The sequence below is a fragment of the Capsicum annuum genome, chromosome 4 (assembly GCF_002878395.1).
Source record: "Capsicum annuum cultivar UCD-10X-F1 chromosome 4, UCD10Xv1.1, whole genome shotgun sequence".
In the NCBI taxonomy this organism is placed as follows: Eukaryota; Viridiplantae; Streptophyta; class Magnoliopsida; order Solanales; family Solanaceae; genus Capsicum; species Capsicum annuum.
Window position 1 is genome coordinate 163,822,656 of NC_061114.1, and position 72,089 is coordinate 163,894,744.

A 72,089-nucleotide genomic window follows, 5' to 3' on the forward strand; every position below is an offset into this window, starting at 1 on the left:
ATTTAAAAAAAAGGCTCATAATTGAAAAGGTGGACATGCTGTAGTCAATCGGCTAAAGTAATTTCCTATTTTAGTTATTTGACCCAATTGGGCACATGCAATCTCTATACTCAGTTGATACACTTTTATACCAAATTGATACACTTTTATACTATATTGATAGACTTTTAAAAAAAGAGAAAGAAAATTCTATGCAAGCTCATGTAGTCCCTATACCCAATTGATATTTTTTTATACCACATTAATACACTTTTATACTACATTGATACACTTGCAGTGTCCATATACTCAATTGATAATCTCTAATACTAGATTGATACATTTTTAGAATGCATGTAGAAACTATATAGAGTCGTATAAAATATGTATCTAAATAATAATTGCAGTTAAAAATTGTATAGAATGTGTATAAAAATGCTATAATTATTATATAGAATATTGTATATATATAGAAACTGTATCATTATTATATATAGATATATATCCTTAACAATTGTATTATATTAAAAGTATAAATAATAGGAATAAAAAATATAATTTAATTATTTTTTTCTGTTCTAACTATAAATTGCTGAGAAAAAAACTCCATAAAATTATATTTAATTGTTAAAATAAAAAAAAGTAACTTTTTAAAATTTTAAAAAGAATAGCGAGAGAGAGTGAGAAGAGCAGCCAACAAAGAGAAAAAGAAAAAGATAAAACAATGAATTGGTATATTAAAAAGGAACTGAAACGGCTAATTAGTGGAATTACAATTCTTAGGTTACTTTTGGTGGAATTTATTTGACCGACTGACCATTTTCGTTCTTTCCCCTTTAAATTATTATTTTTTTCTTTAAAAATAATTTATTTTACTTTTATTTCTTATATTTTTTTTATAAATCATAACTTTACTTTATTATTTTAAATTAATCCTTAGATTATTATCTTTTTATTCTATTTTTCCTACTTATTCTAAGATCTCTCATCTGGAAACCCTTTAATTATTATTTTTTGATTTGTATTATATATATTTTTTTCTTCCAACACTTTTATATCTTTAGTTGTTTTATTATAAATTTTAATTTATTTATTTTCTAATTTTAAATTCTCCATATATCTCATCTACAGAATTTCTTCTATAATTTTTTTTAAGAAAATGATTTCAAATAATAAAAATATCTAACTAAGAAAAATCATGAATGAATTTTTTGAAATTAAAAAAAGTAATAGTTTACTCACTAAATTAATTTATTTATATAGTAAAGAATAAATGATATGATTACTTTTAAAGTTAAATTCATTTTTATTTAGTTTATGAAAAAAAAAATCAGTTTTAAATTGCAGTTCAATTGATGGTTATCAAGGTGATATTTCAACTGTTCATTAATAAGTTTGATTTAAAAATTTCAATGTAGAAATTTTATCTTGACTTTAAATAACTCACATGTTCAGTTTATATAGATTTGACTGAAAATTCAACTGTATGCAAAGAACTAATTAAATAAAAATTATTGGGTAATGTTGTTCTAACAAATTGGTTAAAAATTTTATAATCATTGGGTCATGAGTTCAAGACTAGGCAGATGCAATAAAATACAAGTTTAATTTAGCTAAATTATATTTTAATTTTTTTAAAAAATATTTGTATATTTTTTCACTAAAAATATAATGTATTTTCATATTACTTTATCTAAAAAAATTATGTAGTTGGTAAAAATTGAACCCAGAAAAAATTTTTAATCCAATATTTTATTTTCTAATCATTTTTCACTTCATCTTATAAAAATAAATTTTAAAAGAAAAAAAAAACTATATGACTTAGCAACATAAGCTTCTAATTAGAGAAAATAGCCTAAATTCCTCCAACCTTTACTCGAAATTCAACTACAACCTTTTCTCCCTTAATTTTCTCTTTTTCTCTGTCTTCTATTTCTCTTTCTTTTCTCTTTTTCCCTTTCTAGTTTTTTTCTTTTTCTTCTCCTTTTTTTTTTTTTTTCTTTTTTTTTTTTTTTTCATTTTTTCCTTCCCCTTTTTTCCCTTTTTGTATCTTCTTTTTGGTTGTTATTGTATTTTATATTTTTTATATTTTATATTTATTTGTATCATACTCTATATTTTAAAAACTTATTATGTGTTTGAATAGTTTAGCCTTGGATATGTACAGATTATTATTTATATTTGTACATAAATAGGTATGTGCATTACTTATATTTGATTGAGTATAAGATATACAAATACACAGTGTATTATTTAATATAAATATATCGTTAGTATTTGTATGTCAAATTTATCATTTGTATGTGTATGCAAACAAGTATCATTTGTATGTATATGGCTCACGTTGTATAAACATGTATCATTTGCTACAAATATAACATTTGTATTTGTATAATTTATCATTTGTATTTGTATAGTTTATTACTTTGTATTTATATTATTCAATTCGTATCAATAAAATACAACTCATATCAATGAATATAAATACAAGTGTTCATAGAAAGAAAAATAATAATTTATTTTGAATTGTTTAAAAATACAAATGAAGTAGTCAACTATAAATTCTAATACAACCAAATAAAATAAATGAAATTACAAATAATGATACAATATGCATTCAACTTATAAATACAAATACAAAATAATTGTTTAAAAATACAAGTGCAACGATGAAATAAAGTACATATACGAAAAAATAAAATCATAAAATAAAAAATACAATATGCATCAATTGGCAAATACAAAACAATTCTTTAAAATATAAGTGTGAATTGTATAAAATATAAATAATGGTGCAAACTGAAAAATACAAATACAAATACAATTATATCAACAAATATAAATATATAAATAATGATGCGAACTATAAAATACAAATACAAGTGCGAACTATAAAATAGGAATACAATTGTATCAAAGAATACAAAAATATAAATGATGGTGCGAACACAAATACAATAATCGATTGTGGTATTTTTATTATCATTTATGATTTGTGCTCGACATAGCCATATTTTTAAAAAATGCAAAACAAAATATAAAATGGAACAAAAAAATGAGAAAGAAAAAAATGTAAAAAAAACAAAAAGAAAAAAAAAGAAAAAAAGAAAGAGAAATAGAAGTTAGAGATAGAACAGAGAGAAAGAAAGCCAAAAGAACGAAATAAAAATAGGAAAAAGAAAAAAGAAAGGGAAAACACGAAAAAATGAGAAAAAGGTACCTAAAAAAATGAAAAAAAATTAAAAGGAAAAATAAAAAAGAAATAGAAGTTAGAGATAGAAGAGAGAGAAAACAACAACAACAGCCCCAGTGTATTCCCACAAAGTGAGGTCTGGGGAGGGTAAGATGTACGCAGTCCATACTGCTACCCCTGCAGAAGTAGAGAGATTGTTTTTGATAGATCCTCGGCTCAAGATAGAGGATAGTACACCAAGGTCGTAATGAAACATGAAACAGGATGGATGACATAAACGAAATACGAAATAAGAAATAATAATCATACAATACAAAATAAATATCAAAGAAATACAAAAACAAGCAAAATACTAGCAATTCGAAATAAGAAATAAAAAAGAGGACACCCACCTAGTAGTAACATACACTCACAGACCAAAGACACCCACCACACCCAAACTCTCCTAACTAATGGCTCCTACTCAAGGACACAGTTCAAGGATTACTAACCCGGCTACACAAGCGCTCTCCTACCACCTTACTACAATCCACACACTCACACTAGCCTTCTACCTTAATCCGTGTCCTCCACACCTTCCTGTCTAGAATCATGTCCTCAGTAAGATGTAGCTACTCCATGTCATATCTAATCACCTTCCTCCAATATTTTTTTGGCATACTTCTACTCCTTATGAAGTCACCCGAAGCTAGCCTCTCGCACCTCCAAACTGGGGCATTCATGCCCCTCCTCATCATATGCCCAAACTATCTCAACCTTTCTTCTCACTTCTTATTCTCCACCAAACCCACTTCTACCTTCCCCGGATAGTCTCATTCCTAACTTTGTCTCCTCCAGTAAGTCCACACATCCAACACAACATTCTCATTTCTGCTACCTTCAATCTTTGAATGTGGGAGTTCTTGACTGGCCAACACTCCACTTCGTACAGCATGACTGGACGGACTGCCACTCTATAGAATTTGCCCTTCTTATCACCAACACTCCTGAGGTGAGCCTCCGCTTCATCCATTCTGCTTCAATACATTTAGAGACATCCTCGTCAATCTCGCTATTCCCCTGAATCATAGACCTCAGATACTTAAAACTATTCCTCTTACAAATATCCTAGGAAATCAACCTCACCACCACTTCATCCTCCAGACTCAAGTCACTAAACTTGCACTCTAAATACTCTGTCTTGGACCTACTCAACCTGAACCCCTTAGATTCAAGGGTTTGCCTCCAAACCTCCAATTTCTCATTCACACCTCTCCATGTCTCATCAATCAACACTACATTATCCAAAAATAATATACACCAAGAAACCTCCCCTTAAATACTCCACATCAATACGTCCATCACCAACATAAAAAAAAATGAGCTAAGAGTCGATCCCTGGTACAAAACTGTCTCGATCGAAAAATGCCTGATTCTCCTCCCACTGTCCTCACCCGAGTCTTCCCTTCACTGTACATGTACTTAATAGCTCTAACATACGCCATCGAAACTCCACTCACCTCCAAACATCTCTAAAGAACCTTCATAGAGACTTTGTCGTATGCCTTCTCTAGGTCAATGAACGTCATGTGCAAGTTCCTCTTCTTTTCCCTATACTGCTCCACCAATATTCTCACCAGGTGGATTGCTTCTGTCGTTGAGTGACCAGTCATAACACCAAACTGATTCTCTAAAATAGACACGACCCTCCTCAATCTCCGCTCAACCACCCTCCCCCAAATCTTCATAGTGTTACTCAATAACTAAATACCCCTATAGTTGTTGCAACTCTGAATGTCACCTTTGTTTTTATATAAAGGAATCATCGTACTTTATCTTCAAGACTCAGGAATTCTCATCGTCTTAAAAATGATGTTAAACAAATCAGTCAACCACCTTAAACCTGCCCCACCAGTAGACTTCCAAAAATCCATCGAAATATCCTCAGGCCTCGTCGCCCTACCCCTCCGCATCCTACGAATAGCCTCTCTGACCTCCTCAACCTTGAAACGTCTACAGTAACTGAAATCACGGCTCTCCTCTGAGCGCTCCAGCTCCCCTAACACAATGCCTATGTCCCCCTCATAGTTTAGAAGTCTATGAAAATACTCCTGCCATCTCTTCTTAATGTGAACATCCTTCACCAAAACTCTACCATCCTTCACCAAAACTCTACCATCCTCCCCCTTAATGTATTTTACTTGATCGAGGTCATGACCCTTCCTCTCCCTTAGTCAACCTATATAATCTTTTTTCCTCGTCTTTCTCCTCTAATTTCGCATACAAGCTCTCAAAAGTTGTTGTCTTAGCAGTCGTAACTGCTAACTTAGCCTCTTTCTTTGCTACTTTGTAAACCTTCCTATTCAACCGCTTCTCTTCTTTGTCTTTAATCTCAATCAACTTCACATACACCCCCTTCTTAATCTCCACTTTCTTCTTAACTTCTTCATTCCACCACCAGTCCCCCTTATGCCGATCTGCCTGACCCCTTGAAACACCCAACACCTCTCTAGCCGTCTCCTTGATACATCTGGCAGCCTTATCCCACATAACATCCATATCCCCCTACACCCCCACACCCTCATTCCTACCACATTCTCTCCGATTTTCAGAGCACTAACTGGTGTCAAACTACCCCACTTAATCCTGGGTCAACCCTCTCCGTCCCTATTCTTCTTGCTCTTCTTGATAAACAAGTCCATCACTAGAAGCCTGTGCTGCATCGAAAGTTGCTCACTCAGAATGACCTTATAGTCCTTACATAAAACCCTATCCCTTTTCCTTAGCAGCAGAAAGTTAATTTGAGTCTTGGCTGCTGCGCTTCGAAAGGTAATCAGGTGATCCTTCTACTTCGGAAAGCTTAAATTCACAACCATCAACCCAAATGCCCTCGCAAAATCCAACAGATCAACCCCCTCACTATTTCTATCGCCGAAACCAAAACCTCCATGTACATCATTATAACCTCTCGATAAATCCCCAAAGTACCCATTGAAGTCCCCCGCTATGACAATCTTCTCTGAGCTAGGAACGCTTTTCACTACCTCGTCCAAAGCCTCCCAAAATCTTGCTTTCACCTCCTCATCCAAGCCCACCTGCGGTGCATACACACTACACGCATGGATCGTAAACCCCTCACTGACCAACTTAATCCTCATCAGCCTATCACTGACCCTCTTAACCACTACCACCCATCTTATAAGATCCTTATTCACTAAGATGTCCACTCCATTTTGACGCCTCTCACTGCCTGAGTACCACAACTTGTACCCATCCACATCCCTAGCGTTAGACCCTACCCTCAATTTATCTCCTCTCGTCTCTTACCTACATCTTCCACTCCTCACCAAACTAGCTCGAACACCCAGCCTAGACCCCACACCCACCCTTGCCCTCCCTCTTCACCTTCTCCCAAACTATCCCCCAACCCTAAAACCCTCAGACATGACCCTATTCCATCATCAACCCCCACAACCACTACTCAATAATCAAAACCAAGCCCCAAACCGACCAGCAAATAGACAGACAGACAAACAAAGCAACAGAAGAAAAACAGTAGGAAAACAGTAGGCACGCACAAGAATACACTATCCGACCTAACATCTAGGACAACACAGACAATATCCACCAATAAGAAAGCAATCCAGGCATAACTATAATCCTACGAAACCGAAAGAAAATAAAAAATAAAAAACATACAAAGAAACTAAACTATAAAAGGTAACTAAATTATAAGGTTTGGATGTCACCGGAGTACTCCTGCGATTTCTGGTTACGACAGTTTTGGTGTCAAAATTATATGCCAAAATGTCATCGGAAAGAGGCCGCCGGAATATCGCCGGAGCGCTTTCTTGTTGTTGCTGGAAGCTGGTCGCTGGTTATCGTCGTTCCAAATGTTTTAACCGATTCTGATAGGTGCTGCCCTCTATGTCATTACTGGAGTCAAGCCGGCAAAAACCCTAATTCCATCGGTGACAGTAGTGGCGAGGTAAATAAGAAACTCGGGAGAGAAAGAGCCGGGGAAAGAGGGAAGTGGGGAGGGAGAGAATGAAGGAGAGAGTGGCGCCCTTACCTATGCTAGCGTGTTAACGCCGTCACCAGCGTCGGAGTCGGAGTCGCCGGTCAGTCCAAGTGACCGTTTGAATGGAACGTTAGAGAAGGAAGGAACGTTCAAAAGCTTGTCAAATAAATTCAAAGATCGGTGCATGTAATTACTCTCATTATATTTATTATTTTATATGAAATAGATTCGGTTGTATACAATTGATACATTAGCTACAAATTATAATTTTGAAAATTAGGTTATGGGCTCCTCCAATTTGTTGAAATTTAGGCTATTTTCTGAAAATTTTTCATCTTAAAAATATAAATATGAGTGAAATTAAGTTATTAAAAGTTAAAAAGTGTGTTGACTAAAAATTTAAAGTATTTTTACATATTTTTGCAAAAAATATATAAATATGGGTAAAAATTGAACACAAAAAAGAATTCCAAATCTAATATCTTTTTATATTATTTTTCACTTCATCTCATGAGAATAAATCTTTAAAATATACATAAGAGTGAAGTTGAGTTATTAGAATTCAACAATCGTGTTAACTAAAAATATAAAGTATTGTTATATTATTTGACTTAAATATTTTGAACAGTTGGTCAAAATTAAACTTAAAAAAATCTCAAATTTATTTTTTTAATTATTATTATTATTATTATTATTTATTATTATTATTATTATTATTGTTGTTGTTGTTGTTGTTGTTGCTGTTGTTGTTGTTGCTGTTGTTACTGTTGTTGTTGTTGTTGTTGTTGTTGTTGTTGCTGTTGCTGTTGTTGTTGTTGTTGTTGCTGCTGTTGCTGTTGTTGTTGTTGCTGTTGTTGTTGTTGTTACTATTTTTACTCCATCTCATTAAAAATAAATTTAGAAGTAAAATTCAGTTACTAGAAGTCAACAATTGTGTTGGCTAGTCGTAAGATTGACAAATTGAGACTCTATTCAGTCCTAATATAGATTGGATCAATATTTTTGAAGTAAACTTCAACCATTTATGTGGACTATAGTAGTGACAAGTTGAGACTTGATTCAATCCTAATAGAAATAGAATTAATATTTTTCAATTAGAAGTAAACTATTTATGTTGACTACAATCGTGATAAATTGAATCAATATTCTCCAATTAGAAGCCAATAATTTATTTTGACTATACTCTTGACAAATTGAGATTCGATTCAATCCTAATAGAGATGGAATTAATATTTTTCAATTAGAAGTAAACTATTTATGTTGACTACAATCGTGATAAATTGAAATTCAATTCAATTCTAACATAGATTCAATCAACATTCCGTAATTAGAAGTCAATCATCTATGTTGACTATAGTCGATCAAGACAAACTGAGACACAATTCAATTCTAATAGAGATTGAACTAATAGTTTTCACTTAGAAGTCAAACATTTATGTTGATTATAATCCTGATAAATTGAGACTCAATTTAATCCTAGCATAGATAGAATCAATATTTTTTAATTAGAAGTCAAACATTTCTGTTAATTATAGGCGTGACAAACAGAGACTTAATTTAATTCTAATATAAATTGCATCAATATTTTACAAAGAGAAGCCAAGTATTTATGTTAGCTTTAGTCATGACAAATTAAGACTCAATTTAATTATAATATAGATTGAATCAACATTCGTTAGTTAGAACAATTATTTATGTTGACCATAATAGTGATAAATTGAGAATCAATTTGATCCTAACATATATTGAATCAGTACACCCCAAATAGAAGTCAACTAATTATGTTCACTATAATCGTTGCAAATTGAGACCCACTTTATTTTTATTGATTTGCGAGACTTAATTTCATTGTAAATCTTTTAAAATGTTAAAAACATGAATCTACACCAAATTAATTATATAAATAGTTAGTTAAAAATTATAATCATACACTCACATATATAGACTGATTTATACTCCTTTTGTCCCAATTTATATGACTTACTTTCTTTTTTAATCAGTCTAAAAAAATGAAATATTTCAATATTTAGTAACAATTTAATTTTAAAATACCCATTTTATTTTTAATAAAATGATTTATAGCCACACAAATATCTATCACTTATTTTTGACCACAAATTTAAAGTATTTCTTTATTTCTTAAACTCTAAGTCAAGTCAAAGTAACTCATATAAATTGAGACGGATGGAGTAATTTATATTTTTGATGATTCTAAAAATCTAGTTTATATTCAAAATGATTTTTTTAGTCCTTTCGTTATGTTGAAATCAGATATAAAATATTTGAAGAGGAAAAGGTTCAAAGAAGAGAAAAAGAAAAGAATATTTATAAAAAATAAAAAGAAAGAAAGAATAGAATATGACAACCCAAAAGAAGAATTTGAAGAAATGAAGGGGAGAGGGTGGGCTGACAAAATAGAACCCATTAAAATATTTATCAAAAAATTAGAGTGGTCTCACATAATTATTGTTGGGTGAGGTAAAATCTTATACAAAAAAATTTATTGGGCAGAGAGTAAAATCTTAGACAATGTTTTTTTGTTGGCAGAAGAGAGAGAGTATAATTTGGGATTTTGGTAAAGTGAGTTTAAAGTTTGGAGGGTATCTTGGGTAATCAAAATTTGTGAAGTCACTAGTCTACCTTATTTGACGAGTTAATTATGAAAATACCGAGCAAAAAGAAACTTTTGTAATACCTCGTATTTTTTCTAGCTTAATTTGGTCCCTAGAAGGTCAAAGATTAGCTTCTAAAATAAATACCTTTTTATTTCATAAGAATTTTTTCAAGATTTCGACTTCCCATTGGGAGGAAAATAGAATAAGCTTTCCATAGATACCAAATTCGTCCAATTTCGACACTCGACAAAGGAGTTATGACGCTTTTAAGTTGACAGTGTGCCACCTGGGCACTTGGTGCATTGCGGAGGAGGGAAAACTGATAATCGTCAAATTTTAGTGGCCTTCCGCGATAGCCCCGCATAGCGGAGGAGCCCAAATTTGCATTTGTCAAAAACCAGTATCCCAATGCGATGGTGGCACATCGCGCCAGTAGCCAAAATGGCAAAACTATAGGGCATCGCGATCACTCCGCGGCGCGAAGAATGCCCAGTTCCCACTCGTCCTTTTCCAGTGAGCCACCGCGATTGTGGCGCGTCGCAGTGGCCAATCAAATCGGAAAAAATATTGCATTTTTTAATTCTGACTTGAAGTTTAAAGAGGGTATTTTGGTCAATTTCCAAGGCTCCAATTCGTCCAAAACAAGGGATTAAACCCATTGTAAACACTTTATGCCCAATTTCATCCTTTTTCTCTCAAAGCAAAACCCTAAAGCTCAAACTTTCTCTCCAAGAAATCTAATTTCTCCATTAATTCTCCAAAATATTTCAAGATCAAGGATACATAGTTCAAGATTAAGAATTTTCAATTCAAGAACTCCAAGAACTCATCTTCAAAAGCATCATAGGAATCCAAGATTCAAGCTTTCTCATCTAAGATCATCGATTAAGATATGTGGGGCTATGAATAAGGATAATCCTTTTGTCCTTGTGCCCAAAGCTTATTTTAATTTCAATTTTACTGAATTTTTATATGATTTCCCATGAAATCCAAATCAGGGTTTATACCCATTATTGTTATTTACAAGTTTATGAGATTTTCAGTGATTTAGAAGTTGAATTACATGATTATGTTCATATTTTCTTATATGTTGCATAAATTTCCAGATTTTGAATTAATTTATCAATGTTTACATTATCAAGCATGAACATTATGCTATTTTAACATGAGTTTGATGCATTGGTCATTAACCCTAATTAAAGATTGTTATTTCAAGATTTGTTGTGCTATAAGCACCCTATGACTAGATTTCTTTTCAGATTATTGATAAAGATTTGATCTTTTGGTCTCAGAATAGCTATGAAATCCACTTTACAGTTTCAGATTACAAATTTAGCTTTACAGATATACAGTTGGTTTTCATTATAAACCATTATACTATTTTAAAGTGGATTTCTATCAGAATGAGCATACAGATTTAATGATAGTAGTATTTAGCATCGATATGGGTACGTTACTACGGTTTCATACCCCAAGACTACATGCCAACATAGGATTTAAATTATTCCCACTTCCACGTAGATGATAGATATGTGATCACTTAAATAGGTTATACTCCCTGGCAAGAGTATGACTCCTCTCCCCAATATGAGGATTCCTCCTTAGGGGGACAAGAACATTAGACTCCATGGATGTTCACATAGTTTATGCCGGTTAGAAGAATCTCCCCTGTAGAATAAGTTTTCAGATTTCTAAACCCCTAAGATAGAGTATTTTCTCTACAACTTTAAAGTTCTTGAATTTAAAATATAGCTTTTTAAAAAGAACTGATTTTAGAAAACTAAGTGTAAAGGATCACAAAGTTTACTCAAATTATGCTTTACAGAATTATATTAGCTACAGACTACAACTTTCAAATTTTAGAATTTAGAGTGAATCCTTTCTACGCTTAGACAGTACGATTTAAAGAGAAACCACAAGTACAGCTTTCAAAACTAAATGTTGTGACTCATTAGATTTATAAAGTATGATTAATTTATTATTTATGATTTCAGTATTGCCAATATTCCAGCTTATGTGAGTCATTTACATTTAGCATGTATTGTTTTATAAATTATGATGATGAGATGATGTTTTACTTATGCATTTCACCCCCATATACTTAGTACATCCTCAAAGTTCTGATCCACATATACTTCTATGTGTTATATTGTCTCATAATGTAGGTACGAGTTGTAGCACGCATACCATATTCAGACAGTTGTAGATTTCAGTCAGCAGATGATGAGTCCTCCTACTTCGGGGACTTTAGTTAGATTTTATTTATGTACTTTACTTTTTTACTCATATGTATTGATTAGTGGCAGTTGGATTTGTACTCCAGCTACCTATAGTCAGTATAGTAGAGACTTCACAAATGTCAGTTAGAGTCAGTTATGTAATTTTAGTCCCTCTTTTCAGACTTTATTAGAATGTAAAATGGTATTAGTATTGTATTTTTCACAGATTCCATCATTTTTATGTTTTCGTACATCAAGCCCTATCATTTTATGCATATTTTATCAGTTGCTTAACAGTATGTGAGTTCATGGGTTAGCTTGGGATCACTTGTGATCCTAAGCACCGTGTGATGTCTCGGAATAGATTTTTGGGGCGTCACAAACTTAATATCAGAGCACAAGTGATCAAGTATCCTAGGGTGTCTGTGAAGCCGTGTCTAGTAGAGTCTTGCAGAATGGTACAGAGACGTTTGTACTTTTCTTCGAGAGGCTACAATACATTTAAGAAAAAGTTTCTCCTCTTTTCATACTCTAGATCATGTCGTAAAGTTGTTCCTTCAGAAATTCCTGTCTATTCGTGTGTTACCCCAAAATTCTTTATCTATGTATTATCCTAGAGATTTCTAGTTCCTCCCTAGATAATGCTCTCAGATTTGCTAGCAGAAGTTTTAGAAGCCACATAAAGGGCTTAAAAGGAGCTCCCTAGTGTGTTAAGTTCCTTCAGTTGAAAGTTTATGTCCTCATCCTTATGAGTTGTTCAGTTGAGAGAGAATTAGATATGCATTCAGATTTCTCATTATTCCTTCAGTACAGATAATACTCATGAGAGGAGATAGTATGAACCTAGACTATTAAATGTAGTGTGCATTCGAAGGATATTATAAACTTCAGTGTTATGATTTATGAATAGTAGAACCTTATTATAGTTGGAAGTATGGGTATAGAAGAGCAGTAATAAGAAAAGTGGGAACGACGATTGATATAAAGTATAGAGATAAATTTATGTATGTTGTCAAGTTGTGTTAAGGTAATATGTCCTTGTGTGTTAGTTTAGTGGAGGGTGAAGAAGGAGTTATTAGTTAAGGTGAATTGTTGTTTGCTTGAAGTACAAAAGGAGTTATTGATGGTATTTATTATGTTTGAAAAAAAGTATAGGATATTAATGAAGTGTATGGTGGTTTAGTATCGTTAATTTAGGCTTCCCTTGAGGTCACAAAATGGAGTTTAGCTGAAACTTATAGAGCTGTGATAGTAATCTAAATGTATAGAAGGGTAAATAGTAATGATGCATAGAAGGATAATGTTTTAATGGATTATGATAAGATAGGCTATATGATTATGATCGATTATTGTTGTTATGAAGTTCTAGTGGACTAGTGTTTCTTGATGTTTTATTTTATAACTTTCAAGTGAGAATAGCAATAGACATTAATTTTGAACAGTTGATGCTCATCAAGGTGGACATAAGGATTTCTTGGTTAGTGATGCTAGTTATATGGAAGTGATCTAGTAGGCTTGAACAGTATGTGCAAGAGTTTGAGTCCATTTCAATTTGTAGTTAAGTATGATGTTGTATATATGATGACGAAAGTATGACCAAGGTGATATGGGGTTGCATTACTTTCCCTGGTTATTACGTGTTGTGTGTGGTTAGTAGTACCATTGAGTGCTAAGTGGAGGAAGACTAGTTATATAGTATATGATATTCTTAATAGCTAAGTTAAGGAGCTGAGTATGGATAGATGATGTTGAACCTTTTTGGTATGCTCTTGATCCTCATGGTTTAGAAATATAAGTTTAGAGATGTGATACTAATAGGCTATGGCAGAAGCAGTATGATTTATTAAAGGCTTGAGGGATATCCTTGTTAAGCATTAAAATCTAAGTTTGAATCCTTGAAGATTGAGCAAATAAAAATAAAAGTTGAAACTCTAGATGGTGTGAACTCAGGGTATGGTGATACTCATGAAGATTCTAAGTTAGTAAGCGTTCAAGATATTATGTGATGACTACTGGCCCATAGAAATATAGAGTTGTATCTCATAAGGAAGTATTAGCATTGGGTCATACAATTTTAGGTATAGTCTTTCAGAGTAAGTTTATTACTTGCGTGTATTATTGTGTTCTAGACTTAGAGTGATGGTTTCAAGATAAGGGGGAGATGGTAGAATGAGTAGCAAGGTTAGACTTCCAAATTCTAGTTGTGATGCCAGTGTAGCGTAGAAAACCAGTAAGGGAGGATGATGCCCAACCCATTCTCATCTCAAGCAAAAGTTTCGTACTTCAGTTATCCTGATATTTATGCATTCCTCATGTGTCAGTTCCCTGACCATAGCTCATGTTCATGCGATAATAGAGAGTCATGTACTCTCCCAGTTCCTAGTATGAGAAGTTCCAGTTCATTCAACAGTCGAAATTGCATTCCATAAGTTATGAACTCCAAATTCAGGTCATGCAGCTCATGAATCATGTACTCATGCTTTGTAGTATGTTCAGTTCCAGTACTTATGCAACATTCTTAACGATCAGTGAAATTTAGAGTTATATCATGTACATCCTCAGATTAGATCTCTTTAATAAATCCATGTCGTGAGTACTCTATTTATCAGGCCTCAGTAAAGTGTCAAGTTATGCTTAGTATCCTTTTATGTTTTGGGCCCTGGTATTCCAACCTTTCAGTGACCTTCCCTTAGGTCAAGATAGTAATGATGAAAAATTGTGTAGATGGCAGAGAGTAAATGTGTTATGTGGGAAAGATGGTTGTACGCTTGTTTTATGTAAGTCTATAAGTGGAGAATATTGAGGTAAATTTTTTTGTGTATGACTTGGTTAGTTGATAATATTTTATGTGAGTCTTCCTAAGAATTGTATAGTGCATGGAAGTTGTTATTGATAGAGGTATTAGAGAATATGAGAAGGATGATTTTATGGGTGTTTGTTTAGAAGTGCATATGTGGTTATGAAGATAGGCTTGAATGTCATGTTGGTATATAAGAGGATAGGTGTGTTGTGCATTAATCAATTTCTAGTAAGAGGTTGCATTTAGTTGTTAAAGTGATAAGAAAAATCATCCCAGAGTGGGTAGTTATCATAATGTTTGGGGTATATCCATGGTTCAGACTAGTATTATGGTGTTATGTGCAGTACCTTGTGATTTCGAGTTAGGCTTGACTACAATGAGAGGATTTAGTTCAGTTTAGATTTTAGTAGATAGATTTATCAATGGCCATGTGAGAATTACAAGTTGAATCAAGTGAATATGGTATTTAAAGGATGATAGTATAGTTAAGGGAGTGTTCACGAGGTCTTTCTAAGCTTTAAAGTAAGAAGTTGCATTGCTTAAGGCCCAAAAATTTTATCCTGACTTATACATCTAAGTTCCAAGCTATAGATTTGGGCAATATTGTAATTTCTTATTTAGAGGTCTTGTTCAGATCATGCCCGGAGTTCGTTGCTCCCTAATATCGTTAGAACTTCCTAGAAGAGTATTGAAGAAATACCCTAGTTGGGTATGAGCATTCAGTATAATCCAGTTCATATAGCCTGCAATCCAGTTTAGCAATCAAACAGATTAGTTCCTATAAATTTCCAACGTCCTATCTAGCGTACTACCCAAGGTTTTGCAAGTAAGGCTATTCCATTAGGTAAATGTTCACATTCGTGCAAATTATGAATTCAGATCACTCCATAAATAATGCATCAGTTTTAGATTCAGATATTATGACATGATTTAGTTTGTAAGTATCCTGTGTATTATCTCAGTCTTTTCCTAGTATTCAACCAAATCAGTATCATTCGGGGACGAACAATCCCAAGGAGGAGATGTTGTAATAACCTAAGTTGTCATGTCATAAGCCTCTCATCTTTTCTCATGAAAATAAGATCCATCTTAAAGTAATGGTTACTCATAAGTTGACGCTCTTGTTTCTATCTTAGCTATACAGCTATTTCCATGAGAATTCATACACTCGCAGATCAGTTCAGTAGCTCATCATGTTTAAGATTCAATTATTCAGTTTATTTCAATTGTTCATGATATCTTATAGCCTTAGATTCTTCAGCATTTTCATCTTAACTAGCCACATTCGAGGACGAATGTTCCCAAGGAGGATATATTGTAACACCTCGTATTTTTTCTAGATTAATTTCATCCCTAGAAGGTCAGGGATTAGCTTTTAAAATAAATATCTTTTTATTTTATAAGGAGTTTTTCAAGATTTTGCCTTTCCATTATGTGGAAAATTGAATAAGCTTTCCATCGATACCAAATTCTCTCAATTTCGACACTCAGTGAATGAGTTATGACGTTTTTAAATTGACAATGTGCCACCTGGACACTTGGCGCATCGCGGAGGAGGGACAAATGACAATCGTCAAATTCCAGTGGCCCTTCGCGATAACCTCGCATCGCGGAGGAGCCCAAACTTCCATTTATCAAAAACCGGTAGCCCAACGCGATGGTGGTGCGTCGCGCTAGTAGCCAGAATGGCAAAACTATAGGGCACCACGATAGCTCCGAATCGAGGAGAATGCCCAGTTCCCACTCGTCCTTTTCCAGTGAGCCACCACGATTGTGGCACGTCGCGGTGGCCAACCAAATCGAGAAAAATATTATGTTTTTCAGTTTTGACTTAAAGTTTAAAGAGGGCATTTTGGTCAATTTCCAAGGCCCCAATTCGTCCAAAATAAGGAGTTAAACCCCTTCTAAGCACTTTATGCCCAATTTCATCCTTTTTCTCTCAAAGCAAAATCCTAAAGCTCATACTTTTTCACTAAGAAATCCAATTTCTCCATTAATTCTCCAAAGTATTTCAAGACCAAGGATACATAGTTCAAGATTAAGAATTTTCAATTCAAGAACTCTAAGAACTAATCTTCAAAAGCATCATAGGAATCCAAGATTCAGGCTTTCTCATCTAAGATCATCGATTAAGGTATGTGGGATTATGAACAAGGACAATCCTTTCATCCTTGTGCCCAAAACTTATTTTAATTCCATTTTTACTGAATTTTTATATGATTTCTCATGAAATCCAAGTTAGGGTTTATACCCATTATTGTTATTTACAAGTTTATGAGATTTTCAGTGATTTAGAAGTTGAATTACATGATTATGTTCATATTTTCATGAATATTGCATAAATTTCCAGATTTTGAATTAATTTATCAATGTTTACATTATCAAGTATGAATATTATGATATTTTAACATGAGTTTGATGAATGGGTCACTAAGCCCTAATTAAAGATTGCTATTTCAAGATTTGTTGTGCTATAAACACCCTATGACTAGATTCCTTTTCAGATTATTGATAAAGATTTGACCTTTTGGTCTCAAAATAGCTATGAAATCCACTTTACAGATTCAAATTACAGAATTAGCTTTACAAATATACAGTTGTTTTCATTATAAACCATTATACTATTTTAAAGTGTATTCAGAATGAGCATACAGATTTAATGGGAGTAGTATTTAGCACCGAGATGGGTACGTTACTACGGTTTCATACCCAGAACTACGTGCCAACGTAGGATTTAGATTGTTTCTACTTCTACGGGGATGATAGATATGTTATCACTTAGATAGGTTATACTCCCTCGTAAGAGTATGACTCCTCTCCCCAACGTGAGAATTCCTCCTTAGGGGGACAAGAACGTTGGACTCCATGAATGCTCACATGGTTTATGTCGGTTAGAAGAATCTCCTATGCAGAATAAGTTTTCAGATTTCTAAACCCCTAAGATAAAGTATTTTCTCTACAACTTTAAAGTTCTTGAATTAAAAATATAGCTTTTAGAAAAGGACTAATTTTAGAAAACTAAGTTTAAAGGCTCACAAATTTTACTCAGATTATGCTTTACAGAATGATATTAGCTACAGACTTCAACTTTCAGATTTCAGAATTTAGAGTGAGTCCTTTCTACTCTTAGATAGTATGATTTAAAGAGAGAACACAAGTACATCTTTCAGAACTAAATGTTGTGACTCACTAGATTTATAAAGTATGATTGATTTATGATTCATGATTTCAGCATTTCAGATATTCTATCTTATGTGAGTCATTTATATTTAGAATGAATTATTTTACAAATTATGATGATGAGATGATGTTTTACTTATGCATTTCACCCTCATATAGTCAGTACGTCCTCAAAGTACTGATCCACATATATGTCTATGTGCTATATTGTCTCATAATGTAGGTACGAGTTATAACATGTATACCATATTCAGACAGTTGCAAATTCCAGTCAGCAGATGATGAGTCCTCCTACTTCAGGGACTTTAGTTAGATGTTATTTATGTACTTTACTTTCTTACTCAAATGTATTGATTAGTGGTATTAGAGTCGCGCCCCAACTATCTATAGTCAGTATAGTAGAGGCTTCACATATGTCAGTTAGAGTCAGTTATGTAATTTCAGTCCCTTTTTTCAGACTTTATCAGAATGTAAAATGGTGTTAGTATTGTATTTTTCATAGATTCCATCATTTTTATGTTTCCGCACAACAAGCTCAGTCATTTTATATATATTTTATCAGTTGCTTAACAATATTCCAGTTCATGGGTTAGCTTAGGATCACTTGTGGTCCTACGCACCGTATGACGTCTTGGAACAGATTTTTAGGGCGTTACACTTTTGTATCATTCGTGTCATTTTCTTTCCTGCCAAAGATAATTATTGTTTCATACTTAGTACTTCCTTGGTTCATCTTTATTTGTCCACTATACTAAAAATAAATATTCAATAATACTTGTCCAATCAGAAATATCAGATAGTTATCCATTTCTACGTAGAATAAGATACAAAATAATTTTTTTTTGACAGGGTTGCACCAGGAGTCGATTCTTAATCCATTTTTATTAGCCTTTGTGATGGATTTATTGACGCAATGTATTCAGGGGGTGCCTTGGAGTATGTTATTTAGTGATGATGTAGTGATAATTAATGAGATCCAGAGAGGAGTTAATAGTAAGCTGAACATTTGGAGACAGACCCTAGAGTCTAAAAGGTTTAGGATAAGCAAGTTCAGTGATTTGATGCATGAGCCTGACGTGGAAGTGAAACAAAATTCTCAAGTAATTCGAAAGAGAGATAATTTCAAGTATCCTGAGTCTATGATTAAGAGAAATGGAGAGATTGATGGGAATGTCATGCACCATATTGGTGTTGTATGGTTGAAGTGGAGACTTCCTTTGAGAGTCTTGTGTGATAGAAAAGTGTCTCCTAAGCTTAAAGGTAAGTTCAACAATGTAACTGTCCAATCAGATATGTTGTATAAAGTGGAGTGTTGGCCATTTAAAAATTCCCATATCCAAAAGTTAAAAGTGATAGAGATGAGAATGTTAATATAGATGTGTGGACTCACTAGAAGAGAAGGTAGGAGTGTCTTTGGTGGAAGAGAAGATGCGAAAAATGAGGTTGGGATAGTTCAAACATGTTATGAGGAAGGGCACGGATGCCCTAGTATGGAGGTGTGAGAGAGTATCTATGAATGATTTCAAGCGGGGCAAAGGTAGGCTGAAAAAATATTGGAAGGAGGTCATTAGGCATGACATGAAGAAATTATAACTTACGAAAGACATAGCCCGTAATAGAAATACGTGAAGGACATGAATTAGGGTATATGGTTAGTGGGTAGGAGTGCGCCCTAGTTAGGAGTGCTTTGTTTGTGGTTGTACCTGTAGTCATAGTGGTATGCATTTATCTACTAGTTCTTTGTTCATGGTGTTTTGCTAATATTTGTGATTTAGAATAGATAGTTTATAGTAGTACTCTATGGGTGTCTGCTTTCTTTTATTATTTAGTGGTGTGCTACCATTTTTTGTTGTTTGTTTTTATGTTTTTGTTTGTTTGTTTGCCATACTGTTAGTTGTCTTATGTCGGGGGTCTATTGGAAACAACACCTCTACTTCATCTGAGGTAGTGGTATGAACTGCCTACACTTTACCCTCCTCAGACCTCACTTTATGAGAATACACTGGGTATGTTGTTGTTGTTGTTATCCTTAGTTATTAATTACAATCATTAATCAATACATTTCTCAAATCATTTGATTAAGAAAAAAAAGCTTAAGTATGTCATTGAACTACTAGAAATGACTCATTTATGTCATCTGTTATATGTTTGTCTTATCTATGCCACCGTCTTTACAAAATTAACTTATATCACTGTCATTATAAAAGGGTTCATTCATGCCATTATTTTTTAACGATAATTTTGTAAAAAAAAATGACACATGCTGATCCATGTCAAAACAATTGGCTCGTGTTTGAGTCATTGGACATGGAATGGTCAGTCAGTTATTTTAATTTTATTTTCTTTCCTAATTTGGACCATTTTGGTCCAGCTAGTTTAGATACAATTCATATATCATACCGGAATAGTTCATATATCATATTGACACAGTTCGTAAAAAAATAGAACAACGAAATTATAGGCAGAAATTATATCATTGTTAAATGGAATGTGCATTTTTTAATACGATGTGCACATAATTTATATCATTATTGTATAATATATATATATGAATAAGATGCATATAAAAATTATATCTTTACTGTATGTAATATATATTTGTATAAGATATATATCGAATTTGTATTAGTATAGTATAAAGCTGCCAGCAAATGGTTAGAAAATAAAGTTAAAATTCAATGGTTATTTTCGTGTCCATAGTTTCAACCGAAGTATTATTTGTGTCATTTTTCCTTTTGCAAAATTATTTTTGCCATGTGATCTCTTATTACAGTCTATATCACCAAATTCAAATCAATCAATATCACTTACAATCAAAATTAAAAGTCGAACCTATTAAAATGATATTCGATCCATATCGTAAATAAAAATTGAACTTATTAAAAATAAAAATCAGACCCATTAATTATGTTCAATTTTATTTTAATGATTTGATTTTTAATTTTGATTTTAAGCAATATTGAATGATTTGAATATGGTGATGCGGACCTCTAATAAGAGGTTACGTGGCAAAAATAATTTTGCGAAAGCATCATTAAAAAATAATGACACAAATAAACCTTATGGCAACGACAGTGACATAAATGAGCCAAACTTATAAGGGTGGTGACATAGATGAGTCATTTCTAGTAGTTCAATGACATATTGAACTTTTTCCCTTTAGTTAATTATATTCAAAAGGTGATATGATAAAACTACCCCTATCATTTACCGTTTCTTAAATTATGTGTCAAATTAATAATGAACAACTATTAATTGACGGAGAAAGTAGATTCTCAGAAATATTTTTTCTTACGATAACAAGTTATTTAAAAATAAGAAATATATATTATCGAAGTTGGAAAAATATGATTTACAAGTGGTAATCCACAATATGCTATCCTTACCATTCAACACATTCTATCTTCATCCTATCTTTGGAGCGCCCCTCCTCACCACCCTGCACATTTATCCATCACCCTCACCTCTCATACTATTTATCATGACTATACATAAGTACTTTTAAGATAATATTTTTTTACTTACATACCGAACAAAATAAAGATAAACAAAAAAATTTTATTTTCAAAGAAAGCATTTTTCAACACACCAAAACAAGATATTAGCTGAGCTTCGCAAATCAAATTATGAAATGACAAAACTTCACATATAGACATTTTAGACTCCACCTAACTAACTCATGGTCTAGTTTTACTTATTACATTCTATAGATATTAGTTAGTGACCAAATGTATTTAGGATTCATTTATATAATATAACTAATATTAATTTAAAAGGAAAGTGAGAGTAATTAATGCTCATTACTATCTCCTACTTTCTCCAATATTCTCCTTCTATCTAACAAAAAGTGCTGGTGATTCTCCTTTCATAATTGACCCCTTTTTAGTAGAACGTATACAAACCAATTATACTTTATAAAATTGAATTTTAACCAAATGTATTTATACAATTATATATATATATATATATATATATATATAAACACATTAGAATTTTATAATTATGTATAATGTATAATATATACATATGCGTATCAACAATATATTGTATAAACGTATAATATTATACATATACAATTAAACGAATAAACATATACATATGAAACAAACACATTTGTATAACATATACATATGCATAGCAACTATGTATTGAATAAACATATACATATGTATATCAATACTATATTGTATAAACGTATAATATTATACATATACAATTAAATGATTGAATATTTGCATATTAGGATCCTAATGCGCTAATATTCATTCTAATATGTGATACACAGTGTATAAAAATCAGCGCATGTATATAGAAATAATTATACTTATATTCATACGTATGTACATGTATATAGATATGCATATGTATATATACACAAATATAGAACATATACATATGCATAATGTATATATGAACCAACGCATACATACATACATACATATATACACACACACATAATGCATACCCACATACAAAAATCTATGCAACTAAATACAATTAAATCACCTATATACGATTATCAAATTCACTAAAATTGGATCAAATACCCAATTATGAAAATAACTCATCAAGATTTATTCTATGAAATTGACTCTAATATACAATTCGATTTTCCAATTATACATTCTATTCTATGATAATAGATGAAATTTTAAGAAATTTAGCGGCTCATTTAGAGAATACCTAAAAAATCAAAAGAAACAAATCTATATACCCGAAAAAATTAAAAATTATCGCAAAATCTCCAATACATATCCTCATAGATGTTTAGGGATGAGAAATTACTCTAAAAAATCTTTCATGCAAACCCACAACGGATATTTAGGGGGAGACAAAAAATCATTTGATTTGGGAGGAAAATTTTCTTTCAGATATGTTCAAAAATCGTGCATAAGTTAATGGTGCAAACTGCAAGACTAGCCAATTAGCTAAGAAAGAGATTATAAAAATTACTTACATAAGAGAGAATATTATTTGTTATATGCATTGCATATTATATTTTTATATAGAAGCCTACAAAAAAATAATTTTATAACTAACAAATAACTATGTAGGATAATTTTTTTAAAATCTTAACCATACCATGTAATTAAGAATTTTTTTAATCTATGATGTGTAGTTTTTCCTTACGAGAAATCCCACATCCAGAAGTTAAAGGTGGCGGAGATGAGGATGTTGTGATGGATGTGTAGTCATATCAGAAAAGATAGGTGATGAATGAGATTATTTGGGAATAGGTGGGAGTGACTTTGGTGGAGGATAAGATGGGAGAAGTGCGGTTACGTTGGTTCGGGCACGTGATGAGAAGGGGTTCTGATGCTCCGGGGAGGAGGTGTGAGACACTGGCTATGGATGATTTTAGGCGGGGTAGAGGTAGACCGAAGAAATAATGGAGGGAGATGATTAGGCATCATATGGAGCAGTTACAACTTGCGAAGGACGTGACCCTTGATAGGAAGGTGTGGAGGAGGCGGATTAAGGTAGAGGGTTAGGGGGTGGGAGTGCGTCGGTAACAGTAGGGGAGTGTTCCTTATTTGTGTCTGAATTTTCTTGTTCGTGGTGTTGAGTGATGTCTGTGATTTCAGATTTATAGTTTTAGTATTATCTTGTGGATCTAGTATTATCTTGTGGCTAGCGTTGTTAGTTTATATACATTTATGTTTTGTGTTTGTTATATTGTTATTGGTTCTAAGTCGGGAGTCTATTGGAAACAACCTCTCTGCTTCACCTGAGGTAGTGGTATGGACTGCGTACACTTTACCATCCCTAAACCCCACTAGGTGGGAATACACTGGGTATGTTATTGTTGTTGTTGAAATTAAATCGCCGGACCAAAAATTGGATTCTTGGGCTATCAATATTTTCATCCATCATATATGGAGATTGCCTTCCACTCCTTTGTCCCAGACACATCCTAAACATAAAATAAAAGTTTAAAATTAAATTATTTCTAAACTAATATGTTATAGTTATAATTGAAAAAGAAAGTAGACCTGATAAAATGGGCTATGGAGTATTTTTTATTTTTATTTGTTTTGCATAAAATTATTAGAAATGAATAAATATAATCAATGTAAAACTATACAACCTTATGCAAAGTTGGGTGTGTTTAGTATGAAAAAAAATATTTTTCATTAAAATCTCTTCTTATTTATTTTCTAGTGTTTAATAAGTAAGCAAGAAAAATCTTATTTCAAAAATATTTATATATAATCTTACTCAAATTATAAATGTGGGAGGGTGTGGGGCGGCAAGGGTGGTATGGGCAAAGGGTACAGATTGGGATTTGGGAGTGTTGGTTGGGTGAGAGAATATAATAAATATAGAATATCATTTATAGATTTATTTATTCTATATTTAGAAGTCACTTTTCAGTTTTCACATTTTTAAGAAACCTATTTATTGGGAGAAATTAATTTTTTAACAATTTTATCTAACCAAACATTGAAAATAAGAAAATATTTTCCAAAACGAACTCTCCGGAACACCAAATACATCCTACAGCATAGTTGTTTTTGTAGTATACTGCTCCGTGGGTCTGATATTATTTGTCCACTTCTTTATATGCCTTTAAAAAATAATAAACAAGAATGATATTTTTTTCTAATTACCCTTTAATCCTTTGTAATATACTCTACTTATGTGCCTTACTCGTCAATAGACCCAATACTAAGATTAACAATTGAAGAACTTTCTTGAAACGTTACAATATTTATACTTTCAAATGAATTAATTTTAAAGATAAAATAAAAAATAAAAATTCTATCTTAATTTTATATTGGCAAAATGGTTCGATAGACCCCTATACTATGTCGGTTTTGTAAGTTGGATATTTCTACTTATATGTTTGTCATTTGGACCCCTGATCCCACTAAAAAAGCAACATTTTAAACACTTTTTTACTGAGTGTAATACACTCTCGTCAGGTTAGCTGTCATGTCAGCTTCCACGTCTGCCATGTCAGTTGTCACACCAGCCGCCACATCATTTTAAGTATTACATTAAATTTTATGTTATTTTTAAAATGATACACAAGAAATTAAATATTAAAATAAACTTAATTAAATAAATTCTTCTTATAAATTGTAGAAATTCTAATACACAAACACAATAAATTTTTAATTTAAATTAATTTAAATTTTCAACTATAAATTTAAATCTTTAATTATAAATTCTAATACACAAACACAATAAATTTAATCAAACATCAAATTTATTCTAAATAATTGAAATTTCTCTCCAATTAATTTAAAGTTTTAACTATAAATTCACATACACAAACATAATGAATTTTTAATTTTTATTTAAATATCTTTAACAATTTGTAAAAGTTACAAAATTAATCCTAAATAAAATAAAAAATTTAAATTGAGAAAGTGAATAAAAAAATTTAAAAAGTAAAACAACAATAATTTATTTTTTTTAACAATGAACAAAAACAACAATATCAACCACAGGCCCTCTTCAGGATATATAAATATATTTTTTTTGACAATGAACAACAACAATATCAACCAGTGGAAATCCTCATCAGAATCAAAACATGCCTGGAAGAGATATGCCCTCTACAAATTATCAATAGGCCATTATAGATACGTAAGGAGTTTGTATTTCTTGAATTTTATATATCGTCGTTGATAGGATGTTTGGGTGCTCGTAGTGGTTGAATGGTGCAATAGGATATGTTTTTTTGGTATGCATTACACAATGCTAAAGATCATTCTCATCCTGTTGCATTTGCATTGCACTGCTACTATCTGAATATTCGTTCAGTTCATCGATTCAAAAAAACAAAAACAATATTAACCAGCAAAGACCCTCTATAGGGAACAACAACAACAATTTTTATTTTACAATGAACAACAACACTATCATTCACAACAAAGACCTTCTTCAGGGATATATAATTTTTTTTTAACAATGAACAACAACATCAACCAGCAAAGACTAACTTCAGGGAACAACATTTTTTTTTTTTACAATGAACAACAACAACAATATCAACCACAACAAGGACAACGGATATATGATGATGAAGAAAAAGAAGACAAAGAGAGATCCTTGGGACTGTGGGGTAGGGGCGTTAATGGTGATGGCCATGACAGCCATAGTTGGACGGGAGGACGGGGTGAAGAGGTGAGGTGGGGCTGGCTGGATGGAGGAGGGGGGAGGGGAAGGTGAACAATGTGTGATTACATGCGTTTTTTTGGGCGCATAATTTAAAAAAGAACATTTATAATATTTAAAATAATTAAAAAATAATAAATTAAAAAAAATCCAAAATCCCCCTTCCCCCAATCCTGTCCAACACCCCAACCCCTCCTCCCCCAGCCCCCACCCCCACCCCCACCCCGTCCACCAGCCCAGCACCCTCCCCGCCCCCCTTCCCCATCCCAAAACCACCCACCATTGCAACCTTGAATTGCAATTTGACCATTGCAGCCCAAGGCTGCTTCACCATTAGAGCCACTCGGGGCCCTGCCCCCCTCCCCCGCACACATCCCAAAACCACCCACCATTGCAACCTTTAATCCCCCACTCGCCCCCCTCTCCAAAACCCCCAATCGTCCTTCTCCGACACCAAGGTTGGTATTGCCACCATTAACCCCCACCTCCACGCTATAGTCCCCACCATTTTAATTTACTTTCTCAATTTAAATTTTTTAATTCACTTTCTCAATTTAAATTTGAGTTTTTTTTTTTTTGCAATATTTCTCTATTCAAAAAATTTTCAAGTTTTTCTTAGGATTTAAATTTAAATTTTGAAATGAAATTAAATTTTTTCTATAATTTTTAAAGTTATTTATTTAATTAATTTTTTTAATATTTAATTATTTATGTATCATTTTAAAAATGATGTGAAATTTAATGCAATATTTAAAAATGACGTGAAGGCAATTGTATTACACACAGCAAAGTAGAGTTTAAAATGTAGAGTTTTATTGAGTTGAGGGGTTCAAATGACAAATATTTAAGTAGAGACATCCACTTTACAAATCAAACCAAGTATAAGGTCATCCATCTATTTTGTTTTTTCTTCGTAACAAAGAAGGACAAAGATTTTCTCTCAATGGTTGAGATTCTTTAATACATCAAGAAAGGAGGGAATATACTTAAGAAATTAAACCACTCTAAGAATGTCCCAAAGAGCTATACATATCTTAATTAATTAACTAGAGTATCTCTTCTTGATTATGCCCCCTCCAGTTTCTTCCAGACAAAAACTCCGCTCCCTTTTTTTTTTTTCCTAGAGCATATAGCAAAATTTACATCTCAACTTCCTGAGTACATGAGAAGAAGAATCATGGCAATTTTCAACCACATAATGCTTAAGCTTTCTTTGGAAAATGGAGGTGCTGCAGACTTCATGTCCTCAATCCTTTAGACAAAACAAAGAAAGAGGAGGCCAGTTAATAGGGTTGCTTAGGTAATTTCATATGTATGTTATGTTGCTCGGATCTTTTAAAAATATTATAATATTTGTGTCGGATCCTTCAATAATGAATAATTTCAAAAGATGCAACAGATCTAGTGATATTTTTAAAAAATTCGAACAACACAATATTTCATGAAGAGAGAAATTACAAATAATAGTCGATATTACCTGGGACCGGATGTAGCATAAATACATTTTTCATGACCTAAAACATATAACAATGTAAATGTTAGAGCATTATGTTTACCATGCCTTTCAACAAAAACAATCATTTCCTTTTTCCATAAAATGAGACATTTTACCCATCATAAATAAGTTGGCCTTAATTTTTGCAGCTTAGTAATCGAATTTATGCCAAGTGCTCCATAAGTTCTGGACCTTATTTGTGGGATATTATAACACGAAATATAAACTTATGTCCCGTAAAAAATTAATTTGTTATGAGAGGCATAAATTAAAAACCAACATAAAATAGCGGAAAAGTGCAAATGACCCCTTCAATTCAAACAAGTTAAGAACATGGGAACAACAGTAAATAACATAAAAAAGCTAACCAATGTCTCTTGTTGAACAACAAATCAAACATTTTCTACAGACAGGTTTTACATTCACGAAATAGTGAAGAACACAATTTTGCATTAACATACACAATATAATCCCATGAATGGGGTCAGGAAGGTACAATTTACTCAAGCTCTAGAGAAGTTGTTTCCGATTGAAGAACACAATTTATGAGATCAAAATATAATGGACCCAACAATGATAAAGAAAGGCCAAATAGATGCTTACTTGGGTTGATTTTAGTCAACATAGCAGTTCCTCCGAAGTTGCAAGCAATATCAGAATTTCCATTCTGTTGATAGTAGTTATTGAAAGCAAATGAGGCATGGGATAAAAGTGTATTGGGCTCAAAGCACGGGCCACCGGCTTGGATGGGCCTGCAATCCGCCATCCCCAATCCACAAGCCCAGTCCAATGCATTCTGTAAATCCAACTGTGGAGCCCCGGGCCGCGCCACACACCATGTTGTGCCACCAAGGAATGTAATGTTGCCTTCTGGAGGTGATAGACTTGTCATTGGAATAGTTGCATCCTCTTTCTCTTGCACCATGCCCTCTACTTTTAGCACTACATATTGTTTTATAGTAGCAATGTAAGAACAACTTCATTAAATAAGAAACATAACTTTTGCCAATTCCAAGTATAGAAAATTGTTTAGTAAGTACAACGCATTGTGCAAAAAAAACAATCCTAACTATCAGATGAAAGGAGTTAAGTTAGATACACCGTGAGAATGACAGGATACATATGTTAATACTCTATTTTTAGAAGTTACCATATTAGGCTTGCTATCAAGAGTTTCCTTCTATTGTAGACAATTTATTCGGATCGGGTAAAATATTCTACCCACTATCAATATTCTACATAGAAATTAAACTCTTGGATCACTTAAAGAAAGATAAAAAGACCAACCTATGTTGCCAGATTCTACAGAATTGTTGTCGCACCTGTGTTGGATCCTCTATTAAATGCACTTCTTTTGGAGGACGTGAAACTGACTCTCTTGGTATTACTAGATGTCAAACTCGACGACTACTACATTGATTGAGTTTGCATAAAGAACTACTTTGGACACCAAAACAAAGATGAATTTCTTCTTTAGTTCCCCTGAAGAAAACTTTCATCTTTAGCTTCGAAAGCTGTGACAGAGGACCCTGCTTGTGTAGTATTAATAGTAAACCAAATCTTCATCTTGTATATTTGACCATTAAATAGCTCTTTCTCAGAATATAAAATTTTAAATTTTTTTTCGGCACGTTTCTTCTTTTTAATCATGTTTAACTACTTTTTGGGAAGACTTGGCAATTGAATCTTAAGTCAGAAACAATGAGTGTTGGAGTTTTAAATCATCAATATTTATTTGATGTAATTTTTCTCTTCTTTCTAATCTACCTAAAACACCACAGAGTAAGCCCCCCCAAAAAAACCATTTTATTGTGTCAACAGACAAATCCTTTTTGTCATTTTTGACCTTTATCCTTATTCTTTTCTTCCCTTGTAGAGCTAGCTTTAATACAAAAACTATTCTATTCAACCGTACATTTACCTCCCCACTTAATAGTTCTATTCCAAGATCATTAAACAACTATTATTTCTGTTATTCCTTTTTCCAAACTGCATCAACGTCTATCCAAAACAACCTCTCTATCACCGGGATAGGGGTAAGGTTTGAGTACACCTACCTCTCCGGACCCCTCTGTGTGAGATTACATTAGATATATGTTATTGTCATATCCGTTGTAATCACATAAGTAGGGTCTGATAAGGGTAGGATATACGATGACCTTAACCCTAACTTGGAAGATTAGAGAATTTATGGTATACCCTAGGCTCAAAGTACCAATGTTCATTTGCCTCGGTTAATCCTGTCTTTCTTTGATAAGAATCAATACGATCTTTATAAGGCTCCTCCTAACAAGACAAGAAATCCCAATAACAATGAGTATGAACTTCACAAACAAACAAAAAACTTAAAACTTTTTCTTAACATAACAACAATGGAATAGAAGAAAACAAGTCCATGGAATAAACTTCCTAAACACACTAAGAGTGTGTTTGGGTTGGCTTATTTGAGGTGATTTTAAGCCAAAATAGTTTTTAGGCAATTTTGTAGTGTTTTTTTAAGCCAAAATAACAAAAATAAGTCAAAAATCAAAAGTTATAAATCCTACTTTTGAGTCATAGGTTATCGGTCCATCCAAACATGCCGCAAAAGAACTCCATAGATAACACAATAATCAAGAAAGTAGTAGACTTAGAAACTAGAACATGAAAGATAACAAGGCTTGAAGGAAAGAAGAAACATTACCAACAAAACATTTCATGACCAAAAGGCTCAGAAAGATCCATACTTTAAGTGTCATGGTGTAAAATACAAAATAGCACAACTTAACTAGCTTCGTCTCTTCCTTTTCTTCTCTTTGTGTTTATACTAATGAAAGAAAGCTGATGTGTTATAATGCCTGTCCACTTTTAAATGCAGAGTAGCAGAAGAATCAAAACATTTCTTCAAGAGAATTTTTCTTTATTTTTTTATGCGTAATGTGTGTTTTCTTTTCTTTTTTTCCTCTTTTCGTGTGAGTAATGAACACTGAGGAAGCTAAGTACTTGTGCTGACAACAGCTACTTTAAGCTAAGCCTGTTGGTGAAGAACGTTGGGTTAGAATAGTGATAATTCAAATGACACTAAACTAAACTAAAAACATAATAATATTGATATAGCCTACACATGAAAACTAATATTAAAGAAACTTTTGAGAGAAAATCTCCCCTAAATGAGATTCTTTAAACGACTATATTGTGAATGCTATTATGTTATTGTATGAAAAGAGAAGTCTTCTATTTATAGATGTCCAAAATTTTTCCTCCAATAAAAAGGTTAGCCAAATATAAAAAGAATTATATATTTTTTTTTAGGAAAATTAAAAGTAATTATGATAACTTTTATTTTTCTTCTAAGAAAAAATAAAATTTAAATATAATAAGAAAATCAAGACAAAAACTCTAACAAACAACACATTTGCTGCAACATGTAATTTCAACATTTTTATTTTTTGTGTGGGTCCTATGTAAAGGTCCTTGGAAGATCTTAATAGATGTGACTCGCCAGTTGCTATTACATCAACAATAACATCCTAAAAAAATTAAAAAAAAAGCAAGTTTTAGAGAAGAATATTTTTTAAAGAGTAAGAGTTGTGTTTGATTGATCAGTTTTAGAAACAAGTTTGTTAGTATTAGAATAATGATTTGTGCTTGATTAAGGTTCTAAAAGTGCCTCGACAAGAAAAGTATATTTTAACTATACTACTAAACATTTTTTGAATGCTTCTCAAAAAACACTTATTTCATTCCTAGGGGTCATTTGATAGAGCACATGAGATTAATGATGAATAAAATGGATTAATAATACTTACGTTACTAATATTTATATTAATTTTACTAATATTAATTATGTAATCAATATTTTTTATATACTATTTGATTTAACATATTAAAAGTAATATAAAAAATATAATTTTACAACATGAATACATGTATGTATAAATTAAAGAGCCCTAGGACCCGTCATGATCAAATTGTTAAAGAAGATAGAATGGACATTCAGTTTGAGCACAAAGGAGGTTTAATGAAATAACTCAACAATAATCAAAATTAAAATAAGTAAAGATATAAATAAAGTGATTAAAATAAGCTACATTTCTAATAATTTATCAAAATAAATTAAATATAATAAATTATTACGTTTTATTCCTTTTTTTAACAATGTTTTAATGGAGATCTACAGTAAAAATTTTTTGTAAAATATAAGAAAATCTTACGCGTAAAAATTTCTTACGTTTATATAAATTGTAACTTTTTAATATAATTATACATATTTGACATAAAGGTATTTACAGATTGATTTGACAATACACTATTTTTTTTAATTTTTTTTATAAAACGTAAGAATTTCTTGCGTTTCACAATTTTTTTTTATTGTAGACCTCCTTTAAAGTACCATTAAAAAAGGGGTAAAACGTAATAATTCATTACTTTCAGCCTATTTTAATAACTTATTAAAGAGGTTATTTTTTTTATCACTTTATTCATATCTTAGCTTATTTTGATTTTGAGTTCAACCCAACACCTGGTCCTGTTCCTTATACCTCCCTAGGCAATTGTTTTTATTGTCTTTTTTATTTTTTTTAACGTATCACCAATTGAGATCACTTGTTTGAGGCACGCTCTACATATATGTATATACTGAGATCATTTATTTGAGGTACGCTCTACATATATGTATATAGAGATACTGAGTGGTCTTTTTAAAATTTTATCCCTCTAGAATTGCTATGAATTGTAGACCGTAAAGAAATTCTTATTGAAGAATATATAGATTTTTTTTATTATATATGGTAGGACTTCTTTTCATGTATATAAGGGGAAAAAAACCTACCAACATAAAATTCTCCATATATTTTGCTCTTAACATATATTTTGAAACTCTTTATTTTTTAAATAATTAATTAACAATCGAAGTAAATAAGTAAAAAGACAATTCCATCTGTTGCGTAGTCTTCTAATGAAAGACAAAAAAAAAATCAAATCACTTTTCTAATGATATTCAAATTTTCAAACATAGCAATAGTTTTTTACAATAGTTTTTCCAAAATTTAAAAAAAAAAAAAATCAAAGATGGCAATAGTTTCTAAATTTCGCCCTATTAATGATACAATAATTTCTGAAATTCGCTCTAACATTAATGCGAGGACCTTTTATGTGTCCAGATTCAATGGTCAATAACCAAATACTCGCTCTGTTTCGTATTAATTGACCCCTATGAACTTGATACATCTATTAAGAAATCAATAAATAGAGATGTATTTTACATATTTACCCTGTATGCCTTTTAGAGTTCAATAATCAATACAATGATCAGACATTAAAATTTGATACATATTACTCCATCCCATACATTACGTCTGAAACACAGAGTATTTATCATTGAAATTAGTCATAATCATTTAATTTTAATTTTGAAAATTAAGATCATTTATGCATCATTCAATAATTTTAAAATCTGTGAATGCATTAAGTATTCCTATCAAGGATAAAATAAGAAATATATGTATAAAATATTCTTGATTTTAAAATTTGAACAATTAAATTAAAACAAACAATTTTAGAAAGAATACCAATTAAAACTAATACAAATAGGAGGAAGTATATATTCCAACAATGTTTGGATTTGGGATTTAAGATGAATTCTAATCTTTAATAAATAGAAAAGGATTCTTGAAAGGTGTATAAAACATTAGTTATTTGTAATATAATCTCATCATTTGAATGTACATTATGGAACGATTTAGGGCTCGTTTGATACAAGGAATAAGGAATAACTAAAAAAGAGCAGATTGATGTACTAACAGATTGTTTGGACGGTAGTTTCTCATGGTATGGTAAGATATGGTTAGTAACAGTACCATGTTTGTTTTGATTGCTTCTCAAAATATATGGTATGGTATAACTATACTGTACAGTACCATACCATACCATACATTATGAAACCATGACAAACCACCATTCAAACACAGTGTAAAGTTCTCACTATGCACGGAATTCGAAGAAGGGCCGAACCATAAGAATTTCTTGTATGCAAACTTGCCTTGCATTTCTACCAGAGGCTATCTCTCCAGTTTTGAATCCATGAACTCCTAATCACATGATAACTTCAGCAGTTACTTCTAAGGCCCCCTGGGTTAAGGAATAACTAATCCCAGAACCAAATTTAAAATGCATTTATCCCATATATCTGATTAGGATAAAATCAAGGCGATAACTAATTCCAAAATTAGTTATTTCACAATTGTAGTGTTATTTTTATCCAGATTGAGAGTGTAATAACAATCCCGAAATAAATTGTCGTCGCATGACTTGTTCCCAACCAAACGAGCACTTAGCATAAAGTAGGTATGAGGAGCACTTAGCATAAAGTAGGTATCAGAAGCACTTACTAGAAGACAGTATTGATCGAAAATGGAATATAACAGAAATCATTTCCTACATTCCATGCAAAACTATTTCAAAATCTATTGAAGTTGCCTACAAGGCTACATCCTCATGGTCGATAGATATAGCTGATGACACTAATACACAACACATCTTTAAGAGTGAATACATGGGTTGTAGATGCTACAAAGATCCATAAACAGGACAGACCGATGAGAAAGGCTCCCGCTTTTCAAACTCTTAATATAAAGTAGGAGAAATACCTCTCATCACTTAAAAACTCACTTCAGGTCATTCTTGAGTGGATGAAGACATGCTGATATCGACGCATCAGCCGATGATCACCTGCATGGCTTTCACCTGTAGCTTACTCCGTCACCCTTTACAACCTCACCAATCCGGTATGCAATGCTCGTCTGCTGTACTCCCCAAGTATTTGATCAGCTGCTTCTGGACCAACTACGAGGACCATCCCGATTCCCATAATGAACGTCCGCATCATCTCAGCATCTTCTATTTTAAGGTTCGAGAGATGAAGAAGTAATGTATTAGACTTGTGTATTATCCAAAGGTTACATTGATATATATATACAAGTAAAGGAAAGGCTAACTAAGGTAACTAGATATCTAAATCACTAGAAATCAGCTAGAGAATTATATACATTTAATAGACAACAAATTAGGGAGAGAAATCTGCACAATTGAAAGCACAAATTAGGGAGAAAAATCTGCACAATTTACTACGCAATCAATCATGTCCCAATACGCCCTTGCAAGTTGAAAGTGGCGTCAATAACCATTAACTTGGACAGATGTTGATGAAGTAGACGAGGCAAAGGCTTTGTAAGCGTGTCCGCGAGCTGATCGGCAACATGTAAGTGCTGAACTAGCACCTGTTTTCGCTGCACTTGATCTCTTAACAAAGTGAAAATCAACTTCAATGTGTTTCATCCTACTGTGAAGTACCGGATTTTGACAAAGATAGGGAGCACCAACATTATCACAATAGATTATAGGTGGATAAGGCAGCTGCACATGTAGTTCAACAAGAAGTTTTTGAACCCAATTGACCTCAGCAAGTGCAGAAGCTACTGCACGATACTCTGCTTCAGCGGAGAAGCGCGCAACAGTGCGTTGCTTTTTGGATGACCAAATAATAGGATTTGCACCAAGGTACAGGATATATCCAGAAGTAGAGTTCTTGTCATTAATGTCACCAGCCCAATCGGCATCTGAATACACAAACAACCTAGGATGTGTCTTGCTCGTTATCTGTAAGCCATGATTTTTGGTGTACTGGAGGTATCGCAAGAGTTGCTTAACAAGCGACCAGTGTGTTTGTGTAGGAGCATGCATGAATTGAGATAATTTGTTAACTGCAAAGCTTATATCTAGCCTGGTGAATGACAGATATTGAAGCTTACCAAGTACTTGACGATACAAGGTGGCATCCACTAAAGGTGTGTCATCCTTTAAGGACAGTGAGGTCGTGGAACTCATGGGAGTTGTAACAGGCTTACATTCAGACATGTTATGGGCAGCAAGAAGATCAGAAACATACTATACTTTGCCTGAGAAAGGACGATCCCTTCTTTAGTGCGGAGAACCTCAATACCCAAAAAGTAGTGGAGATGTCCGAGGTCTTTGAGAGAGAATCTGGATGAAAGAACCTGGATAGTTTTCTTGATAACCTCATAGTTTGATCCAGTGATAATTATGCCATCAACATATACACGAATGTAGATCAATGCTTCATTTTGATGACGAATAAACAGAGAAGAGTCAGAGTTAAGACTTTGGAAAGCCAATTTGAAGCAAGAATTGCTTTAACTCAGAGTACCAGGCTCGAGGGGCATGCTTAAGTCCATAAATTGCTTTTTTTAGTTTGCACACATAATGAGGAAAATCAGGATGAGCATACCCACGAGGTTGACGCATATAAACATCTTCTTCAAGGTGTCCTTAAAGAAATGCGTTATTCACATCCAGTTGGTGCAAATGCCAATTGTGTTGAACTGCAAGTGACAAAAGGAGTCTAACAGTATCAGGTTTTACCATTGGACTGAATGTAGAGTTATGATCCACACCCGGTCGTTGCGTGAAGCCCTTTGCAACTAGCCGAGCTTTATACATGCAACACTTCTATCTGATTTGGTTTTGATACGATAGAGCCATTTACAATCAACAACATTTTGAGAAGAGGATGGTGGTACAAATTCCCACGTCTTGTTGTTCATTAATGCTTCAAACTCAAGTTTCATCGCTTCTCTCCAGTGTGCACTCTTTTGGGCTTGGTTATAAGCGGTGAGAAGTGGTTCAGTTAATGCAACTGCAAGATAATCAAATGTTGGCTTGGGTTTGGTGATATTATTTTGTGAACGAGTAACAGGTCGGTGAATGAATGGTTGTTGGGTATGTGCGGAAGCTATGGTGGAGGATTGGTGATGATTGTGAGATGGAATGAACAGGGAGGGGTCTGGAGTTGGTGTAGATAAAGGGTTTGTTAGGGTGTGCCGATTTCCGCGTTGATACTGGATTAGTGGTTGTGTGGTAGGTGGGACAACAATGGGCTGAATGGAGCAATCTGAGCCGGCGGTAGGAGTTGGTGTTGCTGCCAAAGAGGACCTGAAGAAGAACCTGTAGGTGGTATCGCCGGCAATTCTGGAGCAACCTTGATTGGCTGGAGAATCTCATAATCCACTGGAGGCATAGACTTGACACTAAGGTTATTTGACTCTTTGTACAAAATATCTCACTCTAATTTTGAAATTCCTTTGTTTTTCAAAGATGAAAATATATCAAAAAAAGAAAATTTATTTTCATAAAAAATAACATCTCGTGAAATATATATCCTTTGTGAAATAGGATCATAACACTGATGGCGGTGATGGGTATTAGAATAGCCTAAGTAAACACAAGAGGTGCACTTGGGTTCTAGTTTATGTTTGGCATATGGTTTAAGCCATGAATAACATAGGCAACCAAACGTACAAATGGATTGATAATTTGGAATTTCTCCAAATAATCGTTGGTATGGAGAATCATAATGAAGTGTGCGGGTGGGAAGCTTGTTAATCAAGAATGCGGCTTGTTGACACGCAAAGGACCAAATTACTAGAGGCATGGAGGCTTGGTGTATTATGGTTTTTGCTGTTTCAATGATGTGCCAATGTCTACGTTCAGCCATAGCTACCCGTTGTGGTGTATATGGCGGCGATACAAGGTAATCAATGCCAGTGTTGTGAAGAAATGACTTAAGACCTTCAAACTCACCACCACCATCAGTATAAATTGAGAGTATTTTTGTATGAAAATAATTTTCAACAAGGGGTTTAAATTTAGAAAAAACTGTTTTGACCTCACTTTTATTTTTAAGTGTGTACAACCAAATGTATTTTGTAAATTGATCAACAAAAATTACATAATATAATTTTTTGTCAATTGACAAAACAGGTGATGGGCCCCATACACCACTGAAAATAATTTATAAAGGTTTTTTGCTCAATAGAGTATCCTCAGAAAAGGGGTGTCGATGGCTTTTATTAGAAGAGCAGGAATAACAATGATCAAACATTTCAGAATTTGGAATTGGAATTGAAAACTTATGTGAGAGTGTTTTAAGCACTCTTTTATTTGGGTGTCCTAATTTTCTATGCCAAGATTGTTGAGATTCTGCCATATAGGATTGGTAGCTCAGATTGCATTAGGATCCTCCAACAGGCCACTCATAAAGTCCTTTATTCCGGCCTTATGCCAATGGTGCCCCCGTACTCAGATCCTTCACAAGAAAATCAAAAGGAAAAAATTCTATGGATGTCAGATTATCTTTGCAAAATTGAGACACGGATATAAGGTTACGTTTATATCTCTGATGCACACAATGTATTCGAAAGATGAAACTTTTTATTTGAACATGACCAGTGTGAGTTATAGGGATTTTGTTACCGTCGCCCATGGTAATATCATCAGTACCAGTGTAGTCATTTGGACGTTGAAGATTTTGAGAATCAGCAGTCACATGATGCGATGCTCCTGAATCGACAACCCAAGGCATGGAAGCAAAGTTTGCTCTGGCTTCCAAGTGATTGTGGAAGCATGAACGACACACATTGGCAGTATGCCCAGTGCGACTGCATAACTGACAAACTGGACGAGTTTGTCGAGGGGCCGTTGGACGCCAATTTGGTGATGTGGCTGGTGCATTCGTTGGACGCCAATTTGGAGATGAGGTTTGTGCATTTTAATGATTGGGATGTTGTGGACGCCATGGTTGTCTTCTCTTATTATTGCAGGGTGTAAAGTTATTTGGTGATGGTTTATGTGCCACTGCAGTTGTAAGAAGCTCTCTATTGAGAAGCTTATTGTATAGTTCCTAATACGAGATAGATGTATCTCATAGCCGCTGAAATTGAATCATACTCAGGTCCTAGACTGCTGAGAATTTTGACTGCAAGTTCATCATCTGGAATAGGAGTTCCAGCCGTTGCAAGTTCATCAGCAACATTCTTGATTTTGCGCAAGTACTCTGTCATACTGCGAGAGTTTTTTGTGATGGTAGCCAGAGAGTTTCGGAGACTACAAACCCTTGTATGTGATTTGTTAGCATACAGGTTATGCAGTGTGTCCCACGCTTGCTTTGAGGTGGAAGTTTTGGCGATTGTAGAGGTGATTGTAGGATCAACAGATGCCATTAAGGCATTGCGTATCAATTGGGCTTGGCGAAACCAGAGTTTGTACTTTGGATTGGGAACCTCTTGGTTGTTGAGGGTTACCGATTTTTATGGTGTTGTCAAGGTTCCATCGAGATGGCAGTATAGATCATGACCGAACATGAGAGATTAGACCTGCACTTTCCAAATGACAAAGTTCATTGGACTAGTAAGTTTGAGGGGAAGCTGGGAACTTGGGTTAAATTGCACCAGATGGCTGGTGTTATTAGCTGGGATAGTAGAATCACTTGGATTCACCATGGATGCCATAGAACCAAAGAAAAAAAAAATTGGAAGCGATTGAGAAGACTCGTTGGAGTTTAGAAAGGTTTTGATACCATAAAGGTTCGAGAGATGAAGAAATAATGTATTAGACTTGTGTATTATCCAAAGGTTACATTGATATATATATACAAGTAAAGGAAAGGCTAACTAAGGTAACTAGATATCTAAATCACTAGAAATCAGCCAGAGAATTATATACATTTAATAGAGCACAAATTAGGGAGAGAAATCTGCACAATTTACTACACAATCAATCACGTTCCAATACTATTCTTCTAGCCTTCATTTCCATGACCATATTGCAAACATTAAAGACAGAAACAAAAACTGAAAAAAGTTTGCAGGTTAATTGATTTCTCAACAATATGGCATGCAATAGAAGTGTGGAAGAACATTCATGCAAGTGTGAAAAGATTCTCACCTCTTGAATCCATTTAAAAACAGGAGGAATTGCCCAAGAGCCCTCGTAAATCATGGCTCCAAGGCCATTAGGAAATACTCCAGGGATATTGTCAGTAAAGCCGCCTCCTGCAATGTGGCTATTTCTTTAATCCCTCCTTTGCTAATAATTATCAAGAACATACATTTTTCAAATCTGTGAAACACATTACTGCATACCCGATGTAAAAAATAAAATTTTATTAATTGAAATAGAAGGGAAAGAAAACTAAAGGTGAAACCTGTTTAACATATATAACAGTTGGGGCAATCAAAGCTTCACCAAGTGTAATAGTTTCACCAGGAAGCTGGTCTTTCAATGAAAGACCACTTTGTTTCAGAACCCTATAGAGGTTAGCATGTCATTATCATTCAAGAGAGGGAAAGAAAGCATGTAAAGCTAAAACGGAAATGAAATTATCAAAATAGTTTTAAAGGCTAAATACATATCTCTGAAGGTAGACTAACCTTCTGACAAGAGAGAACCCATTTGAATGAACTCCACTAGATGGTAAACCAATAAGAACGTCTCCAACCTTAATACTTTTCCCTTCAATAACTGAATCCTTTTTCACAATGCCCACAGCAAATCCACTGAGGTCACACTCGCCTTCGGCATAGAAATCTGGCATCTCTGCAATCTGATACGCACATTAAATCAATTGAGTGCAATAACAAGAGATTTTTTTCTTTTTTTTTTTTAAAAAAATGGTAAGGTATAATAACAGAAGATTGTTTCTAATTCCAAAACCATGTTTTACCAAGTCTCCAATATAATGAGCAAAAGCATATCGGTGTTCACGCTTGAATAAATTCAGTTCTTATATCCTGGATCACATCAGCCAATTCTACAGTTGGAAACACATCATACATACACATTTTTGTGTCATTAAGCAAACCAATATTTGGGACCTTCAGAGAGAGAGAGAGAGAAAGAGAACCCCAAAACACACACGCAATAGCACAAGAAGAAGAAGCGCGTGAAGAAATTGGAAAAAGCAAGCTACAAGTTTTTACGTGTGACATCTATAATGTCTCAACGACTCTATGCACACATCATCAATGAAACAATGTAGCACAAAACAGTTAACTTTATACTGAAAATCTTTTGTTAGAAAGAGCAGCTCAATATTCGTCATTAAAATAGTTAACTTTTGCAGCAGAATACGAGTGTTGAAAATAATTTTACAGGGAGTCAAGTGAGAGGTACCTCTCCCCCTAGAAGAGCTCAATCAGATTGCCGACAACCATCCACAATACCTTTTATGACCTGCATATATGCAAGAAGCCAACTCTATTTTACTGGAAAAGGAAACAACACATAAGTATGATTAAGGCTCTAGAAACGCCAGGAAGTGAGATAGATATATGTGGCCAGACTTACCTTCTCTGCAAGGTCAACATCAAGGAGGCTGGTTGCAAAATAATCAAGGAAAAATAAAGGTTTTGCTCCAGAAGTGACAATGTCATTAACACTCATCGCAACCTGGGAACAAAAGATACCATTAGTTCTTGTATATCTGCAAAATACATAAAAGAAGATGAATCAATCTTACCAGATCAATCCCAATAGTATCATGAATTCCCGTTTCAAATGCCAACTTAAGTTTTGTCCCCACACCATCAGTGCCAGCTACTAGGTATGAATCCCCTGCACAATAAAAGAGAAGAGCCAAAAAAAGAACTTACAAAGTTAAGATTTGAAACAACATTTAAAAATACCAAAAATAAGAAAGAGAAAAGCGTATGTCAACTATTGCCTATAGCCCTATACTGCCATGAAAAATAATAGAGCAGATAGATAAAGGGGGCCTTAGAGCAGGAACCTTACAAGTCTTGACAACTATACTGCACTAATTTAGTTGAACAAACTTGTATGTTCCTAGGTTCCACCGCGACTTCAACATTTTATGATACTCAACATCAGCAAAAACGGGTTTAGAATATATACAACTGACACTTTGTGCTAGCAAAATGATGTCAAATTTTAAGATTTCCAAACCAACATTAAACTCCCAGGTGCAGATTATGCCACTTTATGCCTACGGCCTCAAATTAAGCAAGTTATGTCCGAGAAAGGAAAAGGACTTGTCCACTTGGCTCGTAGCAAAGCAAAAACAAAAATTAGACGGTGCTTCTTTGGCAGGTCCTGCCGTTACAAATGTGAGTAGTTGAAGGCACCAAGAAAGTGATATGAGATACTCACGGAAGGAGATGAAGTTTGCAAGGAACACAGAATACTTAAATACATGACCACGCAAAGGAGAAAGTAACCTAAATTCTTTATTTTTTAATAGAAGGAACAAAGTAGTTCAAGACTTCTACTTGCTTTGCAAGCCAAACCTGCTATCATGATAAATTTGGACGCCAGCAGGCTAAGTTACATCCAGCTGAACTAATGTCATATTGGTAGAACCTAAGTTGCTCGGGCTCTTCAAAAATGCTACGGGTGCGTGTCGGATCCTTCAGAAATAGTGTATTTCTGAAGGATCCGACACGGGTGCGACAAACATTTTTGGAGAGTACAAGCAACTTAGGTAGAACTACTCCAACTTCTGAGCCTAACATGTAAAAAACCTATATGCAAGAAAGATTTGCTACTAGTCCACCAGTAAATTCCCAATACAACAACATAGCAGTATGATCACTCATGGTGGGGTAGTAAATCCCAACGTCAGTGCAGAATACTCCAAGGAGAAGCCTTTGGTTCTTGAGAACAGAGGTGATTACGCCATCACATAATTGTAAATTAGCATACACAACTTCTTTTTGATGAATCAACTATTGTTGGTTTAAAACCTTTAAAGGAAAATAACGCAGGAATTCAATAGTCAAAAGTTGGCCGCTGAAACAGAGATGGGATTTTAAAGAAGAGAATATGCAGAGCAGTTGATTTTCTACCATCTGTATTGATCATCAAATTAGCAACTTAAATAGTTGCTATTACAACTAAAATTAGGACAAAGAAACAACCTATTTCTACCAAAATTAAAATAACTAATTAGTTTCCTACCAAAGATAGAACTCCTAATTTAACTAGGATTGTACGTAAAAGAAACTGCTGGAGAAAAAAGAAAAAAACAGTTGCATTCTTAAAGAAACTTTCAACACTCATCCTTGCTTTATGAAATGCAAACACCAATTCTTTGCCTTAGAAGCTCTGTTGCAAGGAGTGACATCTGATCCTTGATTTGTCATATCAACTTCCACTGTTCGTTTACTAGATTCTTTTCCACTGGCATATTGTATCAACACATCTCCTTCACTCATATCTACTGCATGACATTTTTTTCCAGTAGAACATCGCTTTGACGGTTCCAATTTCTCAATCCCATTGCAGGAAGCATCATTCATATTGCTTTTAGATTCAGTTCCAAGTGGTTCTCCAATCATCTTTGATGAGGATGGAGATTCTTTGGACACTTTTTGACTCATAATTGTGTCCCAGCGAGAAGAATGATGCTGGCAATGACAAGCATTTTCCTTATAAGAGTCATAACTGTCAGCGCTATAGGCTGTTTGTCATTTTGCTGGTGAGTTAAAGGCAACTTGTCGAAATGAACCATAGAAAGGGGGAAAAGAGTTTCCCAAGATCCCAACCGAGTGGGGATGTGCGACAAATATTTCCCTGTCAAGGCCAAGATTAACAAGAGCCCTGTATACGCCCTGCATTGTTGGGAGGAGGTAAGACTTTAGCTGCATATCAGTCCCCGTCAAGACCTCGTTACCAACAGTAATACAAGTGATTTTAGTCTGAGCATGGTAAGGTTGAACATGTTGTTCAATCCAAGCCTGAGCTTGTTGTGGATCAGCCATCCTCTGTAGGTGCTCATTACCAAGTCCAATAACGAATTCAACATCTGTGTTCGCAAACGCACTTAACACATTTGGATCAGTGTCATAGAGTTTTACTCTCGTAACATTGAGAGATCTGAGGAGATACGAGACTCGCGAGGATGTTGGCAGATCATTGGCAATCTGGCCATAATTAATTCCAATTCCAAGGTTGAGGGTGCTGGCAAATAAATTTGTAAGAGAAAGAAGAAGGAGAAGAGGCTTGAAGAAGATGGCCATTCTCCTTTTTGCCAGCCTAGCCACACCTCTCTACGAGCCTTTTGGCAGAGACAAGAAGACTCACAGACTGCATAAGATATGACAACTCATTCTACAGTAAATTTCTTTTAACTTTGCCAACTTTAGCTTTTTCCTCTTGGGAAACCGAATTAGGCATAATGTTATCTATTGAACTGAAACCCTTTGCTCATCACCTCGCAACCTATTAGTATCAACTATCAAACTAAAATCTTCAAAGTCGGAAATAAAATCAGAACTTGAACTTTCCGTTTTAACAGAATCATCCTTATCTGGATCATTAGGATTAAAGTCATCATTTTCTGAGTCTTCAGAAGAAAGCCCCAAGATCCCATTGTCTTTAGGAGGGGCTTCTGCCAAGTCTTCAAATGCAGAGTAAAAATTAGATTCATCAGGCCTCAAGCTTCAGAATCATTTTTTTCTACATCTGGATTTTCAGGGTTGTAGTCATCATCCTCCGAGTCATCCGATGGAAGTCCAGAAATGTCATCTAGCTTCTCCCCAGACGCAGCAGCTTCCTTGGGATATACTTTCTCCCAGCTGTCAGTGGCGGAAAGGTCTGTTCCTTGAAGATCATTAAGCAAGTCAATGCAGTCAACTTTGCAATCGCAACCAGGACAAAGCCAGCCTTCATCATCAGATGGAATGTCTTTTTTTAGCAGAGGTGGCTCCACACACAACTGGTGAAATCCATGCTCTTCTTCCAATGGATTTAATGAGAAATTTCTGCCTCTCATTTTGACTTTAAATAGGTCTTGTCCAGATGCTTCCTTTATCAAGAAGTGTTTATCTTCGAAATACAATTTGAAACCTTTTTCTAATAACTGACCAACACTTAACAAGTTTTGGTCCAAATCGGGTACATAAAGAACATCAGAAATTGTTTTAGTGCCGATTTTGTTTCAATTGTAATGGTTCCATTCCGTTTGCTGGAATATAACCACCATGGCCGATTCTAACATTTGTAACTTTAGTAGGCCTCAAATCTTTAAAAAGATCTTTATCGCAAGTCATATGATTTGTGCATCCGCTATCGATCAACCACGACTTGCTTGAGACACTGCTTGTAAAACATGATGCAACAAAGAGTTGATCTTCTTCCTGTTCATCAACAACTCGAGCCTCTGCATCTTGCTGTTGAGTTTTGTTTTTACAGATGATTGCTTCATGCCCAAGCTGATTGCACTTAGTGCACTTAGAATCAGGCCTTTTCCAACACTTGAAAGGTGCATGTCCGAGCTTGCTGCAATGCTTACAAGGAGGGTAGTTTCCTTTGAAACCACCTGTTTTGTTTTTGTTGTTGTGCGCTGCCCCTTCTCCATTAGTTGGTTGGTACTTCTTATTCTTCTTCTTTTTATTCTTCTTAGAACGTCCATTATCGTGATGCTTCGCTGGTAAGGCACCTTCGACAGATCCTCCTTGTCTCATAACACGTCGTTTCTCTTGCACTTGAAAAGCACTTAAGAGCTCTGCAAGTGTGATCTTAGACAAGTCCTTAGTATTTTCTAAGGTTGTTATGGTAGCCTCAAATCTTTCAGGTACCGTCACTAGGATTTTTTCAACGATCCTTGAATCATTGAAAGTGGAACCCAACAATCTGATACGATTTGCTAAATTAAGAAGTCTGTCAGAGTACTCCTTTATGGTTTCACTTTCTTTCATCCTTTGCAGCTCAAACTTACGTACCAGATTCATCACTTGCATCCCTCGAATCCTTTCATCTCCTTCATACTCAGTCTTGAGATAATCCCATACCTCTTTCGCTGATTGCAGAGACATGATACGAGTAAGGATATTAGATGAAACTGCATTAAATAAGCATGCCATTGCCTTTGATTTCCTGGTATTCTTCTCCTTGTGAGTTTTAATCTGCGCCACCGTGGAATTGTCCAGCAAGGGAGCTATCTTATATTCATCTACAACAGCTTCCCATAGATCCAAAGCTTGCAGATATATCCGCATTCTACCTGCCCAGATTTGATAACTTTCTCCATCGAAAGTTAGTGGTGCCATTGAAGAAAAATTTGCTTCTCCGTTCATGGTATCCACTGGATCAGATTGATGCAAACACTCACAGGTCCCTTAAGATTAAAGCTTTGATACCAATTGTTGGTTTAAAACCTTTAAAGGAAAATAACGTAGGAATTCAATGTCAAAAGTTGGCCGCTGAAACAGAGATGGGAGTTTAAAGAAGAGAATACATAGAGCAGTTGATTTTCTCTTGTAAAGCCGTCTGTATTGATCATCAAATTAGCAACTTAAATAGTTGCTATTACAACTAAAAATAGGACAAAGAAACAACCTATTTCTACCAAAATTAAAATAACTAATTAGTTTCCTACCAAAGATAGAACTCCTAATTTAACTAGGATTGTACGTAAAAAAACTGCTGGAGAAAAAAGAAAAAAACAGCTGCATTCTTAAATAAACTTTCAACAACTATACTGTTTCTTGGATCTCTTGGGCTTCTCATCTCAAACTTTTGTTTAGATTAACTACTGAAAATACCAAAGTTGCTCGGACTCTTCAAAAATGTCTACGGGTGCGTGTCAGATCCTTCAAAAATAGTGTATTTCTGAAGGATCCGACACGGGTGTGGCAACATTTTTGGAGAGTCCGAGCAACTTAGGAAAATACAACATGATGCTAGGACAAAGAAGCGACTACCACGTTTCACAGGGACATATCCCACCTACAACACCTGGATTGTACCCAATTACTCCAACCTAGATGAGGAAAATTACACTGCACACGATGCCCGGTGTATCAGTCAAGATGATGCAGCCTTGGCTTGACCGTCATCACAAATATCTTTTTAAAAAGGTCCAACCATGGTATGCATCCTCCAGTAATAAAAATTACTTTTTCTCACTAAAAAGAAGAATACAAGCTTGATATGTATCCTCTAAGACAATATCCGCCACAGTTTACAGAACCAAAATTGAGAATTCGTTGGTATTATGGGAAGAATTGGGGGGACAAGGGCACACAAAGAATGAAAGGGCAAGCTTAAGAAAATGTTTTCCAAAGTATTTTCCTGTAACCAAGGCAGCAGCTTATTGATTGAGTGGTCATTTGATTTTTCAAACAAGAAAAGTTTGATTATGGCTTCATCTAAACAAAAAATCCAGAGCTTTCAATTGAAGATGCCGTGGTGAAGTATTAACCAAAAAAAAGAAAGCTAAAGGCAAAAAATACCTAGTGGAAAGAGACCTCCAAATCCCTCAATTCCAGGTGCCATTTTGGCTATTCTCCTCGCTAGCTCTGAACCTGCATCAATGTCCACACCAGCATCCTTATATGTAAGAATGCTGGGCTCATCTGCAGCAGTGCCAACCTGACTGGCACTACAAGTAACTGAGAATGTGATGTTTTTCTCCCTGTTACTTCTAGCATTTATATCTTTACATAAAGGTAATAGCTTCTTTGAGAAGCCTTGGAACTTGGGCACACATGATCTTGTCTCAAAAATGGAGGATTTTAAGTGACAAACAGGGGATGCAGCAATGCACCTCGATAGTTCCAAATTTACTCCAGTAGACGTGCTCATGGCAACCCAAGGAAAAAGCAGCTTGAAGCGCAACAAACTAAAATAACCAAAAAAAAGAGAACATGGTCAGAAGCACATCCATAGTTTAAATTTCATAGGGTTCTTATTTTTGGACCCGTAACTTTTCAATTACGGATAATAGATGCAGAGCAGCAAAAAGAATAAAGGATTATAAGAAGGACAAAGAAGATAAGAAGTTTTATGAACTATACATGCAGCTACCATATCTCTAAAGAGTAAGCAATACTAGTTAAAAACTATACATACAGCTTCCATATCTCTAAAAAGTAAGCAACACCAGTTAAGAACTATACATGCAGCTATCATATCTCCAACAATAACAGCAATTGGGAACTGTACAAAGAAGATAAGAAGTTTTATGCAATGTATGTAACCAGCATACTGCAAGGACATCATCGAGGACCGCATTTAGCAACCAATACAAAAAAATATCCGTACTAATTCATTGGCACCCAAATAATCCACACGAGAAACTAACACATTATGGATCAACTCCCCATTCCATAGCCTAAAGCCCATAAATTTAGCAGTTTATAACCCTAAAGAATGCAAAATAGACCACCAAAAATAAACCCCAATTCAACACTCTTCTAATCATATATTATCCTGCGGCACCAAACAAACAAGAACACTATATTAAGCACCAGATAACACAACAAGAACATCAACTACTTAATCATCAGAGTCGGCTATTTGAATCCTCAAAGTTAATTCTGCTCCAATTAGACATATTTATTCACAGCTCAGTAATAACAGCTATAATAACATGCCCTGCCTAATCACCTCAACCCAGTACTTCTTGAGTCTACCTCTACCCTTTCTCAAGCCCTAAACCTATCCATATAATTACCAAAAGTATGAGAGTAATCCGAAGCCTTTAACTTCTCCACATGCTACTCAAATTTTACAACAAGGCCAATAGAAGAAGAAATAAAAATTACCTGTTGGAGAGTTCAGCAATGGCGGTCTGTTAGGGGAACTACAACTCAACAAGAGAGTGAAGGCAAAAGAAACAGCAATGGCGGTAAGGTGACTGTAGCTTGTGCCTAAATTCTTTGGAATTTATAATGTTCAATTCTTTTTCAAGTTACAACAACAACAACCGCAGCACAGTGGATTCAGTGTACTTTCGTGGGGTTTGAGTAGGATAGCAACACTATTTTGGATAAACCACGGCTCATATAAAGAATAATAAGCTAATTCATCATAAAGCATCAAATAAGATGGCACAATAAAAATAAAATATCCGCACAATAATACTCTATACTAACAAAACCAAAGACACCCCTACCCACTTACCCCACCCCCAAAGTTCTCCTAACTAAACAGACACTAACCTTTTAATTTAATTCGCATTCTCCAAACCTTCTTATCTAAGATTATGTCCTCAGTAAGCTATAATTGCTTCATGTCACGTCTAATCACCTTCTTCTAATATTTTTTCGGCCTACTCTTACTCCACCTGAAATCATCCAAAGCCAGCCTCTGACACCTATCAAAATGTTCATTTCTTTTTAAAGTTACAAAAAGTGCACTTATACTAGAAAAATGAGTTTATACACCCTCACCAAGTATTTAATTAAAAAAGAGAGACAAATGAGTACTATAATATTATTAAGTTTAAAGAATAAAATTGTCTAGTTGTTCGACAATTACATTAATTATCCCAATAATTATATAATTATTGAGACAACTTCTTTAGTTCTTGGAGTGAAAATGTTAAAAAAAAAAATTAATTTTTTTATCCCTTTTATCAATTTTTTAAAATTTCAAGAACCTCACTTAATTAAGAAACTTATTTATCCCTTTTAATTCAAGATCTCATACTATACTTATTACAAGTATTTTTTTTATTCGCTTTTATTTCGATTTCTTTTTATTTATTTGAAAATTAATATTCGTTCATTAAAATTTCAAAAACAAACAATCAAAATTCGACTTTCACTTTTAGTATAACTTTTCATGTGGATTGATAAAATTATTATTATGTGATCAAAAGATTACGAGATCAAATTATAAAAACAATCAAAATAAAAATGTATTTAATAGACCCTTATGAAAGAAATTTCAAATGAGTGATATTTAATTTTCATGACCAAACACTATATAATATTCTTTTTTTTCACTGTCACATTAAGTTTGGTGCTTTTTTTTGAATTAAACGATATTAAATATTTGGATTTTAAAAATATATTCTTCTTTTAAAAAGAAAAAAATGTTAACTTAAAAACTTATGATTAAAGAGTCCTAAACAAACTCTTACTATTTCATAAATTTATTCCTTTTATATATTATAAAATATATTTGAATTACAAAAAGTAGTAGTAGTAGTACATAGTGTTAGTTATATAATAATAATATAACTATAATAATAATAATGGTACAATTATTATTAAAACTGATACTATTTCATAAATTAATTCCTTTTATATACTATAAAATATATTTAAATATATTTGATTTAATAATAATAATAATAATAATAATAATAATAATAAATAGTAGTACGTAGGAATAGTTCTTACAAAAAAAAAAGGTGTGTAGTAATAATATTACAACAACAACAATAACAATAATTATTACTATTATTATTATTATTATTATTATTATTATTATTATTATTATTTACAAAAAGTAGTAATAGTAGTACAGAGTGTTAGTAATATAAAAATAATAATATAACTATAATAACAATAACGGTATTATTATTATCATTATTATTATTATTATTAATTAATAATAATAATAATAATAATAATAATAATAATTCCTTCGTTCCTAAATTAATAATTTTTAGCTTTTTCATTTTGTCTATACATAAATGATTTCTTGAATTTATATGAAGAAAAAATGGTAGAGATCATATTGGAGATACTATTTTGAATTATTACACAAATATAGAATTAATACGTAAAAAGTTAAGTTTAAATTTGAATTTAAAATGAATATATAAAATTTTAAATTCATGAAAAGAGAATAATTATATCCAAAACTGACTTTAAAAATACTTTTTCAATATGTAAATTTTATTTAGCTATTTAGTAACTTTTCAAACCTTTCAATTTAAATTAAAAAGATATAATAAAAATACTTTTTAAAAAATAAGTTTTGAAATATAAAGAGATAACTTTATTAGTTTATTAAAACTAGAGATAATGACTCTCTAAATAAGTAACATAAATATGCAGTATAGTTTATTTAGAACTCATTTGCAGCTCTTTTAAACTTATCCTACCAGGTATTGTAATCTCATATAATTTCTTATTTTAAGATTTTGATATTACAGTTTATTTTTATCCAAATCAATATGTCAACTAGCAATATAAATGGGGATGCATTCCATTTTGACTTCCTCTCTTTACTATTAACAAATAGCTTCTCCTCCTCTTTTTTTATGTTTTTATTTTATAGTTAAGTTTATTTTTTTAATGCCCACGATTTCATTTATGTGTAATTTTGAGGTTCAAAGACATCTTATTGATTAGCTTAATGAAATCAAATATTTATCTTTTTAATTATTGTTGTGTTGATTAATTTTCTTGCAGATATACAAACGGCTTGACATAAAGTATATTAGAAAAATAATATTAATATGTGATAGCAACAAATGGATAACCTTTTTATATGCTTCAAAGTATTAGTCAATAATTAAAATTGCATTATATTATATGCAAAAAAGTAAGAGAAATTGTGCAAAATATGTTGATTTCATTAAGCAATTGGATAAAAAATTGTTAATTGCTATTATATGAATTGGTTATTTTGTCCCGGAAAGTAGCATGTTCAATTGATCAAATCATAGAATTTGGATATTTTAAATGGAGGTGCGACATTAATTTTAAAATATCTATTAAGGCAACATGTCCAATGAAATGTTGCAATTGAAATTACCTAATAAGATTTTTTATGTGGAATTTGGTGAAATTTAGTGAATCAGAAAAAATGAGAAACACACCATGTATTTGAAATATGTCGTGAAAATTTATGTTAAAAGTTCAATATTTTTGTTGTTGTTATTATGTTATTGTTATCTCATTATATTTATCTTTTGTTATAGATGAAACTAGAGAAAATTGAAGGAAAGATGTCTTTTAAGTCTTGAATGAAGGATTGATGATACTGACCAACTCAAATGGCCAAATATAATTAGAAAACTTGATTAAGTTTATTGTGGACTTGATTAATATTTTCAAAACTTTCTAGCTTTCAAAAATACAAAGCAACCCAACCCACACCTCTCTTCAATCCAAATCATCGACGATTTCTCTCGACAATCTCTCAACTTCCTCCCAACTAACAGTTCTGCAAAATTTCTCCCTTCAAGCTCCGATGATAAATAGTTGGGTGAGTTTCTTTTCGACTTTCAACCGTCCATCGACGTGAAAAAAAAGAGGAACTTGATCTAACTTCTTCGGCGACAACAACTTCAGTTCTTCGTCGTCCCATTTCTTCTTTCACAAATAAAAAATTATGACTTGAGCCAACTTGTTTTCTAGATTGGTTAACAATTTCAATATTTCTTGCTTAAATTTGAAATGTGAACTGAATAAAATCCTAATTTTTGGTATTTCTTCTCTACTCTTTTCTGGTGTGAAATATAATTTTTTATTGTTATTGTAGTTCTTACTGTCAAACTGTTGATTTGATTTGTTGGTGATATTTGGTCACCATTGATGTTCTGTGTGTGTGTGTGTGTTGGTGTTGCTGAATTGATTTGTTGTTTTTCTTGATAAAAATAGTGATGTAATAGACTAACCATTTGATGCAATAGGTTAACCATCTGATGCAACAGATTAACCATCTGATACAACAGATTAATAATCTGATGCAACAGATTAATCATCTAATGTAACAGATTAACCATCTGATGCAACGGATTAACCATTTGATCTAACAAATGAAATATCTTATGTAACAGATTAAACATCCAATGCAATAGATTAAATATCTAATGCAACCGATGAACACAACAAATCATTCATCTGTTGTGACAGATGACTCTTCTATTTGAAAGAAATCTAAACTATATTAATCCAACAAATCACTCATTTGGCAACAAATGAGTGATCTATTTCAATAGATGTGTGTCCTGTTTTTATTGTTTCCAATAAATTACTCATTTGCTTCAACAGGTTTCTTATATGCTGCAACAAATATCTTACCCAGTGCAACAGATGAGTGATCTGTTTTTATTGTTTCCAAGGGATTACTCATTCACTGTAACAGGTTGGTTATATACTGCAATAGATAAACTACCTGGTGCAACTAATAAGTGATCTATTTTTATTATTTCCAACAAATTATTCATCCACTGTAACATGTTGATTATATGCTACAACAGATACCTATCTGGTGCAACAGATGAGTGATCTGTTATAATTATTTCCAACGGATTACTCATCTACTACAATAGGTCGGTTATATATTGTAATAGATAACATTTCTGGTGCAACAGATGAGTGATCTATTTTTATTATTTCTAATGAATTACTCATTCATTGCAATAGGTTGGTTATATATTGCAACAGATAACCTTTCTAGTGTAATAGTTGAGTGATCTATTTTTATTCTTACCAACAGATTACTCATTCGTTGAATAGGTTGGTTATATATTACAACAGATAACATTTCTGGTGCAACAGATGAGTGATCTATTTTTATTATTTACAATGAATTACTCATCTATTGCAACAAGTTGGTTATATATTACAACAGATAACCTTCTTGGTGCAACAGATGAGTGATCTATTTTTATTGTTTACAATGAATTACTCATCTATTGTAACAAGTTGGTTATATATTACAACAGATAACCTTCTTGGTGCAACAGATGAGTGATCTATTTTTATTTTTTCCAACAGATTACTCATCCATTGTAATAGGTTAGTTATATGTCACAACAAATAACTTTCCTGGTGCAACAGATGAGTGATCTATTTTTATTATTTTCAATGGTTTACTCATCCGTTGCAACAGGTCGGTTATATGTTGCAACAGATAACATACCCGGTGCAATAAATGTGTGGTCTGTTGGAACTGTTATTTTACTGTTTGCATGTTAGATTTACTTTTATCTTTTTTAACGATGCATTAATCAACTATAATCTATTTTATATTCCTATTAATTTAAGATAATATGGCTCCCAAAAGAAAAAAACAGAATCAAGTCCAAGTAAAGGAACAAGTGAAGCAGCTAGGTTACATATGAGCTTGCTTTACAAGCGCCATCTTAATCAGGAGCAGAAGATAATGAACACAGGGAGTAGAAATATTTCAAAATAGATGATCCAAATGCTAACAGTCCTTACACCGAAGAGTTGGTCAAAACCTTCAGCATTGATCGTTATCTGGTGAGAATACATTGCGATGGCGCCACAAATTTAATAGGTGATTTTGTGGTTAAGTCAGCCATGGGAAAATCTTTCGACACCTTCAGAAAAATACTTCGAGAACAAAAATTGAATTTTTATTTCAGAAAAAGCTGCTTTGGGCAATATCTTGATTTATCGAAGGACAACAATGCTCGTTTCCAAATAAAAATGGTATATGATCTTCTCAAGCATAGGTTTATGTATGAAAATAAAGATAATATAGATGAGGTATGTATAAATTACTATGGTATGACTTTTTGTTTTGGTTGGAAGGAATTTGCCATAGTTACTGAACTAAAATATTATCCTTCTTCCCCTTCTCATGTTATACCTACTCTAACCCCAAAAAAAAAAATACCCCGCACACCTAAAAAAAGCAAAGACAAGTCGAGTGATCGTGATAACCTGGTGTCCATTGTTGGTCCAAGCTTCAAAAATAAAAATTTGATAGAAGCGTTGAAAGGTAAAAGACTTTCAAAGAAGCACAAACAATCATTGTGCTTGGTTTGGTTTGTACATAATATTCTTTGGGCGAGAGACGTTGACAACAACATAAGCCTTAGTTTAATAAATCTCTCAGAGGATCTTGAGGCAGTTAACAGCTATCTTTTGGGTTATGAAAGCTTCAAAATGATTATCAAATACTTGTTGACTCCGTTAATGCCAAAGACAGTCAACTTATATGGCTTTCTATGGGCTTTCATGGTAAATATTTCTTTTATTATGTTATGATTTTTTTTTCAATATTTCTTTTGATTTATTATCGTTATGTTATAGGCTTGGACATTTGAAGTCATTCCTTATTTGAGACAACAAATGAACTACCAGAAAGAAGTTTTCTGTCCAAGAATCATGAGATGGTTGTCGGCCAAAACTGATAAAAATACAAAATTTCTTGATCTTTTCGATCCCCCGAAGGAAGCAGTAAGTCCAATTCTAATCAAGTTTTTTTAATTAATGATTATTTTAAATGATTTTATCATCATTCTAATATATGTACTGATTTATTTTAGATTATCCATTCGTGGCTTGTTTCGACCAATCGAGAGTTGACGATGCCATTTTTTCTTACTTTACGGTCTGTACAAACTTTATCGGAACCTAAGATCGTTGATAGAATAAAAATGGAATTGTTAGAAGCAACAACCATCACAAGAAAAATAATTTTAGAAGGTGGGCTTGTTGTTGTTGATGATGGTAGTGGTATTGGTAGTGGTGCTACTGTTGGGGCTAATGATGCTCCTCTTACAGTTTTTGAAATAACAAACCATTATGATTATGATCATACTGGTTATACAGATTTTTCTTTAGATTTTTTCACATCTAGCGAATGTTTTGCATACAAATGTCAATACTGCAAGGCAAAACATGATGGAGTAATTAATGCTATTAATGCACTAATTGCTTCTGTAAGGAAAATGACATCTAAGAGGGGTGTCATTCCATCAAAGAGGATTTCATATCCATACACTCCACTAGAGATCAAGGTGGCTAAGAGGAGAAGGAAAGATATTTCCAAGGCATCATGAAGCATAAAAAAAAGTAAAATTGCAATGCCTCTGTCTTTGTCTTGCACCACTGTTCAATGTACGAGGGCCCAGGAGAGTAACATTAGTTGGATAAGGTGAATGTATATCATCTGTTCCAACAAACAAACAGGTACATATCTATTTCAACAGATGATACATCTGCTGAAAATTATCAAACAGATATATACATCTGTTACAACTATTGTCTAACCTATTGCATCAGATGCGTTATCTGTTGCAACATATGTCCGTCTATTTGAGAAAATTAAATAGGTTTTCATACTATTTTAATTTCTACCAATAGATAAGTCTTATGTTGCTACTGATGGCTCATCTGTTTGAAATTATCGTACAACTCTGTTTTACCTGTTCAAATTTATCTTAATAGATGATCCATCTGTTGCAACATAAGACTCATCTATTACAATAAATGGATAATCTGTTGTATATCTGTAATTATTATGGCTTTCTAGGAGGATGTCACAGTAGAAGCTACTGCTGAAGAGCATAATATCACAGTTGATAATCCATCACTGCTTCCAAAGAAGAAGAAAAAGTAGAGCCTGTCAGTTTGGGAGAATGGAAGAATTACCCATTTGAAGAGTTCAACATCTCAGACGAGGCTCCAAAAAACTAACAAAGTTAATCAATGACTATTCAGAATGGATTGTCGATGGGCTGTTAAAGCATCATGCTGACAGGTACATAAATCAACTTTAAAGATGTTGATTTATACAATTCTTGTTGTAAGAACATGACATTAACACATATAAATCATCATGAAGAAAATAAAATAACGAACACTACAAAGTGAACGAATCGAGTCTTGGTTTTGATATGTTCGACTTTGTTGTTGCACATCCAGGAATAAAGAATTGGTTCTATTTGATATCACAGCCCAAATTTGTTGGAATGATGAGGTTTAAATACCATACATATTACAATTAATTAACACTTTATTTAATTGCATCTGCGTATTAGTTTTTTATCATGTAATCCGAAATGTTTGATAATATGTGCAACACATCGATGTCAATTTTTACTACCTCTGAAAGAAGGCTAAGTTGCAAACACAAGAACAATACAGATACAAGACAGACAATTATTGTACAAAGTTTACATCAATTGCCTACGATAGGTATTGTTAATAACAACCGGAAGTTTCCCAAAATGAGAAATACTTAATCAGCATCGTAAAAGGTTTTAACATTCTAGTTGGCTTACCTTGGAATTTGGTTGACGAATTGTACATCTCAATCAATTGTAGTGATGAATTCTATTGGGTATTGGCTGTCGTCGTTTTAAAAGAGAGGTGCATCTGAGTTTATGACTCGGTCGCAAAGGAGACGTTCTGGGTTGTCGTCTGAGATACAAAAGATGGCCAAAATATTGTCTACTTACCTTGATATGAGTGACTTTTTGGACCAAAAAGTTCGTACTGATTAGTCGACGATTGAAGCATATTGAGATAAAATAGGTAATCCATTTGATGTACAATATATTGAAGGAATTTCTCAACAAATCATTGGTATCCTATAAGTATAAGTATTATGATTTAGTTTCATTTCATAAATTTCTCAACACTTACATAAACTATAAGATATGGATTATCTATTTTTTTAAAATGCAGGAATTGCGATCTTTTTGTTGCCGCTTATGCCGAATATTTGAGCGATGTATTGCAAGTACCAAATGATGAACTTGATGTCGGATTACTCCGCAAAAGATATTCTACTCTTTTATGAAAATACGAAGAAGTGAAAGCTCAGAAACCGTACGCAAGCGACATTAAAGATCCACGATGACCAAAGACAAATTTTGTAGTTCCGAATAAAGAAAAAGTTATCCATATTGAGTAGATCTTTGTATCCTAAGTCTGTCAAAGTAATAATCTCTCCTCCTTGGTTAACTTGTTGATTTATTTGTAGAGTAGATCATTTGTACCCATAATAATTTTTTTCCATTTTATTTTTTTATTGAGTTATTTTATGTAATTTCTAAAGGCTTCGATTTATTTATGCTTTCTATGAATATAATTTAATCCTTAGTTTTATTTTGAACTTGTTAATTAAAATGGAATACTAGATTCAAATATCGCAACAGATAATACATCTTCTGCAACAGACGACATATCTTATCAAACAGATTTAGACTTATGTTGCAACATGTAGGTTATCTGTTGGAAATTATATAACAGGTCTTCCTATTTTTTTGATTTGTTCCAATATATTATCTATCAGTTGCAACAGATAGATTATATATTGCAACAGATTGTATATCTGTTGCGATAGATCGACTGAGAAACATTTGCATAATGCAACAGATGACCAACCTATTACAATAGATAATTAATCTGTCATAAAAAATCTAATATATATTACAATAGATAGATAATCTGTTGCATTATAAAATTCAACTTTCGTCGAACATAAAAAATTGCCACTACATGTAATGTAAAGTGAAGTGGCTTGAAATAAGAAATTGTTATCGTGTTCATCTTTGATTTTGTACATATTCTTCTTTATACACGGGCTCTAAGCCTTTAGTTAGTACCCCATAAGCCCAGACCTTTTGCATTTTTTCCACAACAGCGTTGCACAGACCTACCATTTCTTTGTCGGTCAACAAACACTCGATGTATGTAAGCGAGTAAGGCCTGCACGTGGCACCGATGTTATTTTTTGACATTGGATGTTTTTATTTCGACCATCAAAATCCCATGATTTTTTCCCCAAGACTTTCGTCGGCAAATGATCCATCAGTTTACTCTGCGTTAATAACTTGGGGAACGACTTTATGAGTGGCTGCACGTGGGCTAAAAACTTGGACTCCTTGAAGATAGGTAAGTTGCAGTCATAAACCTTAATCTTTCCCTCATCGAGTAGTATCTCAACAACGAGAAAATGTTTGACTTCTATGTTCATGACTGGAAGGATTCTCTTTACGTTGGTCCAGCTCTTATCATGTGAATATGACCTCTTCCCTCTAACATATTTAATCATGTCTTCATCTCATTAGAATATAGAAACTAACCGATCAATTCCAGGGCCACCGGGATGAGCTTGCCTATGGAGATCAACGTACATACTCTTGAAATTATTGTAGATTGCAGAGGGTTCTTTAAATCAGTTCACAGATCACCCAGCTAACGTAATTTATACAACAGATGTGTATTATATTGCTACAGAATATATAGTTGTTGTAACAGATTACATATCTGTTGTGTAGATTATTCTTGATGGAGTAGATAGGAAGGCTAGGTTATCAAAAGTAAATTTATATTATCCACGTACCACTCACGTATATTTGTCATGCTCATGAAGTCTTTGGCGAAAAAGAAATGCATGGTGTATTCTTGTGGAACCTTTGTCTTGTCAGTCATAATTTTTTGCATTTCCTTCTTCCCTTCATCGCCAAGTGGCGCGTATATGTCCACCTTCTTCAGCGGCCCCTGAAAATCAACAACTCTTGAAGCGGGAGGAGTTGTAATTTTTTTGGATTTCCAATTGGAGAGTACTTGGCTAATTACTCTTTTTTCCCTCCTAACCTCCATTGTAGGAGTGTATGGATCCCTCACCTTATTAGATGGTATGACACCTCTCTTTTATTTGAACTTCTTGGCAGCTTCAATAATAGCCTCTAGTTTTTCAAAGAGTTTATCCTCTCTGTCCTTGAATATTTTGCATTTGTAATGAGAACATAAGGGTGAAGAGGGGTGAGAGGGACCCGTGCAAGGGGTGTTTTCAAGCATATATTTTTTAGCACCAACATACTCATAGTCATGACTGGCAGCAGCAGCAGCATCAGGATGGCTTCCACCACCATTATCAATAACTCCACCAGCAACACCCCCAGAAGAAGCACCTGGATCTGCTACAGTAGGTTGGTCATGAAGAGCTTCAATATTAGGCTGACCTTGCCTAACTTCTCTTCTTATGGATGTTTCTCCAGCCAATTCCTTCTTTATTAACTCCACCATTGGGTCTGCTGTTATATCAACAAGACCTAGAGTAATAAAAGAAGTCATCCCCAACTCCTGCTCAGTAGGCACAATTCAAGGATGCACAACCTATAAAAAAGACAGAAGGTATTTAAATCATATAATAATAATTTGCAGTCAGTTGGGATACATGTTAACACAACCAAATTATGCAACAGATGATATCTGCCACAACAACTGATCTGTATTTTGCAATAGATTGATAATATGTTGTATCAGATTATCCATCTGCTGTATAATTTGCAGTAGATGGGTAATCTGTTGAGTTGGGTTCAAAGAACCAGAGCAACAGATGGTTAATCTATTACAAAATATGGATCGTCTATCATAACAGATTATCCATCTGTTGCACTAGTTGCAGTTGACAGGTAATCTATTATAACAGACGACCCATCTGTTGCAACAGATAGCACATCTGTTTTAATATCTTTCTTTGAGGAAAATTATTTTAGTTAAAAGAAGACGTACTGCATCATCTGGAGGGTTAAAGAGATCAGCCTTTTTAGTATTTTTTTTGTTGCCCTTTGTAGCCAACCACCCAAGGATCCTTGGATGAGAAACCTCATTCGGGTAATCCTTGAACTGCTTTTAGAGGAGAGGAATGATTTCATATGCCCAAGCCTAAAAAATGTAAATAGGAAGCAAGAAAAAAAAAGTCATAATAACTATATTCAATAGAAATTAATGGATGAGTAAACATAGTGATCAATTTTACCATGAAAGCCCAAGGAAAGCCGTATAATGTGATCGTACCTTTGGATAGCTTTGTAAGTAAATATTGGACAGTCAAGTAGTAGCTATTATATCCCTAGGGATAATCGTTGAATTTCTAAAAATCATCAGCAAGCGCCAACAAATCATCTTCTATGACTTTTCTGACGTCTCTTGCCAATAAAACAGAATGGACAAACCAAACTAAGCACAATTTCTCCCCATAGTGCTTTGATATGTTTTTATCCTCAAGATCTGCCATCAAATCCTCTGCTTTGTAGCTATGTCCAACAATGCCCAACAACCCATCTTTTTTTTTGTTGTATTTGTTGGACCCTTTGTGGGGTATTTCCTTGATGAGAGGTTCTTCTGGACGATGACATCTCAAGCCCACTATTATGGCAAACTCTTTCAATCCAAAATAAAATGGCATGCTACAATAGTTGATCCAGATTTCATCCATATTTTTTTGCGCTCATTCGAATCTTTATCATCCCCGCTTACTTGATCCTGGGTTTGAGAAGACCATATACCATGCTTATTGGGAAATGGAGAGTGTAGTCCTCAGACAACTTAAAAATGTATGCATAGCAGCTCCTCTTAAAAATTTTGTCTATGTTTTCATTCTTCATAATAATCCTAAGTTCATCAAAGCATTTCTCCAACTGACATTTAAGTACAAGATCACCAATTACTTTTTTAGGGCTATCCATCGGCATCGCAACTCGAAACCTATCGATACTAATGGTTTTGACAGAATCATGCTGGGATTTCAATATTAACTCACATCTTATTGATGAAAAGGAGTTATCACTTTCCTCATTTTGCCCTAACTGAGATTGTTTAGGAAGTTCCTCCGAATCTATCTGTACTCTAGCCTTTTTTGTTGGGTGGTCAAAAGTTGATCCACTTTCAGTTTCTTTTCTTTTGGGAGACATCTTTTAACTACAAATAATAGAAAAATAAAAAATACATTGCATTTGATGTCTGCATAATTTTTTAAAAAAAGGTAAGACAAATTTCAATAAATTATTCTATGCCACATTACAAAAAAATACTCCAACGGATAACCCATCAGTTGGAATAGATGGGGAATATGTTTGAAGACCTATTTAATGTCTCCCAAAAGATATTCCACCTGTTGCAACAAATGGGCCATCAAGACCACCACCAACACCACAACTAATGCCACTAAGACAAGCACCAATGCTACTAATACTGACACCACCACCAAAACCACAAATACCGACACCACCACCACCACCCACTAACAATAACACAAACACCATCCAGTAATACCACAATAGTCAACAAAACACTGAGACAAAAACTAGTGTTTTCTCGGGTGCTTCCTACTTTTTTTGCATCAAAACTCAAAATTGTTAACCCATTCTCGAAGATAATACAACTAAAAGTCTTCTTTTTCATCATTAACTAAAAAACCCTAATTTTAAAATAAAGAATAAATGTAGAAATCTTCTCGAACTCTGTTACTTGTGAAGACAGAGAAAATGATGGATACAAGCGAGAATGAAGTAAAAAATAACAACTATGTAGTCAAAAATGGAAAGAAAATCGATCTGTTTTGAAGGGTTGAGCAATATGTTGAGTAGTTTTGTGTGTATTGTTGAGAGAGTGAGAGAAAATCGAGAACTTTAAATTTGAAATGAGGAAAAGTTTTTCACGCAAATGGATGATTTGTATGGGTTAATTTGTAATTTTGAAAAAGAATGACAAGTTTTGAAATTGTTAATTTGATCCGAATTGATCTTAATTAATTTTTAAAATTTTAAAAGATATAGTTTTTAAAATATTAAGTTAATGAGAATATTTTCAACTCAGAGTGAAAGATCGATGACTCAGGTGGGTATGAATGCAATACCAACACCATGCACTTGCAAAAACTCAGTTGAAGTTGTAGTTGACCCTGCGAACTCATTCATCCCTAGTTCTACCTAAATCAATTAAGGTACTAGCTTAACATTAAGTTAATGAGAATCTTTTCAACTCAGAGTGATCGATCGATGACTCGGATCGGGATGAACGCAATACCAACACCATGCAATTGCAAAAACTCAATTAAAGTTGTAGTTGACCCTACGAACTCATTCATCCCTAGTTCCACCTAAATCAATTTAGCTACTAGCTTAACATTAAGTTAATGAGAATATTTTCAACTCAGAGTGATCGATCGATGACTCGGGATGAGATGAACACAATACCAATACCATACAATTGTAAAGACTCAATTAAAGTTGTAGTTGACCCTACGAACTCATTCATCCCAAGTTACACCTAAATTAATTTAGGTACTATCTTAACATTAATTTAATGAGAATATTTTCAACTCAGAGTGATCGATCGATGACTCGGGATGGGATGAACTCAATACCAACACCATGCAATTGCAAAGACTCAATTGAAGTTGTAGTTGACCCTACAAACTTATTTATCCCAAGTTACACCTAAATTAATTTAGGTACTATCTTAACATTAAGTTAATGAGAATTTTTTTAACTCAGAGTGATCGATCGACAACTCGGATCGAGATGAACGCAATACCAATACCATGCAATTGAAAAAACTTAATTAAAGTTGTAGTTGACCCTATAAACTCATTCATCCCTAGTTCCACCTAAATTAATTTAGTTACTAGCTTAACATTAAGTTAATGAGAATCTTTTCAACTCAGAGTGATCGATGACTCGGGTCGGCATGAACGCAATACCAACTCCATGCAATTACAAAGACTCAATTAAAGTTATAGTTGACCCTATGAGCTCATTCATCCCTAGTTCCACCTAAATCAATTTAGGTACTAGCTTAACATTAAGTTAATAAGAATTTTTCAACTCAGAGTGATCGATCGGCGACTCGGGTTGGGATGAACACAATACCAACACCATGCAATTGAAAAGACTCAATTGAAGTTGTAGTTGACCCTACGAACTCATTCATCTCTAGTTCAACGTAAATCAATTAAGGTACTAGCTTGACATTAAGTTAATCAGAATCTTTTCAACTTAGAGTGATCGATCGATGACTTGAGTCGGTAGGAACACAATACCAATACCATGTAATTACAAAGACTCTATTAAAGTTGTAGTTGACCCTATAAACTCATTCACCTTAGTTCCACCTAAATTAATTTAGGTACTATCTTAACATTAAGTTAATGAAAACTCATTCATCCCTAGTTCCACCCAAATCAATTTAGGTACTAGCTTAACATTAAGTTAATGAGAATTTTTTTAACTCAAATTGATCGATCGATGACTCGAATCGAGATGAACACAATACCAACACCATACAATTCCAAAGACTCAATTGAAGTTGTAGTTGACCCTATGAACTCATTCATTCATCCCTAGTTCCACCTAAATCAATTGCAATGAAATCTGTTATAATAAACGACTGAGCTATTGGAAATTTTCAAACAAATATTCATATCTGTTGCAACAGATGACATATCTGATTTAATTATCAAATAGACATTTACATCTGTTGTGACAGATGACTGAGTTATTGGAAATTTTTAAATAGATATTGATATCTATTGTAACAGATGATATATCTGATTTAATTATCAAATTGACATTTGCTTTTGTTATTACAGATGACTGAGCTGTTAGAATTTTTCAAATAAATATTGATATCTATTACACCAGATGACATATTTGTTTGAAAATCTTTTTTTCTTTTAATTTTAAAGCAAGCTTCTATTCGAGTATATAAAGTAGTACTACTTAAGGCAGTAAAAAATATTTTTTGGATAACTCAAAAATCTCATTGAGTAGTCTTATCTTGTCTTTTCAATGTCACCCGTCTTCTTCCTCGTACCCCTCAAATTATTAATGAGTATTAATTAATGAATATTGAAACCCCTAATACATCTAGAATTATCTTATCTCTCATTCAGCCCTAAATTTATTTTATTAATCTCTTATCTTTTTCTTTCTCTCTTGTTTGGTGTTATCACAACCTTTTTCTTTTTCTTTTATCTTCTCTTCCTCATAAAGATCCATTTGGATCTAAACCGATCTATATCTTTCCTCAACTAAAATTATTGTTTTGATCCCCTTTTGACATTAAGGTACAGTTCACTATTGCTCTTTCATTCTTGTCTTCTTCTTTGTAAGTTATTTATATCTATTTTTTATTTATTTACCACTTACACATATCATATTTATTTAAAAGATTTAAAGGAACTTTTAAGAGTTAAATAAACGAACCGAGGATTTTTATTATAATATGCAAAAAAGTCATCTGTTGGGAGAAGTTTAAGAGTCTTGTTGGCAATATCATTTTTTTGTATGTATTTTATTTGTTTCTTTGTTGTTGATGCTATTATTGGTTGTTGGTAGGGTTGGCGTTGTAGGAACTTGTGGTATGGTATTATTAATGGTGTTTGAACAAAGGATGTTGATTCTTTGTTGTTGATGATGTTTGAACAAATGATGTTATTTCTTTGTTATTGATGTTTTTTATCTGTTATTTCTTTGTAGTTTATGATATTGTTGATGTTGCAACAGACAGAGCAAATGTTGGAATAAATCAAACCACTAACAAGGATGGTTTGATATATTCCAACAGACTCCACATCTAATGCAACAAGCTCCACTAACAAGGATGGTTTGATATATTCCAACAGACTCCACATCTAATGCAACAAGCTTCACATCTATTGCAACAGGCTCCACATCTGATGCAACAGGCTCTACATCTGATGCAACAGGCTCCACATCTATTGCAACAGACTTTACATCTATTACAACAGACTGCACATCTGTTGCAATAGATGGATAATGTTCTTTCTATTCTTCTCTTATTTGACATTAATTTTTTCTCTTCTTTGTAGATATAAGAAACTGAAAGTTGATCAACTTTTGTCCAACCAAAATGAGGCTATAGTAAAGATGGGTTCGGAGGAGTAAGCTGCTTGCAAATAGAACCACTTCATATATGGGAGGTATGTATTACTGATAATGTTATCATGAAAATATACATAGAGTATACTGATTTTGTTATGCTGTTTTTACCATTTAGTCATTGACCATTTAAACAAGATATATGCAATTTTATAGTTAAGTTTAATAGGTCTGAACTGATAAGGCTGAGAGACCATGAATATGATTATGATACGCTGTTAAGATTTAATGTTGGTTGTTGCTCATTTTTATGTGTCAAGCACTGTGAAGGGATCTAGTTTTGATGTCATTGTAAAGAGATTCAATCGAGATTGGACTAACTTTTAGGGTGCACTGGACTTTAAGAGAGCCTTGATAACACTCAAATTACACTCTTGAATGGGTGTAAGTGATCGTTGTCAATATAAAACCCAACCAGGTTAGGGTCGAATCCCGTAAGGAACAATGTGAGTGGTGATTAAACTAGTTTGAAACTAAAGCTACAAGTTGAATTCAAACAAGCGATATAAAAAGATGAAATGGGGAGTTTTGGAGATTAGCAAATAATTTTTTTGGTCACTTTAATTTCAGTGTTTGAAATCAGTATAAATGGGAAACCTGAGTTATGTTTTGGGAATTGACAGATACTAGGTAATGCTTGGGATTCTTAAAGTAAGCAGAAACAGCAGAATATCCCTGACGACGATACTATCTGACTTATCTCTTAACCTCACCAGACAATTTATCATCCAATTCTCTCAAACTTAGATAACTTATCTATTTTCAATAGGATTTTATCTCTGGTAGATCAATCCAGTTACGGCATTAATCATTAAACAGAAGGTTGGTAGCTTTCGAGTCCCTGTTGATAATTCACGGCCTCTAGTCTATTTCTCCGTTAAAAGCAAATAAAACCTAAGGCATAACCTAATGTTTGCAACTAGTTGATTTCAGTTAAAACAACAAAATTTCAAGACGTCCTACTGCTCTTTGAATCCGTTAAATACCTAGTAACCTATCAAACCCTAGTCCATGGATCCCATAACTTCGGCTAATGAAATTAGCCGCTCGTGATTTGATGAACAAAATACAAAGTTGAATTCATGATAATAAGGATAAACTTACAAACGGATGAAAAACAACAAGTAGTTTCTTCAATTTAATCCCAAAAATAGGAATCCAGAAATAGTTGATAAGTGTTCAAGAAAATAAAACTCTCCAAAACTAAAAAAAGAGAACTTCCCGAATAAATCCTAAAATATGCTATTTATACTAAAGCCTAATTAAGGAAATAAAATAGCAAATTCAATTAATTCTTGGATTAGGTGACGCCTAAGCTGATGCTGCATCAAGAGTCTGACGCCCTATCACGGATGGCGTCAGACTTGCTCCAATTTCTTTAATTCGCTGCCTTAGGCTGACGATGACTCTAACGCCGCGTCAAGGATCTGACTACATATCACCAACATCGTCAGATGTCTTCTCCTATCACTGATTTTCTACTTAAGGCTGACGCCATTCTTGATGCCTTATAACCCACTTGACGCCACATCACAGGCATCATCAGAACTGTTTCTCAGCTCTAATTCCCTGGTTAAGGCTGCCGCTGCTTCTAATAGGCTATAACAAGGCTGGCGACTTATCACGGATGTCGTCAGCCATGTTTTCTTCTCTTTTTCTCAGATTTTCAACTCTTTTGCTCCATTGTCATTTATTTCCACTCCTTCAGCCTTTTACTGCAATATCATGAACAAACACATCAAAACAACAGGAGTTGCTTCAGAATTCACAATTATTTTAAGCTAAAAAGCATAAAATATGTTAAATTTTGCTCACACATCAACACCATCAACTTAAAACAATTGCTTGTCCTCAAGCGACAAACTAACTTAGAGTATACAAAGTACAAGTTGGCAGCTAACTATTCATATTAGTTCAAAATACATGCACTATCTCCAAGGTCAATCAAATTAAGAGCGACTGTGTCTATTATTGAAAACACCCATGCAACACACGAGGATCAAGGTATGGCAAGAATTTTAGCAATAACAACCCAACACATACCCAAATCACACTAACTGTATAAGGCAGTGATTAGCAACATACCTAGTGTGCCCTCACAACAAGGAAATCCCTTTTTCACTCATGTTAGAATTTACATACATAAACACAGGTATAAACATAAAACTCACTCTCAGAACGAAGTTCCAACATTACACATCAAATGCCATAGGCTTGCCCTTATAGTCAGTACCCAAGTCGTCATACAGGTTAGTTAGGGTCATTATAGGGCTTTTGTTAAGCTTGTAACATAGGCTAGGGGCTGGTATGATATTTATGGATATTTCAGAGTGACTATGCCTCCTTGACACTACACTAAACTCTTGGGGTTTCAACTCCCAACCTTCTTTTCTTCCTCTCTTTTATTGATCACACATGTTCAAGATAGATGCGGTCTTTTCAATTATCACATTATCTTTTTATCATCTTTTACACAACTTTCTCATTTCTTATTCTTTTTTCACTGCACCCAACTTTTTATTCTTTTCTTTTATTCTTCCTCTATTCATACTCATTTTGTATCACACACCCCTATGATAGCCACACTCAACTTAGACTATTTGCCTAAGTCAAAGTGCACAGTGTCCAAGGAGGACCAGGGCCAAAACAGGTTCATTGTGATATAAATGGGAAGGTGAGAGGTGTTGTAGAAAGAAATAGGCTAATTAGACTCAAAACAAGGATCAAGAGATATTATGCACATAGGGAAAATCATTTTGGCTAAAGTGGGCTAAAATAAAAAAACGACCTATGATCCTTTCCTAACTCCTATCCTATGACCATGACAAGACTAACAGGGTAAGTTCTAGATTCAACACACAACGGGAACTGAGTAAGATCTTACACACACAAGGCACACAAGTATCTCACATATCACTACATATCTAGTTCATGCACTTGTTTAACAAAGGTTATTCAGTTGCCATACTAATGCCACAAAAAGATACACCATGGTCACAAATGGATGCAATTCACATAGTAATATATCAGCCCAATGGAGAGGTGCTAAAAAATCTCAAAAATAAGTTATCTGCCTTAGTTACTTGTATTTCTCCTAGTCAGCTACAACACATTACAAAATAAGCGCAATACACATAATATGCCGGCTCTACTAGGAACAAGACTCTGAGAAAAAGAGGCACGACAACAAAAACTCCAGAAGGACATCAACACCCACAAGTAGCCCCAACACCCTCAACTTAAAATCATGCAATGTACCCAATGCATCAAACCAAAACAAGAGAGTTAGAAACATACCTGTGGCACCATGGGTGTGAAGATCTGATGTCAATCACATAATACGAATACAAACAACAAAATACCTTGGGTTGCCTCCCAAGAAACACCTAATTTAGTATCGCGGCATGACAACATCCAGTCATCCTTTATCCCTCTACTTTGACGATTTAAATTGTTGGCCTATCTTTTAATCTTTGTATCTTTTGGGTCCATTGGGCAAATGTGAGGGCATGATAAGGAATGTTCTATCACGCCACTTCGAAGACTTGAATCGCTTGCCCAATTTTGCATCAAACTTTTGTGTGGGCTCATTAGGCAATGATGAGGATCTTAAAAAACCACTAAATGAATCTCAATCTTTAAGCTTCTTGGCCTTCAAGACTGGGGTTATAGTATACCCTTTTGGAAAGATAAACTCCAAATGTAAGAATTTTTCTCCTCATTTTCAAAAATCATCATTTGCTTGGGTGGTTCGAATTTCTTCCTATCCACCAAGAATAGTGTTGAAAAGTGGTTCGAATGAGGACTGACTCTCAATTTTGGAGTAGCATCTCTATTAGTATCTTTAATGGACTAGAGTCTTTACAAGGATTGTTCTTGATTTCTTCTTTCAATTCTAGTACCATTTCCTCATCTTTGGCATCTTCGTTCATGAATGGTTCAATTGGTTGGGAAATCTCCAATGGAAGATCAACATCAAGCTCATCATCAGTATAGGATTCTTGCTCCTCATCTTTACACTCTTCCATTATGTTAAATAATTCTACAGACAAGATATCATCTAAAAAAATATAAAAGAATGCTTTGAATAATTGACCTCTATATCCATCTCCTCATGAATGATCGACTTCATATCTTGATGCATATCACATACGATATCATATGTTTCTTTCTGGAGATCCAACATTCGTTAAAACATAGCTTCAATGCCACTCTTACCGGTGCTTTGTTCTTTGTTTTCTTGACCTTAAGACCTATCAAACTCATAAGAAGAACTAAAATTTGGCTTAGCATAATAGGGGAGGGGGCATTTGGGCAATCACTCTAATGTCCATCTCGACCGCCACATAAAGAACAATCATACTCCTGATAGGATGGAGATGGTGCACACATCTTTCTCCGAAGAGCATATCTATAATCTTGCCAAAAGTGAGGTCCATCACAATATGGACATGGATCATCAAGATAAGATTTCCAACCACCAAGCTCATGTTCATTCCACGATGCCATAGTAGTAAGTAAACCAAAATAAAAATCTACCTAACACAAAGAATAAAAGAAAACTAAAAACAAATATTTACAAGTTTGAATTCAAGCTAGTAGGTTAAAATTCCAAACCAACTCAATACGCCAAATTGTTCTCCAGCAACGACGCCATTTTTAATAACGCTCAAATTACACTCTTGAATGGGTATAAGCGATCGTTGTCAATATAAAACCCAACTAGGTTGGGGTTGAATCCCATAAGGAACAATGTGAGTGGAGATTAAAATGGTTTGAAACTAAAGCTACAAGTTAAATTTAAATAATCGATATAAAAAGATAAAATGGGGGTTTTGGAGATTAGCAAATAATTTTTTTGGTCACTTTAATTTCAGTGTTTGAAATCAGTCTAAATGGGAAACCAGAGTTATGTTCACCATGGGTTTTGGGAATTGACAGCTATTAGGTAATGCTTGGGATTCTTAAAGTAAGTAGAAACATTAAAATATCCCTGACGATGATACTATCTGACTTATCTCTCGACCTCACCAGACAATTTATCATCTAATTCTCTCAAACTTAGATAACTTATCTATTTCCAATAGGATTTTATCTCAAGTAGATCAATCCAGTTACGACATTAATCATTAAACAGAAGGTTGGTAGCTTCTGAGACCCTATTGATAATTCATGACCTCTAGTTTATTTCTTCGTTAGAAGCAAATAAAGCCTAAGGCATAACCTAATGTTTGCAACCAATAGATTTTAGTTAAAACAACAGAATTTCAAGACGTCCTACTACTCTTTGAATCCATTAAATACCTAGTAACCTATCAAACCCTAGTCCATGGATCCCATAACTCTGGATAATGGAATTAGCCGCTCATGATTTGATGAACGAAATACAAATTTGAATTCATAATAATAAGGATAAACTTACGAATGGATGAAAAGTAACAAGTTGTTTCTTTAATTTAATCCCGAAAATAAGAATCCACAAATAAAGAACTTCCCGAATAAACTCTCCAAAACTAAAAAAAGAGAAATTCCCAATAAAACCTAAAAGATGCTATTTATATTAAAGCCTAATTAAGGAAATAAAATAACAAATTCAATTAATTCTCGGATTAGGTGACGCCCAAGCTGACGCCGCATTAAGAGTCTGACGCCCTATCACGAATGACGTTAGACTTGCTCCAGTTTCTTCAATTCTCTACCTTAGGCTGACGATGACTCTGACGCCGCATCAAGGATTTGATGGTGTATCATCAACATCGTCAGATGTCTTCTCCTATCGCTGATTTTCTGCTTAAGGCTGATACCATTCTTGACACCTTATCACCCACTTAACACCATGTCACAGACGTCATCAGAACTGCTTCTCAGCTCTAATTCCCTGGTTAAGGCTTATGCTACTTCTGATAGGCTATCACAAGACTAACGACATATCACGAATATTGTCAGCTATGTTTTCTTCTCTTTTGCTTAGATTTTCAACTCTTTTGCTCTATTGTCGTTTATTTCTATTTCTTCAGTCTTTTACTGCAATATTATGAGCAAACATATCAAAGCAACAAGAGTTGCTTCAGAATTCATAATTATTTTAAGCTAAAAAACATTAAATATGTTAGCTTTTGCTCACACATCAGGCCTTCGAATCCTCCCACTGCTTCAACAAAGAACAAAAATTAATATAGTTATTGCCCTAATCCAATTTATATAGTTGGGTTGCTCCGGGTGATGATTATACACCAAAAGGTATGGTAGGAGAATGTCTGTGAGGGTAAATGAGGGGTTGATGAAAGATTATATCAACTGAGAGCTAATTGAAGAGGAAACATAGGGTAGAAAGGAACTTCTAGCAAATCTAATGAATGAAACTGACTTAGAACATGAGAAATCTGAATCAAGTGCAACTATGAAAATGTATCCGATAATGAAAAATCTATCTGTTGTTTCTCTAATAGAAAAATAGTGCAGATGGACTCTTTGCTAGGGAGTTGCGACTAGGTAGCGTGGTTGGGATTATAACCTAGATTGAAAATAGCAGAAAACTAAGAAAATAGCCCTGCGAGTATCGAAGGTTGAAATGTTGTACAGTAAGTCTAGAAAACTTGCGCCAATAACAGCTGTAGTTAGAATATGGAATTTAAGCGAAGGCTACAATTTTTGAATTTTAAATTGCATTCCATGCCTTTTTGTTTGTGGTTCCGATTAGGTCCACTGTTGTTGACCTAATCTGAACCACAAATAAGATTGAAAGGTAGATTGAGTATCATTACTTCCTTAACAATATGTATATAATTAATTGTGTTTTATAGCCTTAGTATGCTTTCAACATATCTTAGAAAAGATTAGAGGCTTGCTGTAGTATGTGAATCCTGATAATTTTCAATCTTGCCTCCAGCTTGCCGATTTGGTTTTTAAGTTTGTCGTTGCCATATTTGAAGTTGGTATAGAGTTCCTGATCTTTTGTGAGCTCGATTAGGAACACTTTCTCCTTCAAAGTTATGGCATTGTAGAAGGCCATCAGAATACTTTCTTCAGAAGCCTTAAATGATACATGGAGGGTCGCTATGTTTGTTTTAGGTCAAAATATGTTGATGCACACTCAATCAGTGGTCCTAACAATTATATAACTAACTTTTATCAAGTGTTGCTCAATGTAGCTTACACAACCAACCTTCACAGGATTTGATAAATTAATTAGCAAGGAGTTACATAACATTTGATGTAAACTGACTCTACCAAGCCCATTAAACGTTACGTCAGTCCAGGCTCATTACCCTATAAAAAACCTTTGCTTGATTTTGTGGGCAAATAAAAAATGAGCTCAGTCTGTTAGCCTTTCTGTTGATCTCTCTTCTCTCATATAGAGGACAAGATACCGTCCATGCAAAAGTCTACACCATCAATAGAAATGCTTTCCACAGCGAAAGTCTTTAAAAGGCATAAATAGTAATCTCTCAATCAATATTGTCCTGATGACCTTATCAGTAATA

The 72,089-nt window shown here is 33.7% G+C and overlaps 2 protein-coding genes and 1 pseudogene across 2 annotated transcripts; all 3 read right to left on the reverse strand.

Moving 5' to 3' along the window:
* Positions 1-5,997: 5,997 nt before the first annotated feature.
* Positions 5,998-6,309, reverse strand: LOC124898005 (craniofacial development protein 2-like). The gene has a single exon (XM_047411624.1). The coding sequence runs from the start codon at positions 6,307-6,309 to the stop codon at positions 5,998-6,000; it is 312 nt and encodes a 103-aa protein (XP_047267580.1).
* Positions 6,310-26,904: 20,595 nt separating this feature from the next.
* On the reverse strand, positions 26,905-30,569 carry LOC107852480 (glucan endo-1,3-beta-glucosidase 13). Its single transcript, XM_016697504.2, has 4 exons — positions 30,292-30,569; positions 28,212-28,550; positions 27,591-27,627; positions 26,905-27,365 (listed from the first exon to the last, which is right to left on the reverse strand). Exons 1-4 carry the CDS (start codon positions 30,344-30,346, stop codon positions 27,260-27,262), a joined length of 537 nt encoding a protein of 178 aa, XP_016552990.2. The 5' UTR covers positions 30,347-30,569; the 3' UTR covers positions 26,905-27,259.
* A 3,376-nt stretch (positions 30,570-33,945) lies between these two features.
* Positions 33,946-48,296, reverse strand: LOC107852502 (annotated as a pseudogene).
* Between the last annotated feature and the right edge of the window lie 23,793 nt (positions 48,297-72,089).

Excerpts from the sequence above, each read along its gene's own strand:
- LOC107852480 (XM_016697504.2), bottom strand. The coding sequence starts at position 30,346 with ATGACACTTAAAGTATGGATCTTTCTGAGCCTTTTGGTCATGAAATGT. Across the intron at positions 28,551-30,291 it reads GGTCATGAAATGTTTTGTTG|TGCTAAAAGTAGAGGGCATG; the intron begins GTAATGTTTCTT and ends AACAATATGTAG. Across the intron at positions 27,366-27,590 it reads TATGCTACATCCGGTCCCAG|GATTGAGGACATGAAGTCTG; the intron begins GTAATATCGACT and ends TTTTGTCTAAAG.
- LOC124898005 (XM_047411624.1), bottom strand. The coding sequence starts at position 6,309 with ATGAGGATTAAGTTGGTCAGTGAGGGGTTTACGATCCATGCGTGTAGT.